The 72,089-nt window shown below is 35.9% G+C and overlaps 2 protein-coding genes across 9 annotated transcripts; both read left to right on the top strand.

Annotated features, from left to right (window-relative positions):
• The first annotated feature begins 42,039 nt into the window (after positions 1-42,039).
• ALN (allantoinase) lies at positions 42,040-55,725 on the top strand. 8 transcript variants are annotated; one of them, XM_082888539.1, is made up of 16 exons: positions 42,040-42,426; positions 44,228-44,321; positions 44,623-44,740; positions 45,853-45,926; positions 46,190-46,266; positions 46,804-46,840; positions 46,914-46,999; positions 47,312-47,371; positions 47,618-47,748; positions 48,091-48,217; positions 52,691-52,846; positions 52,935-53,045; positions 53,351-53,461; positions 53,802-53,900; positions 54,433-54,577; positions 54,696-54,967. In XM_082888539.1, exons 1-15 carry the CDS (start codon positions 42,340-42,342, stop codon positions 54,559-54,561), a joined length of 1,497 nt encoding a protein of 498 aa, XP_082744665.1. In that variant the 5' UTR covers positions 42,040-42,339; the 3' UTR covers positions 54,562-54,577; positions 54,696-54,967. The 8 variants fall into 8 exon arrangements, 5 of the variants coding, with proteins under 5 accessions (XP_082744665.1, XP_082744666.1, XP_082744667.1 ...); XR_014340964.1 differs by having other exon boundaries at positions 42,058-42,426; positions 53,408-53,461; positions 54,364-54,577; XR_014340963.1 differs by having other exon boundaries at positions 42,058-42,426; positions 54,364-54,577.
• Positions 55,381-61,412, top strand: LOC114287010 (stem-specific protein TSJT1-like). Its single transcript, XM_082888960.1, has 5 exons — positions 55,381-55,408; positions 57,035-57,224; positions 57,948-57,996; positions 60,208-60,402; positions 61,075-61,412. The coding sequence occupies exons 1-5, from the start codon at positions 55,381-55,383 to the stop codon at positions 61,246-61,248; spliced, it is 636 nt and encodes a 211-aa protein (XP_082745086.1). The 3' UTR covers positions 61,249-61,412.
• Positions 61,413-72,089: the final 10,677 nt, after the last annotated feature.

Below are 72,089 nucleotides of genomic sequence, written 5' to 3'. Positions count from 1 at the left end.
ATAATCTAATACTTAATTAAAATATCACATTGAACAATTAGTCATCATATTTTGTGACATTTTGCCAAGTGCTAGATGAAAAAACTATTAGAAATGATTCACTTTTAAAGGGTGAATCACAAGCATAAATAAAACTCCAAACTTTAATAAATCCCACAATCACACACTAGACTTGAAATTTGAACTATGCTTGCTTGTTAAATTAGGTTATATACTAATTGATAAGATTCACTACAAAAATTTCAGGTTTTTGCGACGGTAAAATGTCGTCGCTAATACTCCTAATATCGTCTAAAAAAACTTTTAGCGACGACAAATGACTTTTGGCAACGGCAAAGGGGGGTCACAACAGAGGGCGTCGCAAAAAAGTTGTATCATCTAGCACTTTGTGGCGGCTATTGTTGCCTTTTGCGACGGCATTTTACTATCACCTATAATATGTAAAAAATTGAGACATTTTGCGACGGCACTATTTTACCGTCGCCAAAAGTTTTATTTGAGACGGCAAAAAATGCTGTCGCGAATTGTTTTTTGTTGCAACGGCATGACCACTGTCGCCAATGGTTCTAATATTTTTTGCGACGGTGTGGTGCCGTCGCCAAAAAAAAAAAAATGCTATAAAATTATTAAAAATATTAAAATTACCTGTATTAAATAAAAAATAATTGAAAAAGCAACCAATAATTGCATAATAATATAAAAATTCATGTATAGAAATAACAATTTCTTCATAATAAAAATATTCTTGCATTCATAACTACACATCAACAAAATTACCCCACTACAAAATGTTCCATAATACATATATAATGTTTAAATACATAATATTGTTCATAATTCAAAATAACAAAAACCAAAATTAAAAGTTTTCTTCATCATTCTCCGTGGGTAACAAAAACAAAAGTTAGTCGCATTCTTCATAGGCATGCATTCCACGAGAAGCAAACTTCTACTCGGGAAATATCTGAAAACAAAAAATAAAAATAATTAATGACAATATAATTATGTGTTAATATGTTAATTACAAAAAAACATAAAAATTTTACTACTATACAATTACAAAGATAATTAAGTAAATAATTTTGCCTAGACCGAAATCCAGTACTAACTCCCAAACCGGGAACCCGATTCGAGTCTCGTCTTCTCTCACAAGTCTCTCGTGCCTAGGCAGTCGTGTGTGCCAAGTTTCGTGCTAATCCGATGCCGTTTGGTGATTTTGGGGTGTCAACACCTCGAATTCTAAGTTTCATAAGGAACTAGTTTGCCTAAACCGAAATCCGACTCTAACTCCTAAACTGGGAACCTGATTCGAGTCCTGTCTTCTCCCACAAGTCTCTCGTGCCAAGGTGGTCGTGTGTGCCAAGTTTTATGCTAATCCAAAGCCATTTGGTGATTTTGGGGCGTTAACACTTCGAATTTTAAGTTTCTTAAGGAACTAGTTTACCTAGAGTGAAATCCGGCTCTAACTCCCAAATCGGGAACCCGATTCGAGTCCCGCCTTCTCCCACAAGTCTTTCGTGCCTAGGCGGTCGTGTATGCCAAGTTTCATGCTAATCCGACGCCGTTTGGTGATTTTGGTCCGTCAACACCTCGAATTCTAAATTTCTTAAGGAACTAATTTGCCTAGACCGAAATCTGGCTCTAACTCCCAAATCGGAAACTCGATTCAAGTCCCGTCTTCTCTCACAAGTCTCTCTTGCCTAGGCGGCTGTGTGTGGCAAGTTTTATGCTAATCCGACCCCGTTTGGTGATTTTGGGGCGTTAACACCTCAAATTCTAAGTTTCTTAAGAAACTAGCTTGTCTAGAGTGAAATTCAGCTCTGACTCCTATCTGATTCGGAATAACACAACCATCGAAACCAAAATCATCAAAGAGACAATTTGAGCCTTTACCAATTATCATGGGTCTCAAAGAATTCTCATGGTAGTACCTGCATCATTTTAAGATTTTATTTACTGCTATCACTTATTCAGAAGTGGTTGTCATGAAGGGTGAACACCAGTGCCACTGCCTCCGACAAAAAGAGGAGATCTATCCATGACAGAAAGCAATAAATGGAGCAAAGAAAGTGGCTCCCCAAGTGCAGCCCTAGTCCCATAGTAATCAAGTACGGTGACTAAAAAATGGTACTACCTCTTTAGTCTCCATTTGATGGGGTTCTAGGAGGAGTATACTGGGTAGAGACCTAACATTTGTCATAATTTGTACAAAATTGCTGCACTTAATTCGAACCCACAACCTCAAAGTTAATAGGTGAAATTTTAACCACTAAACAAAAAATCTTCTCAAACTATTAGAAAGCCTATCCAAAAGGTCTACCCAAACACATCTATTTGTGGGTCTTTTTTTTACTTTCTTTGCAATATTTCTTACATAGTTGAATGTTCAATATGATGTCTCTGCTCTCTTGTTATTTGATTTAGCTTAGTATTTTTGCTGACCAAAGCTTGAAGCATTCCTAATCACCACCTTAAAATTTAGTGAAACACAAAAAAGAAAAAAAACTAAGCACCATTCATTTTCATTCATATAATCCTTGAAGCCTAGAAATTTCCATAGACAATAGAAAAGTGTAAAAAAATAAATAAAACAGAATTTTGAAAATATCAAACAACAAAAGGTCAAAAATTAGAACAAGACAAACCTGAGAGCAGAGAGAAGTTGGGTTTCATTGACGACTTCAACAAAATGGTTACAAGGGCCTCAAATGCCCCAAGTGAAGAGATCGCTTAATCGTTTCTGGCTCTGAATGAATTTCAATTCGTTGGAGAGATGAAAGGATGTAGAGTTAATTTTAGCAGCCAACAAAAGGTACAAATTATAAAACCAAAGTTGCATATTTCAGACATGGAGAGCAATAGAAAGTAAATTTATAGTTGAAAACCAAGTAGCAAACTGGAATAAGAATAAACTTTTGGCAAATCAACCAATGTGCTAACAAAATGCCAAAAATATACAAGTAGTATATCCTTTTTTTAAAACAGAATCTTAATATTTTGACACAATGACATCAACCAAAAAAATAGAGATGGTATGCTAGGTATTAGCTATGTTGTTGGGTGTGATTATGTGTCTATGTCGGATTCATTTAATTCTCACACCCAAGGACACTGGGATATGGATATATTTCATGTTTCTTAAATACTTCTTTCATTTATTTAGAATTAAAGAGCCCTTTTTATACATAAAATGGGAATATTAGGCACAGTTTCACAATAAACTCTACCACCTAAACTTAATTTTTAGGTGTATGTCCAACTAGAAATTTGGCAAGTAAAATCACTGTAACAAAACATCAACACCAAGTAAATCAACCAAAATAATTAGTGATGTCACCATTGGTTCTATAATTAAATAAACTATTCATATCCAAATGAGTGGAACATAATCGAAAGATTGAGACCATTCAACCACGTTGTTACCCAAAAGACAACCTAAGAGGGGGGTGAATTAGGTTTTTACAATTAAAATTAATAATACCCTAATAAAAATTATGACTAGCACAATAGATAAATATAATTAATGAAATAAAAATAATTAAAACAAGTGTTTTAACAACTATGCCAATTAATGATTTTAGCACAGTAAAAATGTGAAATATAGTTATGACAATTTAAACTAAAATAAAGAGATAAGAGAGAGAGAGAGGCAAACAAATTTATAGTGGTTCGGCTTCAACTCGGCCTACGTCCACTCCTCAAGCTTCACTTGAGATTATCCATTATCTTCTAGCTTCACAAGGGTGCTAGCAAGCTCTTTACAAATGGAGAAATCCTCTACGGATCTTACACAGACTTCACAAGCCCAAACCCTTGCAAATCTTAAGTGATTCACAATCACTTTCAAGATTTGAAGAACACAGTGTTTGCAACACTTTTACAAGATGAAATGGTATTTTTGCTTTCAAAGAAAACTTACAATAAATATCTCTCAAAGATAGATATATAAAATGAAGCTTTGATTTTTCTGTAAATCTCACACAGGAAAGATGGGCTTAAAGCTATAAGACTCAGTGTATAATTTCTGAGAATAGATGTGAGTGATTATAGATCAAAGAATATTTTTAGGTTTTTTTGTAACTTGTTTACATTAGAGGCTTTGGTATATATAATGAAAATTATAGCCGTTTATAGCCGTTGTAGTCATTTGAATTTATTGCTATTTATAGCCGTTGTACTTCCATCATTACCAATTTGAATATCTTCCACTCCATCATTATAAATTTGAATATCTTCCACTCCATCATTACAAATTTGAATATCTTCCACTTGAACCATTTGAACCTTTATAGCCGTTTATAGCCGTTGTACTTCCATCATTACTAATTTGAAAATCGTCCACTTGAACCTTTTGAACCTTTGGCCTTTTGAACGTTTATAGCCGTTTATTGCCATTGTACTTCCATCATTACTAATTTGAATATCTTTCACTTGAACCTTTTGGCCTGCTGCTATGCTAGGTTGTTTGAACCTTTGTTTTGGGCTATTTGAACTCCTGATTTAATCAAATATTAAATACATTCTAACAACATTTATGACAAAGGTTTAGGTGAGAAATAATGGGACAAATTAAATTTTTATTCTATTTTTCTCTTTCAAATAAGTCATCAAAATAAATATTGATTAAAATATAATTAAATAAATCATCAAAATAAATTTTGGATTCTATTTTTCTCTTTCAAATAAATTAAAACATAATTAAATAAATCATCAAAATAAATAAGTCTAACAATCTCTCTCTTTTTGATGATGGCACACAATGATATTTTGATTTGATTTGATTTGGGAGTAAGAAAGGTTCCTCCTTAAGTCATGCTCCCTAAATTCATTTCTAAATACATAGGTTAGCACATGTGTAATAAATAAACTTTAATCAACAACATGATATAAGATTAAGATATCAAACTATAAATACATAACATCATATTAGTTTGAAAATAATACCATAATACATAGCATCATAACATCATAAGTTTTCTCCCCCTGTGACATTATCAAAAGGAAATCATGGGTCAGAATCTGGAGGAGGAGGAGGAAAATGATAGGGATAAATGGCAGTAAAAAATAGATAATCAAAACATATATATACATACATATATATATATATATATATATATGATTCGATCGACAAAAGATAGGGATAACGCGGCCTCGATTTTGCGTCAGCTGACCGACAAAAGCGAGACGGGTCAATCAGCTGCCTCGGCTCTCTCTCCCTCTTGTCTTCTTCTCCTCCGTCTTTTTCTTAACCACTCTCTTTGCCTTCTTCTTCCTCATTCACTTCCATCTCTTCTTCACCACTCTCGTCTGTTTCTTCTTCCGCATCGAGAGACAAAAAAAACTGAACGGAGGAGGTCAAACCTCAGTCTGTTCTCTTCTATTTCTCTGCAACTCATTTCGTTTACACCTCTCACCTCTAAACCATGGCTTCCTCATCCCGTCCCCTCACTCTATTTCTGGACCTAAACGATCCCATAAGCTCTGCTGGACCAAGTGCCCCTACTCCTACTCTTCTTGTCATTCATCTTCCTAACCTTCCTATGATGTCGATTGAGCAAATCATGGCAGCTCAATCTGACATAAAAGCCAATCATTTCACACTGACGTCCTGTATGGAGACGGTAACGGCAGTCACAAAATTGGCTCACCGATTACAGAACAGGAAGAGTGAGCTCCATCAGGTCAACGCCCAACTCTCTTTGCTCCAGCGCATGTATAAGGATGTGTGAGCAGAAATAGGGGTACTGAAAGCCGAAAATAAAGAGCTTAAACGGAAGACCACCTCCATGGCCCGATTTGGAGCAATGTCGTTCTTGGCCTTTGATAGTCAGTGGGGAGTCGTCGCTCTCGACGAAAGCACGTACGGGGGCAGGGGCGTCAAGGGTCACCCAAGGTGATAAAAAGAAGAAAAAAACGATGGAAGAGGCAAGTAAGTAAGATCGGCGTATGGCTGGAAAAAAATGAAGGGTTTTTTTTTTAATATTTATTTTGATCGGCGTGTGACCGTAAAAAAAATAAGGATGTTTTTTTTTTTTTGGTTTTTTTATGTAAATATTTGTATTTTGATTTGTTGTTGTGTTTATATTTAAGTACTGAAAAATGAAATTAAAAAGCAGAGAAAAAAAATAAGAAAATTAAGCTCAAGCAAAAAATAATAATGAGGGACCCAATTGTTAATGAGTATATGAGAAGCATTTGAGCATGATCTAATTCTCAAATTCTTAGCAAGAGCATACCAATCTCAAGACTATAATAGACATAACAGTTCATAGATCAAACAAGGTTGCCAAGTAAGAGCATAAACATGGAGCTAAAGTTCAAGTCACTCTACTTTGAGAAAAACGATATTCCTCTTACATTATCAACAACTAATTAGCTCAAAGGTCATGTTGTAATAATTAAGATACCAAAAGCATATAGATACCAAAATAATCAGAGATACTAAAACAATCAAGTCTCTTTTCTCCCCCGATGACATTTTCAACAAAATCAAGCACAAGGAGTGAGTATGGTTGTAATAACCCTCACCACTGCTTACCGATAAACATTGATTACCGTTAAACTGAACTGATTATGACTGATAACTGAACTGATTATGACTGATAACTGAACTGATTAAAGTACTGAACTGACCGACTGAAAATTGGAACTGAATTGACTGAGTATGTATGTTAATTTGTATTCTATCTGTTTGATTGTTTATGTGATCTGTTCACGTGTTATGTTTAAACTGCTAATTGAAGGCCTTATCGGCGGCCGAACCGGGAATTGATTGATGTTTTATGATCCTCATAATTAATGTGATTTTATGGTATATTTGTCTGAAAACTGATTAGGTATGATTAAATTAGATTAAAATGAGTTAATTGCATAGGTTGGACTAATTACCTTAATGCCACTTAAGTGGCCCACTACTTGGATCATCTTTGATTCTCATTACACTTATACATACACATTTCATCAGCTCATTTTGAGCACATCACCGACTAGAGAGAGGGAGATTGGGGAGTGAGAGTGTCTTCATCTCCTTTTGCTTGATCTTGCTTGAATTGAGAGGATTGAAGTATTGATTTCATAATTGAGCTCCTAGTCTTGCATTGGAGACCTAAGGTAGAGTAATTACCCTCTTGTTATCTTGTTCTTGCATGATTCATGTCCAAATTGAGAATTGAGCCATGGATTAGTTCTAGCATGTTGAAATAGAGCATAATTCATGCATGCATGTTAGTATTGTTGGATTTTGAGTTGAGTTCATGGCAAATTGTCACGTGCATGTCCATGTTTTGAGTGTAGGCCATGTTTTCATCTTGTTTGTGAATCAATTGGCTCACTAGAGCATGTTTTGAAGCTTGAAAGTTATTTGAAGATCATGCATGTCATGCTTGAGGATTGTTCTTGAAAATTGGTTTGATATTGGATTTGAATTAAACACCCTTGGGCTTTGATTTCTCAAATTGAGTTTTGAATCATGTTATTCCATGTGTTTACAAGTGTTTTTCCAGAAATTAGCCCAAGAGGATCGGTTTTGAGTTGTTAACAATTTGGTTTTTGGCTTGGAGGTGCAATCTGGAATTTCCAGATTTTGCACTTTCGCTCGAGCGGGGGAAGTGCCGCTCGAGCTTGGAATCCGAGCATCCAGTATCTCTGCACTGTTTTACAATTCGCTCGAGCGGAGGATTGGGCGCTCGAGCGGAATCATGTGTCTCAAGCTCGAGCGGGCGTCGAGCGTCCGTCGAGCGGAGATTCCACCCATCCAGCACTTTTAACTGTTTTTGCAAAACGCTCGAGCGGGTACATTTGTCTGCATGTCCGCTCGAGCGGAGTGACCTACGCTCGAGCGTGACCCCTGCTTTTTGAAAATTCTGAAAATGCTTTTAAAAGTACATCTTTGCATTCTCATTCCATTCTAGGCATTCTTAGGCCTAGTTTAAGACATCTTTGAGGGCATAGATGTAGAACACACCGAGGCAAATTAGGGATTAAGTTATTATCTTTCCCAGCTGTGTAGCTTAGTGTGTTCAATCTGTTAACTGTGTAGGGTTGGCGACTGGGGAGGCATGCTCTAGCATACTGTAGCCCAAACTCTGTGAGTAACGACTGTGTAAAGATATGTTCGAAACGATTATCTTCTGAACAACTGAACTGTACTGTTTTCTGAACTGATCACTGTTAACTGAATGAATGTATGTCCTATATTCTGAACTGTATTGTGGCATCCTTAGCACCTGCTGTTTACCGTTACTGTTACAGAGATCTCTGTCGGTTCCCTTGTTGGAACCACTACTGTTACTGACTGATGGCCATCATTTACTGCTCGGTCTTTTAAGACCTACTGTTTACTGTACTGTTATGCTAATGGATGTACCACATATGACTGTACTGACTGAACAACTGAAATACTGTTTAAATGAACTGTTTTCATACTGTAAGGACATTCATTCTTAACCTCTTTACGCATTATGTTATTCACTGGGCTTTAGCTCACTGCTCATATATATATGTAGGTGTTCAGGCACTAGACCGCGGCTAGGAGCGTCAAGGTTACTCCAGTTTTGTCAAGCCAGCCTATGTGCCTCACTGCGAGGTTCCAAGCCTATCATGCTAAGGCTTAGGGGTGTTTTAGGATTCCCCCTTCTGTACTGTCTTACTGTTTTATAATAACCGAATTGATTGTATAGACTGAATGTTTACTGTACTGTCATGTAAGGGATGGAGTCCATAGTCTGAATGATTATATATATTGTGCATACTGCTCTGTACTGATTATGTGTATATGTATGAAAAGTCTTTTTGCATACAGACTGTCACAGCTCATTGGGCATTGTTTAGTTACTGTATTGGCTTCCACCAGGCCCTGTACTCTTTTTTACTGTACTACTATTAAGCAGGCCTTCGGTAATCTCGAATTACTGGCCGGTTACGGTGCTAAACCCATAGGACCGGGTTTGGGTCATGACAGAGTGGTATCAGAGCGATACTTACCACGAGTTATACCGCACACACGTGTCCAAATGAGCTATAGGGTGTCCTAGGAAAGTAATTAGGGCATCTCATGAGCATGATAAGTGTGTGGTTATGTTATGACTGAATATATGCTAACGTGTTAAACTGTTAAACAAATGACTGCTTATGTTTAAAACTGTTATAACTGCTTATAGTGAAATGGATAACGCAAACACTGCAAATGAAACTGAATCCTCATCCTCTGAGGCCAGAATGGCCAGACTGGAACAAATGATGGAACTGATAACTGCAAGACTGGATCAACAACTGAACCAACAGCCCCTACCTCCTCCTCCTCCGGCTGTACTGGAACAAAATGTGAACGTGAATGTACAAAATATGAATGCTAATGATGGGGACATAATTGCATTGACCCATAAGTTCAGCAAAATGAAACCGCCGTCCTTTCAGGGAGGCCTAGAACCGTTGAAAGCTGAAGCATGGGTTCTGGAGACTGAAAAATTGTTTGAAGTTTTCCCATGCTCTGAAGCACACAAGGTACTGTTAGCCACCTTTACATTGCAAGAAGAAGCTAAAAGGTGGTGGATGCTCATCCGTGATGAAAATACCGTTCTGACTTGGGCTCAATTCAAGGGAGCCTTCTTTGAAAAGTACTTCCCTCAGTGTGTTAGGGACAGAAAAGTAACTGAGTTTGAACAGCTGAGATAAGGGGCAATGTCTATGGCTGAATATGAGACGAAATTCACCGAGCTTGCTAGATATGCACCGCATATGGTGGATACTGAGTATAAGAAGGCCATAAAATTTGAAGGCGACCTTAATGTTGCAATTCTTGACCGAATAAATGTTCTGAAACTACCGAATTATGTAAATGTTCTTGACAGAGCCTTGATGGCTGAATCAAACATTGAAGCACTGAAAACTGAAACGCCATTGCCTGAATGGCGGGGTAAAAGGCAGAATTTTAAGTTTACGAAAGGCAAGCATAGTCCATTGAACAAGAAACAGAATACGAGGTCAACGACTACGTCTAGTCAAGGAAACCGTACAATACCGCCCTGTTCTGAATGTGGTAAAAATCATAAGGGAGTCTGTTACAAGATATCAGGAGCCTGTTATAGGTGTGGCAAAGTGGGCCACATGGTTAAAGACTGTCCCTCTGCTCCACAAGCTAGTAGTAAAGCTACACCAAGCGTAGCGGCATCAACTGTTACACCGAAACCGAACCCCAAAGCTACCGGGAAAGAGCCTATGAGGCAGGGCCGAGTGTTCGCCTTAGTACCGGGAGACGTCCAGAATACCGAGACCGTTGTGTCAGGTATTCTCTCTATTTGTACTCAGAATGCTTATGTACTGATTGATTCGGGGTCTACGCATTCTTATGTGTCGCATGCTTTTTTCGCGTAAATTGAATAGACCCTTAGAACCTATGAATTATCTGTTAGCTGTATCATCACCCGTTGGGGGATCTATGACCTGTGCATACATGTACCCTGCTTGTGAAATCATTGTTGGAGATGCACATCTGTTTATCGATTTACTGCCATTGAACATTGACCATTTTGATGTTATATTGGGGATGGACTGGTTAACGAAATATCATGCCACCATAGACTGTGTAACGAAACAAGTAGTTTTCCATCCACCTGGTCTACCTGAATTTGTGTTTAATGGGGTTGGAGTAGTACCTCCCCCGTATCTGATTTCATCTGTGAAAGCTGTAAAATTGATTAGAAAGGGCTGTAAGGGATATCTGTGTTCTGTAGTGACTGTGTCTACTGATGATAATGCTAATGTGAATTGTATTCCTATAGTCAGAGAATTCCCAGATGTTTTTCCAGATAATCTTCCAGGAGATTTGACTGACAGGGAGATTGAATTTACCGTTGATGTGGTTCCCGGAACACAGCCAGTATCTAAAGCTCCTTACCGAATGGCTCCAACTGAACTGAAAGAACTGAAGGTGCAATTGCAAGAACTATTAGACAAAAAGTTCATCAGACCTAGTACCTCACCGTGGGGCGCACCTATTTTGTTTGTAAAGAAGAAAGACGGCTCACTGAGACTGTGTATTGACTATCGTGAACTGAATAAGGTAACTGTAAAGAATAAATACCCATTACTGCGTATTGATGACCTGTTTGATCAGTTACAGGGTGCTAAAGTATTTTCGAAGATTGATCTCAGATCTGGATACCATCAGTTGAAAGTTAAATCAGATGACATTGATAAAACTGCTTTTAGAACGAGGTATGGACATTACGAATTTTTAGTTATGCCTTTCGGAGTCACGAACGCACCAGCTGCATTTATGGACCTCATGAACAGAATCTTTAAACCATACCTTGACAATTTTATTGTTGTATTTGTTGATGACATATTGATCTACTCCAAGAGTATAGAAGAACATGAACATCATCTGAGACTTGCCCTACAAACCTTAAGAGAACAGAAACTGTATGCTAAACTGTCTAAATGTGAATTTTGGCTTGACCATGATGTTTTTGGGGCATGTTGTTAGCAAAAATGGAATTTCTGTTGATCCGCAGAAAATCGAAGCTGTAGTGAACTGGCCTAGACCAACCAACGTGACTGAAGTCCGAAGCTTTTTGGGTTTGGCTGGATATTACACAAGATTTGTCAAAGATTTCTGCAAAATTGCTTTACCGTTGACTCAACTGACTCAGAAGGGGATATCATTTGACTGGACTGACCAAAGGGAATCTGCCTTCCAGGAGTTGAAAACTCGACTTGTGACTGCACCGGTTCTTACTTTACCTTCAGGTACGGATGGGTATACTGTATTTAGTGATGCTTCTCATAAGGGTTTGGGATGTGTTTTAATGCAGAATGGGAGAGTAATTGCCTATGCTTCCCGACAACTGAGACCGCATGAAAAGAACTACCCGACCCATGATCTGGAACTTGCCGCAGTAGTATTTGCACTGAAAATCTGGCGTCACTATCTGTACGGGGTGACATGTGAAGTATACACCAACCACAAGAGTTTAAAATATTTCTTCACACAGAAAGAACTGAACATGAGACAGCAGAGATGGCTAGAACTGATTAAAGATTATGATCTACAGATATTGTACCATCCGGGAAAAGCCAATACCATTGCCGATACACTGAGCCAGAAATCGATTGGAAACTTAGCCTGTTTGCTTACCGGACAGAAAGAGTTGCTTTGTGACCTTGATAAATCTGAAATTGAAATTGTTTTGCGAGAATAAGGTGGAACCTTAGCTGCTATTTCTGCTCAACCAGCACTGATTGAAGAGATTAAAGAGAAACAGCAACTGGATGACTTCTTGAAGAAGATCATCGAAGAAAGAGAATCTAAACCGAGACCGAGATTCAAATTTGAGAATAATGTACTGAAATTTCAAGAAAGACTGTGTGTACCAAATGATACTGAACTGAAAAGAAGAGTTCTGCAAGAGGGCCACAACTCAAGATTTTCTATCCACCCGGGGAATACGAAAATGTACCAAGACCTGAAACTGAATTTCTGGTGGCCGGGGATGAAGAAAGAAATTGCTGATTTTGTATCGAAATGTCTTCATTGCCAACAAGTTAAAGCCGAACATCAACGACCCGCAGGCTTATTGCAACCCTTACCGATACCAGAGTGGAAAGAGGAGCATATCACCATGGATTTTATAGTGGGATTGCCTCGCTCCAGTAAAGGTATGGACTCGATTTGGGTTATTGTTGATAGACTGACTAAATCTGCTCACTTCTTACCTGTTAAGACAATTTATAATGCGGACAAATTGGCTATACTCTATATTGATGAAATTGTTAGACTGCATGGAGTGCCCGTGTCCATTGTTTCTGACAGGGATTCGAAGTTTACATCGAGATTTTGGCAAAGCCTACAGACTGCATTGGGTACTGAACTGAGACTGAGTAACCCTTATCATCCTCAGACAGATGGCCAGTCAGAAAGGACCATCCAGACTCTGGAGGATTTACTGAGAATGTGTGTCCTTGATTTTTAGGGAAACTGGGAAAGTCATTTGCCCTTAGCTAAATTTGCTTACAATAACAGCTACCATTCGAGTATTGGCATGGCGCCTTTCGAGGCATTGTATGGCAGAAAATGTAGATCTCCGATTTGCTGGGCAGAAGTTGGAGATGGGCCTTTGCTTGGGCCCGAGATTGTATATGAAACGACTGAGAAGGTGAAGCTGATACAACAGAGATTGAAAACTGCACAGAGCAGACAAAAGAGTTATGCTGATGTCAGAAGACGAGACAGAGAGTATGAAGTGGGTGATCACGTATTTGTGAAAGTGACACCGATGAAAGGCCAGACTCGTTTTGGAGTCAAAGGCAAGTTAGCACGAGATACGTCGGACCATATGAGATTATTGAGAAAATCAATCCGGTGGCGTATCAAGTTGCGCTTCCTCCTAAAATGGAGCATATGCATAACGTCTTCCACATTTCTATGTTGAGAGACTACCTCCGGGATCCTTTCCATGTAATAGAGCCTACTCGTGTAGTGCTGAGTGATGACTACACTTACGAGGAACGGCCTATACAGATTGTAAACAGACGGATCAAGAAACTGAGAAACAAAGAAATCCCGCTGGTAAAAGTTGACTGGCAAAACCATGGTGGTGTGTATGCCACTTGGGAAAGGGAAGAGGACATGGCTAAAAGATATCCTGAACTGTTTCCACTGAATCCTGTTTTCTTCCAGAATGAAGGTAACTCGAGTTTAGAGGACTAAACTCTTTATAAGGAGGGGAGACTGTAATAACCCTCACCACTGCTTACCGATAAACATTGATTACCGTTAAACTGAACTGATTATGACTGATAACTGAACTGATTAAAGTACTGAACTGACCGACTGAAAATTGGAACTGAATTGACTGAGGCCTCGTTTGGCAAGAGGCTATTTTAGCCAATTAGTCAAAAAGTTACTAAATTAGACAAAAAACCAACAATCCATACCAAAAAGTCAAAGATTCTCTTTTCTCTCTACTTTTTGCACATCTTTTCGTAATTAGCCAAAAAGTCATCCCAAACATACAAGTTTTTTTTACCTACCTTTTTAGCCAAATAGCCAAAAAGTTACTAAATTAGCCTGTTCCCAAACGAGGCCTGAGTATGTATGTTAATTTGTATTCTATCTGTTTGATTGTTTATGTGATCTGTTCACGTGTTATGTTTAAACTGCTAATTGAAGGCCTTATCGGCGGCCGAACCGGGAATTGATTGATGTTTTATGATCCTCATAATTAATGTGATTTTATGATATATTTATCTGAAAACTGATTAGGTATGATTAAATTAGATTAAAATGAGTTAATTGCATAGGTTGGACTAATTACCTTAATGCCACTTAAGTGGCCCACTACTTGGATCATCTTTGATTCTCATTACACTCATACATACACATTTCATCAGCTCATTTTGAGCACATCACCGACTAGAGAGAGGGAGATTGGGGAGTGAGAGTGTCTTCATCTCCTTTTGCTTGATCTTGCTTGGATTGAGAGGATTGAAGTATTGATTTCATAATTAAGCTCCTAGTCTTGCATTGGAGACCTAAGGTAGAGTAATTACCCTCTTGTTATCTTGTTCTTGCATGATTCATGTCCAAATTGAGAATTGAGCCATGGATTAGTTCTAGCATGTTGAAATAGAGCATAATTCATGCATACATGTTAGTATTGTTAGATTTTGAGTTGAGTTCATGGCAAATTGTCACATGCATGTCCATGTTTTGAGTGTAGGCCATGTTTTCATCTTGTTTGTGAATCAATTGGCTCACTAGAGCATGTTTTGAAGCTTGAAAGTTATTTGAAGATCATGCATGTCATGTTTGAGGATTGTTCTTGAAAATTGGTTTGATATTGGATTTGAATTAAACACCCTTGGGCTTTGATTTCTCAAATTGAGTTTTGAATCATGTTATTCCATGTGTTTACAAGGGTTTTTCCAGAAATTAGCCCAAGAGGATCAGTTTTGAGTTGTTAACAATTTGGTTTTTGGCTTGGAGGTGCAATCTGGAATTTCCAGATTTCGCACTTCCGCTCGAGCGGGGGAAGTGCCGCTCGAGCTTGGAATCCGAGCATCCAGTATCTCTGCACTGCTTTACAATCCGCTCGAGCGGAGGATTGGGCGCTCGAGCGGAATCATGTGTCTCAAGCTCGAGCGGGCGTCGAGCGTCCGTCGAGCGGAGATTCCACCCATCCAGCACTTTTAACTGTTTTTGCAAAACGCTCGAGCGGGTAATTCTACGCTCGAGCGGGTACATTTGTCTGCATGTTCGCTCAAGCGGAGTGACCTATGCTCGAGCGTGACCCCTGTTTTTTGAAAATTCTGAAAATGCTTTTAAAAGTACATCTTTGCATCCTCATTCCATTCTAGGCATTCTTAGGCCTAGTTTAAGACATCTTTGAGGGCATAGATGTAGAACACACCGAGGCAAATTAGGGATTAAGTTATTATCTTTCCCAACTGTGTAGCTTAGTGTGTTCAATCTGTTAACTGTGTAAGGTTGGCGACTGGGGAGGCACGCTCTAGCATACTGTAGCCCAAACTCTGTGAGTAACGACTGTGTAAAGATATGTTCGAAATGATTATCTTCTGAACAACTGAACTGTACTGTTTTCTGAACTGATCACTGTTAACTGAATGAATGTATGTCCTATATTCTGAACTGTATTGTGGCATCCTTAGCACCTACTGTTTACTGTTACTGTTACAAAGATCTCTGTCGGTTCCCTTGTTGGAACCACTACTGTTACTGACTGATGGCCATCATTTACTGCTCGGTCTTTTAAGACCTACTGTTTACTGTACTGTTATGCTAATGGATGTACCACATATGACTGTACTGACTGAACAACTGAAATACTGTTTAAATGAACTGTTTTCATACTGTAAGGACATTCATTCTTAACCTCTTTACGCATTATGTTATTCACTGGGCTTTAGCTCACTGCTCATATATATATATGTAGGTGTTCAGGCACCAGACCGCGGCTAGGAGCGTCAAGGTTACTCCAGTTTTGTCAAGCCAGCCTATGTGCCTCACTGCGAGGTTCCAAGCCTATCATGCTAAGGCTTAGGGGTGTTTTAGGATTCCCCCTTCTGTACTGTCTTACTGTTTTGTAATAACCGAATGGATTGTATAGACTGAATGTTTACTGTACTGTCATGTAAGGGATGGAGTCCTTAGTCTGAATGATTATATATATTGTGCATACTGCTCTGTACTGATTATGTGTATATGTATGAAAAGTCTTTTTGCATACAGACTGTCACAGCTCATTGGGCATTGTTTAATTACTGTATTGGCTTCTGCCAGGCCCTGTACTCTGTTTTACTGTACTACTGTTAAGCAGGCCTTCGGTAATCTCGGATTACTGGCCGGTTACGGTGCTAAACCCATAGGGCTGGGTTTGGGTCGTGACAATGGTACATCATATAGGATGAAAGAATGCAAGTCTCATTATAGTACAAATAATCATTCCTATCAAGGTAGCTCTATGATACCAAAAAAATGATAGCACATAATGATCATTCAATTGAAGCTCATACCATTTGACAATAATGGACAAAAAAAATTAGTAACATGTGAAGGTGCAAGCCCATAAGTTTGATATCAAATACAGAATAGAAACTGAGGGAATTTTAAAAATAATCAAGTTAAATTCTTTCCCTTATTTCATTTGGCAAAATCAATAGGAGATATGATAAATGAAAGCTCATAACTGAAATGTTTTCGTCAATAATATCAAATAGGATGCCAAAATGATACAAACATGCAATCTACCAAGGATACTAATATGCAATCTATAAGATTTAACAATCATAGCTCAAGCATTATGTAGAATACCAAATATTGCTCATAAAAGGTTAAACTCAATATAATCTCATGGAGCTAATGTAATTCCAAAAAAAAATGAAGCATGTTCAAGGTGTAGCAATCCATATGCCAAGAAAAATCATGACTTTCAATATGTACCACACATTTAAGCATAGGCATGATTTTAGGTAAGAGCATCATCAAAGAGTATACATTACAAATCATATGAAACATAATCAATCTTTTTCAAATCAAAGTAATAACAGTATTAACTCAAGGGATATAAGATAGAATTTTTTCCTCAAGAGCTTAAGAGAGTATATGAGGCATACCTTAGGTTCAAGAGATGGAAGCTTTTCAATCTTCAATTTTCTTTCATGAGGAGTTCATCTCAAAAGGGTTTAACAAGTATGTTAGCAAAATGATTTCTCCCCCTAAGTTAGTGCTACCCTTTTCTATTTTGTGTAAATATAGCATTCATAGAACAATTACTATTACTCAATAAAAATTCAACACAAATCATTCCTTAAAACAAACTAAAAAGGTGAAAAATAATTCAATTATCAAACAAGAGTGTGGAATGCTATTTTTTAGAATTTTCAAGTTGTAATGCGTAGTATAATATGCATAAGAAAATAGTTTTATGCCCTTTGTTTTATTAATAAATAATGCAACAATCTCATTTAATCACATAACATTATCAAGAGGCATTTTCATTAATTCAATCCACATGCTCAAGTGTGATAAAACATTTTACTCAATATGGAACACAACATGAATGTTATAAACAATTAATTCAACAATTTATCAATCAAAAGCATTTCATGAGATGTATGCCAATATAATTCATATTCAAAAGATATTCAATAGGATAGATACAGTGTCTCTACAAACGTATGATACTTCTTTTCATTTAGACATTGTTGATGGATCATAATCAAGAAATTTCATAACTCATTCAAATATTCCAATGTAAAGCATATAAGCATGAAATTTTCATATTGAGCATAATCTTGAGATCACAAATGTAGAATTCAAAATATAGATAGTATACATCTCAAAAATATGCTATGACATCAGAAATGATTCTACAAAGATATGACGCAAAAAGGAATTAACATATTAGTATGAAGTCATATATAAGATGGGAAAAGTATGCTCACAAATTTTTTTTATCACTTCTTATCTCTTTTTCATAGCAATGGATGACATGATATAAAATGTACATGAATCATTCATATTCTAATAGGCATTCATCAAAATAAAATAATTCTCATTTTTGAGTTCAATGAATGTTTGAAAAAAAACTAGCAGAACATGACTTAGCAAACTTAGTACAATTATGTTACATGGAAGCAATGATTAGACACAACCTATTGTACACAAATCACACCTTAAAGAATATAGAACTTTAAGCTTAAAGGTGTGTTAGGAGTTATACATTCATTTACCTCTTTGGAATCTTCACCCATACATTACCTCTATTGTTCATCTTGGTGATTTTCATTTCATCATTCTTCTTCTTGTACGAGCTGATTTTGCTCTTCAGATTGAACACTCTTGTTGTGCATTTCCTCTCGAAGTCCTTGGTGTTCTTTAAGATTCCACCTACAAAATATCTTGATTTCTTTTTTGGTACCCATACTTTCTTGGGTCCATGGGGATTAGTCTCAAGAACATTTAATCTCATAAAAGGTTTAGGAGGATCAAAACCAATGCCTACTTTGTCAAAAACACATATTTCATTTCCAAGAAACTTGTTGAGGTTTTCTTTTCTTTTTACAAAATTTTCAAGAGTTTTGTTTAAATCCTCAACATTGTTTTTCAAAATATTTTTCTCATTGGCAATAGACGTAAAGTCATTTTTCAAAGTAGCATTTTCCATTTTTAAAACATCCACATCATTTGAAAGAGAAGTAACTAATTTTTTTAAATTAGAATTCTCAACACAAACATTTCTAAATATGTCATGTAATTCATTAAAAGCACTTTCAAGTTCTACATAATTAGAAATTACCTCATCTTGAGTGAATTCTTCTTTTCCAAGAGCCATGAGACACAGGTTGGTTACTCCATCATTTTCTCCCCAAATGGCTTCTTTTTTGCTGCCATCCATCATTGAAATTTCATGAGCCATGAGTGAGCCTAGGAGTTCTTCAATGCCTAATTTTGTTAGGTCTTTTGCTTGTTGGATAGCTATAACCTTAGTTTCCCATTCATTTGGCAAAGACCTAAGTATTTTTCTCACAAGCTCACCATTAGTATAAGATTTACTAAGAGATTTTAGAGCATTAATAATATTGGTAAATTTATAAAACATCTCAGAAATAGATTCAAATGATTCCATAGTAAAGAGTTCATAATCATGAATAAGCATGTCAATTCGAGACTCTTTTATTTGGCTAGTTCCTTCATTGGCGATTTCAATTTTATCCCAAATCTCTTTAGCAGTAATACACCCAGAAATTCTATTGTACTCATTTGTATCAATTCCACACACAAGAATAAACTTGGCTTTAGCATTAGCTTGAAGGAGTTTATAATCACGCTTATCAAATTCATCCTCAAGTTTAGGCACACTAATATGGTCTATTACCTGGGTAGGGATTTTAGGACCTTTAGTGATAATGAGCCACAAAGCATAATTGGTAGCTTGAAGATACAAAGTCATTTTTTTCTTTCCAATGAATGTAATTACTACCATCAAAGAGAGGTGGCCTATTGCTAGTTTGCCCTACAACAGAGTAAGTAGAATACATGGCTGCTATGGATCAAAAACTCAAAATTGTTAAATCTAAACAAGATCCCCAGGCTCTGATACCAATTGTTACCCAAAAGACAACCTAAGAGGAGGGTGAATTTGGTTTTTACAATTAAAATTAATAATACCCTAATAAAAATTATGACTAGCACAATAGATAAATATAATTAATGAAATAAAAATAATTAAAACAAGTGTCTTAACAACTATGCCAGTTAATGATTTTAGCACAGTAAAAATGTGAAATATAGCTATGGCAATTTAAAATAAAATAAAGAGATAAGGGAGAGAGATGCAAACAAATTTATAGTGGTTCAACTTCAACTTGGCCTACGTCCACTCCTCAAGCTTCACTTGAGATTTTCCACTATCTTCTAGCTTCACAGGGGTGTTAGCAACCTCTTTACAAATGGGGCAATCCTCCACGGATTTTACACAGACTTCACAAGCCCAAACCCTTGCAAATCTTAGGTGATTCACAATCACTCTCAAGATTTGAAGAACACAGTGTTTGCAACACTTTTACAAGATGAAATGATATTTTTGCTTTCAAAGAAAACTTACAATAAATATCTCTCAAAGATAGATATATAAAATGAACCTTTGATTTTTATGTAAATCTCACACAGGAAAGATGGGCTTAAAACTATAAGGCTCAGTGTATAATTTCTGAGAATAGATGTGAGTGATTATAGATCAAAGAATATTTTCAAGTTTTTTTTGTAACTTGTTTACATTAGAGGCTTTGGTATATATAATGAAAATTATAACCGTTTATAACAGTTGTATTCATTTGAATTTATAGCCGTTTATAGCCGTTGTACTTCCATCATTACCAATTTGAATATCTTCCACTCCATCATTACAAATTTGAATATCTTCCACTGGAACCTTTTGAACCTTTTGGTCTTTTGAACCTTTATAGCCGTTGTACTTCCATCATTACTAATTTGAATATTTTTCACTTGAACCTTTTGAACCTTTTGGCCCGCTGCTGTGCTAGACTATTTGAACCTTTGTTTTGGGCTGTTTGAACTCCTGATTTAATCAAATATTAAATACATTCGAACAACATTTAGGATAAAGGTTTAGGTGAGAAATAATGTGACAAAATAAATTTTGATTCTATTTTTCTCTTTCAAATAAATCATCAAAATAAATTTTGATTAAAATATAATTAAATAAATCATCAAAATAAATTTTGGGTTCTATTTTTCTCTTTCAAATAAATTAAAACATAATTAAATAAATAATCAAAATAAATAAGTTTAACACACGTTGAATAGCTTATGAAGTAAAATGTCAAACACGATAGATATCAATATCATGCATTAAAATCTACATAAGCATGCACAACCATGCATGTTCCTAGAATCCTAGCCCAAATATCAATTTAAGAACCATTAACCAAACATTAGCAAATCAAGAAGGCTAGAGGAGCATTTAATTAATTAGCTTCAGCATACACCGTCGACATAGAATAGGGGCTAAAACTAATACAGAGAAAAATTCAAAAAAAAATAAAAAATAAAGCCGAAATTGATTAGAGAATAGGGGCTACAATTAGAAAGAAGAAATCAAAGAGAGTACCTTCAAGATTCTTACCAGTCATATTACTGTGAGAGAGAGATAGAGAGAGCGAAGAGACCGATTAGTGTTTGTGAAGGGGCTAGGGCAAATATAAGGAAAAGGGAAATATATATATATATATATATGTTGGAAAATTGGTTTATTAGGCTTATTTTGGGCCAACTTTGAACCAAAAATTGAGTGGGTCCCAAACGTCTTTTGGGGCATGTCCGAAGAGGTGACGTGTTCCTTGTCGCGTGGCAAGCCACACGGTGAAGATGATTCATCAAAACCATTTATAAGTGAATGAGAAGTTGACGTCATTTTCGAGTTCGAGGAATGGACATTTAAAGATTTAAATGTGGGTTTCCTTTTAATGGGTTGTCCCACATTGAAACTTTAAGAGAGCTTTTTTGTGTATTTAAACTCTAGCCTACAACACTTGGGTTGGGCCCCAAGGGGCACCCCAAGTTTGTAAAAGGGAGGAGTTAGGGACCAAGTGAACCTTAGCCCAAACCGCCACACACGCGCGCCACCATCCGTCCGGCCAGGTGCGAGTGTGGGTTGTGGGTCAGGTCGGTTCTAATATTAATTTTTTAGATAAAATTTATTTGAATTTTTTTCAAATTTCTTGCGGGAAAAATTAATTTGAATTTTGCATTTTTATAATTTGAATTTGAATTCAAATTTTTGTCCAAAATTTGTGCCTCCTACAGTTCAAATTCCATACAGAATCTGCTGAACAGATTCATTACAGAAACTGCCCAGACAATTACAGTTTGATACAGTAACTGTATCTGTTAGTTACAAAATCAAATCTGTCGAATTTTTTGAAATTGCATCTGTCCGAAACAGTGCAACAGTTCTATTTGAAATTTACACCTGTTCGGACAAGAAATCTTTGCCTATAAATACCTACTGTTCCAGCAGTCTTGTAATCCGAAAATCAGTCTGCAAAATTCATTTTGCTATCGTATTTGCTCATTTACATTATATATTCTTCATTCTAGTTTTAGAATAAAATAGAGAGAGTATAGAACACAAGGTTTTGTTCACCGGACAAATTTGTTTGAAGTGCTACTACAAGTTTGTGAAGATCATTGTATCCTGGGAGATAGACGCCACTCAACCGTAAGCACCATAGCGAGGCAAATCTGTCTTAAGGACAGAGTGTCACACACTCGACTTGGTCTTTTATTTTTCCATTTGGTTTGACAAAATAAATTTCTGCAAGTTTTATTTTATTTTGTTAGATTTAGTTTCAATTTATTTTATTTACACAGAAGATTGTTATTGTTGGAACAACTTCTGTGTAAATAAAATAAATTGAAACTAATTCAAACAAAATAAAATAATAAACTTACAGAATTTATTTTGTCGAACCAAATGAAAAATGAAAGACCAAGTCGAGTGTGTGACACTCTTTCCTTAAGACAGATTCGCCCCGCTACGGTGCTTACGGTTGAGTGGCGTCTATCTCTCAAGATACTATGATCTTCACAAATTTATAGTAGCACTCCAAACAAATTTGTACGGTGAACCGAACCTGTGTTCTATACTCTCTTTATTTTTCCTAAATCTAGCATGAAGAATAATGCACTAAAAGAACAAAGTTGGACAGCAAAAGATGGAATATTCTGACTGATTTTGGATCCCAAAAACTGCTGGAACATGGCTGTATTTATAGGCAAAAATAACAGTCCTAAACAGGTGCAATTTAGGACATGAACAGGTGCAAAACTGTGTCAACAGATACTATTTTGAAATGCAAACAGATCTGGACAGATATACCAACTGTAGCAGTTATATAACTGTTGCTGAAACTGCCTGGATAGTTTTATAATTGAATTTGTTTGGTGGTTTAAGCAGCCTGGATAGTTTTATAACTGAATCTGTCTGGTGGTTCAAGCAGTTTTTAGACTGTTTAATCTGTTTGAAATTCAATCTGTCCAGGTGCAACAGATTAAGACCTGTTTGGACTGTCTAACAAATTTGAAACTGATTAAATCAGTTCAGCAATTACAGTAGGAAATTCGGATTGAAGGAGGCATAACATTTGGACAAGAATTTGAATTCAAATTTTGGAAAAGATTCAAATAAATTAATATTAGAACCGACCCACCACCCACACCCGCGCCCGCCACGGCTCAGACAAACAGCGGCGGTGGCGCGCGTGCGTGTGTGGTGGTTTGGGCTAAGGTTCACTTTGTCCATAACTCCTCCCTTCTACAAACTTGGGGTGCCCCTTAAGGTCCAACCCAAGTGTTGCAGTCTAGAGTTTATATCCATATACAAACTCTCTTAAAGTTTCAATGTGGGACTAGCTTTACAAAGAAACCCACATTTAAAACTTTAAATTGTCCATTCTACGAACTCGAAAACGAAGTCAACTTCCCATTCACTCATAAATGGTTTTGACAAACCGTCCTCACCGTGTGACTTGCCACGCGGCAAGGAACACTTCACCTCTTCGGATCCACCCCAAAAGACGTTTGGGGCCCACTCAATTTTTGGCTCAAAGTTGGCCCAAAATAAGCCATATAAAAACAAATTTTCCAACAATCATATATATATATATATAAATGTTAGGGTTTACTGAGAGAGAAAAACAGAAGGATATACACACCAATTATTATGGAGAGGCCAGTGATGACGAGAAGCCATGCTCATCGGCGAATCGCACGAAGATGAGTTGCATGAAGGTGGGGTGGGGAGAACTCAAGAAAATGATGGATTGCACGAAGAAAGGCATTAGAGTTGAACGTAAAAAGAGAGAGAGGGAAAACGAAATCAGAGAGATAGGGTTTTGTGGGAAATTTGAACATTGGGAAATTTGGGAGGGAGTTAAAAAATTGAGATCCTAGTTGATTTTCTTTTGAAAAAAGTATTTTTGAATTTTTAAAAATTGTTTGGTTTCAATTTTTTGGATTCAATGTTTTGAAAATTGAGTTTTTTATTTTTCGTATTTTTTAAATTTTTATTAAATTTTTAAAATTTTAAGCAATTTTTATTTTTTATATTTTTAGATACACCTTACTTAGATGTATCTAAAAAGTAAAGGTTGCGTTTGGTAGAGTTTTCTAACTATGTTTTGAGAATATGAGTTGTATTTTGAGTTTATGAGTTTTGAAAAGAGTTTTGAATTAAGTGAGAAATTTTTGATGTGACATATAATATTTGATACAAAAACTTACAACTCATAACTAAACACACAATTTAAAAATTTATGAAAAGCTTATAAAAAAATTTTAAAAATTGCAAAAATATTGTTTTATTAAAAAAAAAAATAGTGCCAATTGCAAAAAAAATAAAAAAAAAAATCGCACTATTTAGGATGTCTGGCAGGTCAACTAGTGGGACGACCGGTTAAGCCAAATTAAAAAAAAAAAAAGAAATCTCGCCTGACACAAAATGTTTTCTGCAGAGTTTTCTGTTTAGTGTGGAAATATAATTTGAAAATCCTATCCAAACATAGTATTAAAATATGTGGGTAGAATTATAATTTGAAAATACAACCAAGCAAAGCCAAAATATTTGCCTAAAAAAATTTAAAAAATCAATAAATGCACAAGAATAGAAAAAATGTACTAAATTTTCATATATATATATAGAATTTAGTGAATTTTATATTAAAAAAATTTCACAAATATTATATTTTTAAAGTGTATTTATGTGTGGTGTATTTAAAAATTTAAAAAAAATGCTTAGAATATTAAAAAAAATAGTGAAAACATAAAAAACAAACACACACACATAAAATAAAAAATTTCAATTTTCTGAAAAATAAATACTGAAAATCTAAACCAAATAAGCTGATCATATCCTTTGTATGGTAGTTTTGATTTTTTAAATTTTTTCACGAAACTAATTTTTAGTCTTTAAAAAATAAATTTGAATCAAGTTCAGAAAATCAAACCAAACCTAGCCACCACCTCAACTTTGAAAAGAGTTTCGATTCTCTTAATTTGGTTACATCAACTTTGGGTTTTGTGGGCTCATTTTGAAACTGATTTCGGCGATCCGAACCATTCACTCGTGTTACAATTTATTGACCAGAAGAGGGGAGGGAGAGAGTAAGAAAGAGACAAAGTGGTCATTAAAAGTGCATGTTCTTGCAATGGATCGATAAATCAAGAGGGAGCTCGGTAAATAGAGAAGAGGGAAAAGAGAGAGTGAGCAAGGCGAACACAGTAGGAGAGAAACAGACAAACATACAGGCAAACAGAGAGAGACAGAGAGATGAGTGATGAATGAGAGAGAGAGAAAGAGATAGAGATAAAGAGAGAGAGAGACAGAAAAAGAGAGAGAAACAAGAGATGCGCGAGAGATAGACAAAGAGAGAGAGAAAGAGAGCGAAAAGTGATGAACGAGAGAGAGACATAGAAAAAGAGAGAAACAGAGAGAGAAGAAAGATGAGAGAGAAAGAGAGAGAGAGAGAGAAAAGAGAGATGAGCGAGACATACAAAGAGAGAAGAGAGATGGGAGAGATAGAGAGAAGAGAGATGGGCGAGAGAGATAGAGAGAAGAGAGATGAACGAGAGAGACAGAGAGAAAAGAGAGATAGAGAGAAGAGAGATGAGCGAGACAGAGACAGAGACAGAGACAGAAACAGAGAGACAAGAAGATGAAAAAATGGGTGAAAAGAGAAATGTTATATCAAAAGAGTAAGACGACATCGCTTTTTTTAATTTTTTTTGTGACAGAAAAATACCGTTGCATTTATTCAAACCATTTTGTGACTGTATGTAAATGAAGCCGTCTCAAAGCCACAATCGCTTTACTTGGTTTGAGTTTTCTAAAAATACTTTTCAGAAAATTCTACTTTCTTATTTTCTGTATTTTTTTGTTTTTACTGATTTTTTTAATATTTTAAGCAATTTTTTTAATTTTTAGACACACTTAACATAAATACACTTAAACATTATAATTTTTGTGAATTTTTTTAACAAAATTTACTAAATACCAAAAATACAAAAAAGAATACAAAAATTCAGTACATTTTCATATTTTTGTGTATTTATTAATTTTTAAAAATAGTTTTTCACAGATATTTTTCTTTTTAGACACATCTAAGTAAGATGCATATAAAAAAGTAAAAAAACTCAATTTTAAAAAAATTTAATTCAAGTGAATATTATTTTTTTTTTTACTTTTTTTTTTTTGGCAATGGTATATATTACAGTCGCAAAGAACTCACTTTTTTTTTTTTTTTTGCGACTGTAGCTGGTGCTGTCTCAAAAACTCTATTTTTTCGCGACAGCAATCTCTGCCGTTGCAAATACTCTTATTTTTTGAGACAGCAATTTCTGCCGTCGCAAATACTCTCCTTTTTATGGACAACATTTTCTGCCGTCGCAAAAAGTCACATTTTTTCGCGACAGCAAATAATGCCGTCGCAAAAAGTCACATTTTTTGCGACGACAAGTTGTGCCGTTGCAAAAAGTCGCTTTTTAAGACGGCAAGTGTGCCGTCGCAAATGCTTCCGTTTTTTAAGCCCACTTTTCTTGTAGTGATTATAGCATGGTGATATCAAATTGAAGATATATAACTTGCATTATTTATACACCAATATATTAATATTAGATGGTTGAAATTAAATATGTGAAATTTAGTAAAAAATTTAATTATAAGAAATGTGGCTATTGTTTTTAATTAAATTAAGGACAATATTAATTTTTCACCATTAATCTCATGAGATTGAATTTTTAATGACATATAAGGAGATTAAATTACTACTAATGAGGTAGGTCCCATATATATGCCATATTTGTTGATTAATTGTCTATCGAATTGTTAGTTCAGCGGACTACTAATTACATCCAGGAGCAGGACTGTCAATCCCCTAGGGGTTGAGATTCACAATCAAATCTCGTAGATTGGGGTAAAATTATTAATTTAATCCCAATTTTATAAAAATAACAAAAACAACCTCCTATATATTTAGAATTTTTACTTAAATTTATAGATTTGAAAAAAAAAAAAAAGGTAGAGGACTTACGTGTAAGTTTTAATAGGTAGACTTATTATCCAATAGATCCTTTGAGCATTAATGACATTTTTCATTAAACATTATTAAAAAATGTTACTAATTATTAATTTTCAGCGAATTATGAAAATCTTTTCACAAAAAATATCACTAATTATAAGTTTTAGCGATAATTTAAAAAAATCGTCATAAAAAAAAGTTTCTAAATTTCAACTTTTAACGATAGTTTGAAAATTTTGTCACAAAAAAATGTTACTAATTGTAAATTTTAGAGATAATTTACTAAAATCGTGACAAAATAAAGTTACTAATTGTCAATTTTTAGCGACATATGTAAAAAATCGTTATAAAAAATTATTTTTAACGACAATTTTATTATGACTTATTTACAATAGGACTTGATGAAAATTAAATCTAACTATTAGGATTTATTGATAATTTACAATGACTACACAAATAAATATATTTTATTTTATATTTCCAATCTAACAATCACTCTCAATCCTATTATATTCATAATTTCACCAATCTAGTCCATTAAACAAATACCGTGGGTGTTTGGGAAGTGGGTTTTTTTGAGATTTTTTGGTGGTTTGACTAATTTAGTAGGGTATTTTAGTTTGTGTATTTGGGAAGATGTGATGGATTTTATAGGGTGACTCTATTTACACACCTCAATTACTCTTAATTCACACCATTATTCATAATTTTTTAATTACAATTTTATCCTTCAATTAAATATCCAAATTGCCCTCATCTCTAATCCATCTCCTTCATTCACAAACCCTAACCTAACCTATTGACAACCACTGCAGGCTCCTACCACCGCAACCACTGCAGGCTCTTGAACTTCATTGTTGTTATTGCACCTAATCTCAAAGCTTCCTAGGAATGATGATGGGTCAACAGTAGTAGAAGTTGCACCGATTTGCGCAGCTTTCTGCAATAAAGCTGTCGCAGACATAGTTGCCGAAGAAGATGTTTGATGTGAATGGTGTTGGGTGCTATACAAGGAAGGAACACTAACAAGTGATAAAGAGCTTGTTATTTCTTCTGTATTGATGGAAGAAAGCTTGTTTTCAAACACCCAATTCAACTGATAATCGGATGGTGGAGGAATCGAACATGGAACAAATGGATCACCATAAACTGGGAAAACATCTCAGCTACACAATCAAGAAAAGTAACAAAAGGAATTATACATGCCTAAGACATTGATTAGCAGATAAAGAGATACAATACAAATTGGAGAAGAAGAGGGTAATTTGTGTAAGGGTAAGGGTTTGGATTTGGGTTAGGGTTAGGGTTAGGGTTAGGGTTAGGGTTAGGGTTAATTGGAGAAGAAGAGGGTAATTTGGTATCATTCAAAAATTAGTGGTGTGTATTGAGATAAAATTAAAAGTTTTAATTTGTGTATGGTGTGAATTGAGTAAGTGGTGTGTATTGAAAGGATTTGTGGTGTGTAAATAGAGGCACCCATTTTATAGGGATTATTGTATTGGAAAATATGTTTGAAATGATAGTAGAATGTAACTTGACCAAATTGCCCATATTGATATTTATAAGAAATTAGTGTTAATGTCCACGTGGCCACCTTTGCAATCTCTCCGACGCAGGGTGCAAACAATTGTTTGCAAAATTAATTAAAATGAATTAATTAATTAAGTTGCTGTTAGTTTCACATATTAAAATTAATTAAAATTTTTATTTAATTGAAAATTCTATCTATTTCTCCAAAAAAATAAAAACATTTGTTTGGAAACATTTATTTTAATTTTCACATATAAAAATTAATTAAAATTTTGTTTGGTTTGGTGAATTTGCGAAAAAAATAAATAAAAATCACTTTTTATCTTCTATACATCAATCAATCACTTTTTCTCGCTCCTCTCTCATTCTCAATCATTTTTTCTTTCATACACATCTATTCAACTGCAACAAAATTATTTTCACAACTCCTGTACTCCAAAATTAGTTCGAAAATACACAACCAAACAAACCAAATAAATTTCTAAACTCTTTTCCCATAATTTATTTTCAAAATTTATCTCTCAAAACCAAACCAAACAAGTCCTAAGTTTTTATTCGAATATTTTTTTGTTCCAAAATATTTGTATATTTTTAAAAATTAATGGAAAAAATACTACGAATTTTCTATTTTGATTTATCTTTGAAATTCATTACTACTACAAAATATACAATGACGATAATTGATATGAAAAAAGAAAAGAAAAGAATGAAAGGGGAAATGGTGAAGTTCAGATAATTTAGTTAAGTAAGAAAAGAAAATTTTACAGAAATAGACAAATGTGGTTACCAAATTTGGCGTTTACTCATACAAAAAAAAAATTACAAAAGCAATCTACATTTAAATAGTAAATGACAACATGTAGTACTTAAAAAAAATTTAAATTTGCAACACACTTGTATTGTCCTTACACGAATTACAAATTTAAATAATTTTCTTAGTCACATTGCAATGTGGAAATAGAAATTACAAATTACACAAACTAAAATTAGATAACAAGCATTTCACAATAGTCCTTGATTCCGTATGTGAAACAAATGGTCACGGATGCGCACGCGAACTCTGGCCATATCTACATCCATATCCCCAACCATAAGGCCATCATCCATATTTTGTCCTCCTTCCGCGGCGGGCATGTCATTTGAAACTGAGGAACAACTGACATGTTCGTTGTGTGCATTAGCAGCTATCTCGTGCCTACGGATGAAATTATGTAAGGCCATTGACGCACCAACCAATGGCACCTGCACCGTCGCAAAATCATAGTCGGGCATGTCGTTCAGGAACTTCGAGCACGATTTCCACACTCCAAATGTTCTTTCCACCACGCTCCTCAATGATGCGTGCGCCTCGTTAAACAATTCTCTTGGGTTATCGGGTCGTCCACGATCCCGGAACTATGCTTGGTGATACTGAGACCCTTTGTATGTTGCCAAATACCCCTTCTTGTTTGAATATTCCGCATCCACAAGGTAATATTTACCTACATTTGCTTAATCAATTTAAGATTTTCAACAAAATTAATAATGAGTACTTAATTTCAAATGTGTTACCTTCTTGGGGGTACGAGAATGGTGCATGTTCGTTCTCAATTATTTCATTGAAGATGCGACTGTCATGCATGCTTCCTTCTCAACCACAAGATATGAAAATGAAGCAAATGTTGAAGTCGCATACTGCTAGTATGTTTTGGGTTGGATATCCTTTACGATCGTAATATGTGCCGGCATCACGGGCATGCAACACGGCTTCTACATGAGTATCGTCTAACGCTCCAATACAATGCTGCACCAATAACGTACAACACATGAGGTTTACATACATCACATTAAATGAAAAGTAACTGATAACAGCAACTAATATGCTAACCTTGAAAGGCACGTATTTCCCTTTGGATCGCAAATATGGATGCCTATTATTTTGATCTCTAGTGGGCTTATAATGCACTTCTGTGAACAACTTCATTGCTTCTAACACTGCATGGAAATGTCGCGACACAGTTTCTCCCGAGTGTTGGAATCATTCCTGAATTTTTCGATTAGTGCAGCCGTCCAACGTATGGATGAACATCGCAACACTTTCTTCAATGTGTAATCCGTGGGGTCTTGTAGGTACCCGTAAACCAAAGTCGCTTCGCAATGTGTCACACAACGCTTGAAACACATACAGTGGCATATGCAAATTTTGTTCACCCCTGTCTACGTGCCTATCAAATAATTCTTAAATCCAGGCACGACCGATTATAATAGAAGTTCGGCATGGGATCTTCTCCATGTACTTCAGGTAATATTCCATTGCATGTTGCGTAGCATCACCGATTACGCTATTTTGTAGGTCTTCTTCTTCTTCAGCGAGTTCGATGATTACATTATCGTAATTTCCATAGTTGCTACTTTCACATTTCCACATTATTTGTTGATAACTCCTATAATGCACACAACACACACACATCAATTATCCACTTGTAAACTAAGCACATTTGAATCATTAAAGTTGAACACATCAACTATCCATTACATTGGCCCCGTTTGGTGTAGCTGTTAAAATAGATTATAGATTATAGCTTAACAGATTATAGATTATGACTTTAATCAGAAGTTGTTAATCTGTTTGGTGTAGCTGTTGGATTATAGATTTAAGTTGCTGAGTAGTGTTTGTTAAATAAACTGTGGAGTAGTTTTTTCAAATAACTTTTATTTTTTATTATTCACTACTTATCTACATTTCTCATAAAAAGTAGTAATAATATTCTATAGTCCATTTGAGTCTTTTTCTATTTTTTAAAAAATAAAAAATAAAAAAATCTAAGAGTATAATCGTAAATTAACATGTCCACAGCAGAAACTGATAATCAGAAGCAAGGGGTGAGCAGCTTCTCAGAATCAGCTTTTTTGACTTAAAATAAGTTGTTAGAATCAGAAGCTATTTGAAAGAAGTTTAACCAAACAGTCCAAAATACCTTTTCAAAAGCCAGAAGCTATAAGTTAGCTTAGAAAAGCCCAAACAAACACCATCATTACATTCAACCATTAAAGTGAATAATGGCAAAAAAGTAAAGGTTACACCATGATCCCATATTGCGTAACACAAAAGTAGGTACCGTTCACAAAAGTAAAGTAACAGTAACTACAGCGCAGTGCAACCACAAAAAAAAAAAAGAAAAAGAAAAAAAAAGATACCCACAGAACTAGTCCACAAAAACCACACTATAACAAACCATTTCCGATCCCATTTTTGCGTACAAGACCAAACCCAAGTACTCACAGCCCTTTCGAAGCCTACAATGTCGCAAGCTAACCGACTACATTCTCATCATCTGGCATGTACATCAATATTTCCTGATAATCCGCGTTCTCCAACGCAATGCAGACGAAATGGAACAGGGGGTACTGATGAAGTCCGGGATAGCCATAAGCCGCTGCATACATGGCTCAATTCCATACTTCTGTGATGCACCAGTTCCGTGCCTGATCGTTAGGTGCTTCTGTGCTTGAACCGCCTTAGACAGATGGTTAAAACTATCCGCAAGCATCGATGCTCCACTAGAGATCTTCTTCGACTTTCTACTAGTGCTACCTTCCTTTTTCCTTTTTGTCTCGGGGTCTGCTTCTTCAAGATGGACGGTGGGGGAGTTTGGAGGTGAGTTAACGACCGGTCTGTATGGCTCAGTAAATGGTACTAACCCAGGAGAGTCCACTGAGTAGGATTCACCATCGCCAACATCCACAACCTTCTCTCCCGGTGTCCAATGGTGTTTGCCAGTCGCAGTTGCACTGGTGAATACTTCGCGCATCAACTCTTCATGTTTCAATGGTTTCGTCTTGAATTTGTAAGCGATCTTGTTTGTCTGCAAATCAAAAATCAAATTAGAATTTAATTTTTTCGTCTCAGTGACATGGAACAATCAACGAACAAGTTACTTTCCATTACATGTGTGTACAAAATTAAAGGGGCCAGTTTCATATAAGTTAAATGTAGTTACTTTTTTATGTTGTACAGTGTTCAAAATTGTAGTTATTTTGGATTGAAAGGTTTTGAAATGAACATAACTTACATATGTGAAAAGTTTACAACCAATAATGAATAGTAACAAGTACAAGATGCCATTAAACTTTCAGGACATATTACATAAAATAAAATATATGTTGGTATATACCGATTTAAGATTTTCCCACCACTCTTCCGACGCCGTGAACAACCCGGTTTCCCTGTCAAACCCAATGCTTGTCACACCCTTACTACTATCCATCAACTTGTTCCAAGCCTGCCATTCCTTTTTCAAACTTCTGTACTTGTTTTTCAGCTGTGTAATTTCATGACGTCTACCTGTGCGCTTAGTGAATTTCAGTGCAATTTCATTATACCCTGTTTTGGTTATGGTTGTACCTACCCGCCAGCTCGCTAATATTGCGTCCCTAACACACTGTAGGAAGATTTTTGTTGCTGCACTGTCCCAGTTTGCCTTATGTGCATGATCCAACTCATCAACAATTCCTTCAGTACCTGATGGGCCAACCCCTTTATTCTTAGACGGGGTGCGAGGGGACGACCGTGTTGCAGCCCTTCGACTTATGTGAGAGGACGTATTATATACATTAGAACCCAGTTGATGAATACATTTCAGACAATAAACTATGAACCATATGGAAAAGACAACTTCCACAAATTTTATCAAAACTAGTACGATAATTACTAACAACATATAGCGTTTACATACAAACGATCACAATGCAATTACTTGTTCAAAATAGTACTTCTTCAAAATAGTACTTATGTACAAGGGTAATGATTTACAAGGTTTACATTCGCAATAATAAGATGATGATCATGATGCACAACACACAAATCACCGTTTTCATTACACGCAACGTATTAATAATATGCACGACATCAGCCCGCAACTGCATGACATCGGTTGACCCAGAGTCATGGTTGAGGCTCCGTCTCCTTGATTTGTCACACCAACCAATCCAATTAACACATTGCTGATGAGTAAGAAACGTAAAACATTTATTAATTATGGAATTACAGTTTACAAACATATGGAGTGACAAATAATCATTTGTCACAACTCACCAGGGCTGGGGGCAAACATAATATGTACGTCCAGGATTTTTGTGAGATCTGGATACCTTTACAAAACAATGGCCATAGCCACAAGCACACATGCGCTGTGGCCATGTCGACGTGGCAGTAGAAAAAGAGGAAGCCATATTACTACATACAGACCAAACACATGACTAAAACAGCACCACAGATTGGGGTTATAATTGCAATACGCACATATTTGATGAAATGTAACAGTTAATTTATAACAGCATACCAGATTGAAGGAATAACAATCTACATTTATAACAACAGTTGATTGTTAACAGCATAACAGATTGAGTGAATAGGTAATTAAGCTAACTCCAACAGATTTGGGCAATTCAAATTCACTGTACAGATCATATTTGTCCATTACTTTACACTTTTTTTGTGTCCATCAGTTTTAAACATTTGTGTACACTGGAAAAAGGGTAAATGAAAGCATAATTTTTTTAAAATTAATTAATTACTAATTCATCAAATCTATTTAAACTGAAAATCAAATTAGATAATCGGAAAAAAAAATTTGATGAGGAGTGAGAGATGCACCCATAAATTAAATGTTTGTTTAAGTTTTTATTTAGATGGAAGAAATACATACAAAAAACTTATAGTCAAATCTCCAGAAATGTAATAGGTAATTTATAACGGCATACCCACAGATTAAAGGAATAGGTGTTTAAGTTACAAATTTTACTTCTTTTGATTATCAAATAAAGGAAAAATAAATAAATAAATTGTGTACGACCGTGGGTTCTAGGTAAGATTTTGCATCAACTGAATAAAAATTCAAAGCTCAACAAATCAATATTAAGGCTCACTTTGACCTTAACAAGAAGATGCGGTTGTTCTTTTAAAAAAATTTCTAAATGGTGATGAATGATTACGATCTTAACTAGAATGTAGATATGCAAAACAGATGCAAAACACTCATGGCATTGGTCCAATGTAACAGAAGGATAAGGATACCAATGAGGCTCATTTAATACTACTGAAGGTCTCAAAGTAAAGCTACTAGTTACAAAATTAAAATAGAATTTCAGAAAGTAGCATATCACAAAATTCCAATATATCACAAAATGGGCATGAGAAACAGTAAATTTGCAAGATATGGTGATGACTCGTGACATCAAAATAATGTACAAGGCATATAGAATTAAAAGCCCAAACCTATTTAAACTGAAAATCAAATTAGATTTAAAAAAAAAATGTTGATGAAAACTGAGATATGCTCTAAACAAGTAAATGTTCGTTTTAGTTTTTATTTACATGAAAGCAAGAAAAAAAAATTACACTGAAGAAAGGTAATTAATTCATCGTTTAAGTTTTTTTGTCCATTAGTTTCAGATAATTTTTGTACACTGAAAAACAAGTTAAATGAAAGAAGATTTATTTATTTTTTTTCAAATTAATAATTCATCAAATTTAATTTAAATTTTGATGAAAGCCAATTTTTAATATATGAGAATAATTTTGAAAAAGATTTTTACAAAAAATTACATTACGAATTGAAATAATTGTTATTTTCTCCAATTTTATTTTTTTTATTTAAATTGAAAATCAATCTAGGAAAAAAAATAAAAATGATGAAGACTGAGAGGTGCTCTTTCACAATTAAATGGTCATTTTAGTTTTTATTTAGATGGAAAAAAGGAAAAAAAAAAATTGTTCGTGAAATCTCCAGAAAACCCAAACTGAAGGAAGACCCAAAAGAAGAAAAATGGTTTGCTGAGCAAAGCAGAAACAAGTTATTTGTATCTATTTTTTGTTGGACACGACATGGTGAAGAGAACTAGGAAGATTGGTGACTGAACCACCGAAGTTGAACCAAGATCGAATATTTGAAGGGGAGTACATCATCATCGGTGCAAATCGGTGAAGAAAAAGCACAAAAATGGTGTTTGGCAACCGTACCTTTGTATCTCCTCGACGATCGGCTACTTGGTCTTTCCATTACAGTTTTGCCGGAGTGAGCCACTGGAGAGAGGTAGTCCACTCTACTGTAAAAGCCTCCAGGTAGAGCCAAAGATGAGAGATATGAGCATGTCTCCAAACAGATAGGAGCAACGAAGGGTAAATACGTCTTTTTACCAATCTAATGCCATACAGCTGGACTGAGCTCCTGAACTCAGCTACAGTGCAAGGTTTTGAATTTTTTTCCGTTAGAACGTAAAATAGACAGCAAACCACGTTCCCAAACACCGCCAACATATTAGTATTGTTTCGTGTAATTTGTTATAATTAAAAACTGATAATTCAAAATAGAAACCAAATGTACTTCTCACCCAATTTTATAAATTATAAAATCAAACAATTTAATTCAAACTCAAAAAAAAAAAAAAAAAAAATTATAAACAACTCAAATAAATTGTACCAAAACATCCCTTAAAGTCTTATCTTCAAAGAGGGAGGCATCATCGTATTGCATGAGGCTTATTTTGAGAAGAGCACACTTTAGTCAAAAATTAAAAAAATGATTACTCTTACAAAAAAATTAATTTTTCTCCTTATTTTTTGTATATTTTTTTTAGAACTATGCTTCTCTCTAATCTTTAATTGTACTGAAGAGACGTTGTTCGGATCGTTGGGCCTATGTTTGGGCACAATTTCGATGATTTAACCATTTATATTTTGAGATTTTTATAGGGCAGTCCTATTTTTAAGGGTTATTACCTTACAGGTCCTTAATGGAGACTCTTTTACCTATAGGTTCTGAACATTTTTGTTTATTCTGTTTTTGCCCTCATGTTTTTATACTAAGATCTGGAGATGAAAAATGAAAAAAAAAAAAAAAAATCCACTAGTTTTGATGAACCCATCTTGTGCTTCTACTTGGATCAATAACAGAACCAAGAGCACCACTTGACTCCAATGCTTTATCTCTCTCTCTTTCTCTCTCTAAATCTGTTTAAATGTAGAGAATCAATAAAATGTTTTAACAAATTAGACGTGTCACTCTCTTTCAGTGGAGGAAGAAAGAAAGCTTATATATATAAAGGGAACCTGCCGACCACCGTCGCCTCCAATATTGGCATCTTCTTTCATTTTTACCATTGCTTCCACCTCCATCGACGTCTTCACCTCCATCACCACTGACGTCTTTGCCTTCACCTCCACCTCCACCTCCACCTCCACCGTCGTTGCCAACCACTGCCGCCTCCACCTCCACCACCATAGTCGCCATCGCCTCCACCTCTAGATCTAGGATCAAGGCTCTAGGCTCTATGCCGCCGGGTCTTCTCTTTCTCTCTCTCTCTCTCTCTCTCTCTCTCTCTCTTTCCCTTTGTGTGTGTGTATATTGGGGAAGATCCTAGTGATGAATCTGTTTAAACTAGTGATAAATTTGTTTAAATTAGTGATAAATCAGTGATAAATTTGTTTAAACCAATGATAAATTTATCACTGTTGAATTTTTATAAATTTGTTTTTGTGAATTAGTAAGTGAGTGTGTATGTATGTATATGGGTATGAAATTTATCACTGATAATATTTTGTCAGTGATAATTTATCACTGCTAAATTATTGTGAATTTGTTTTTGTGAATTAGTAAGTGTGTAGATGTGTTTTTGTGAATTAGTGAGTGAGTGTGTATGTATGTATGTGAGTATGAGAGAACAAAAGAAACAATATATAAGGAACAAAAGGAAGACAACATAGGGCCCGTTTGGTGTAGCTGTTAAAACAACTTATAGATTATAGCTTAACAGATTATAGATTATGACTTTAATCAGAAGTTGTTAATCTGTTTGGTGTAACTGTTGGATTATAGATTTAAGTTGCTGAGTAGTGTTTGTTAAATAAGCTGTGAAATAGCTTTTTCAATTAATTTTTATTTTTTGTTTGTCTATATTTCTCATAAAAAAAAAATTCTATAGTCCATTTGAGTCTTTTTCTATTTTTAAAAAAATAAAAAATAAAAAAATTTAAGAGTATAATCATAAATTAACATGTCCACAACAGAAGTTGATAATCAGAAGCAAGGGGTGAGCAGCTTCTTAGAATCAGCTTTTTTGAGTTAAAATAAGCTGTTAGAATCAGAAGCTGTTTGAAATAAGTTTAACCAAACAGTCTAAAATAACTTTTTCAAAGCTAAAAGTCATAAGTTGGTCTTGAAAAGCTGAAACAAACACCCCCATACAAGGGAGAGCTCGTGAGCAGTTTCTCTGTTTTACGTATGTGGTGTGATATTGAAGGGTAAAATTGAAAACGGAAATAGGACAAGACTTAACTGGTGTTAACTTACTTCCATGGGACCGGCCGGTAAGTCCCCCTTATATTCTAGAATTCGTCAAGTACATCATTTTTATAAAAAAAAATTAAGTCGATTAAATAATGAAAATTATGTTGTCAGATCAATTTTGTATGAAAAACGAATGGTGAAAAAATAAATAGTTTATACAAAATTGATTTAAATACGTGATTACTTTTAATTGATTGACTTGATTTTTTTTACAAAGATGATTTATTTGACAAATTTTAAAATATAAATAATTTAAATTATCAAGACGAGACTTAAAAATAAGTCTAATGAGCCAAATAATACACCTCCAATTTGATTAAGAGCTCGTTTGAAAAGAAAAAGCTCCAGGCTTTTTGATTAAAATAATCACAAAAAAATAAAATAAGTTTTTTAATTTAATAAGACAAAATATTACATTTAATTCATAATTATCATATTTTTTTCTCACAAAAGTCAAAAAAATTAAAAAATCTGTTCTAAACAATATTTTTTAGCCTTAAATTAAAATAATCAAATAATTAAAAAATTAAAAAATCAACTTACATCTCAAACAAACAAAATAAGGAAGAACCTCAGTATTTTTTTAAATAAAAAATTAATTATTAACCTGAGCAGTGTTTTTCACTATCCGTCGCATGAGAGTGGCATGGGTACACCCTCCACTGTCAAATCAGACCATTGAGTCGTGCCCCGTGCATTTACTTTTCTACCTAAGATAATGCATTTTACACTTTTTAGGGATGTTTGACAAAAGTTTTTTTTTGTTTTTCTAATTTACTTTTTGAGCTAAAATTTATAAAATAATAAAATAAATTAAAATAATTAATAAAATAAAATATCACATCTAATTATAAAAAAATCTAATTATCTTCTTAAATACGGAAATTTTAGCGTACTAAAACAATAACTTTCCAAATACTCACTAAATATAATATGAAAAATATTTAGGACTCCTTTTGAAAATGACCCGCACACTATCAAAGTAATCCGTGCTCTCCTTATATGTTTGAGGTCTATTCATGTATATGTAAAGTTCATATTATAAATAGATCAGATTTGTGAGGGTCTTGTGAGAGTAGGGTCTCGACTATTAACCCTGTGAGACCCCAAAAAAAAAAAAAAAAAAAAAAAAAACAAAACAAAACACAACACAACACAGTGATACTAGCATCATTGGTTAATGCACCTAAGCAAAATGACGGTCGAATTGAGGGGTCATTTGGAAATATCATATAAAAAAAATCAGAAGCTAGTTTTTAATCTAGTATATGTTATATCACTTCTCACATAAAAAAAAAAAAAAATTAACTTTTAACCATCTTTTTAAAACACATTGAGTCACTCATTCCGTAAATTGAGTCACTCATTCTGTGTAGTGTTTTGAAAAGTTGATAAAAAGTTGACTTTTTGACTTTTTTATTGACTTTTTTGGCAAAAAAACTAGGTTATTTAGCTAAAAAATTAAATTTTTTTAGTTAAAAAATTAAAAATCTAAAAAATTGACTTTTTACCATTGTTCCCAAATGACCCGTTGATTTGAAAAAACATTCTGTAATCGAATTGAGTCACTCAATCTGTGTTGATTTGAAAAAACAAATACACCAAAATAGAGAGAGTATTTAATTTATATTTCTTTTACATTTTTTTAAAAATATTTATTTAAATTCATAATTAAACATAATTTTAAGTCATAAGAAAAAAAATAATAATTTAATGTTACATAAATTTATTGGAGTTGCACTTTTGACCACATTAGCCTCGTTTGGGAACATATCATTTTAGTTATTTTTTTAACTTTTTATGAAAAGATATGCAGAAAAACAAAAAAATAATATGACAACTTATATAAATTTTTTGACTTTTTGATTAAAATTAAAGATTTACAAACGAGGTCTAATTCTATTTAGTGTAACTTATTTGAGCTGCTAATTATTATTCTTATTTTATTTTAGGAGTTTGTGCTGTATTATTTGATACAACTTATTAAGTAAAAATAACTAAAATAAATTAATTATGTAAAAACTTGAAGGAAAAAAAAAATGTATTTTCAACTTTTGTTTTCTAATTTTCAACTTAAAATAAATAGTATCAAACATGACAATAAATTTCACCTATAAATCACTACCTATTTATTTATTTTTTTCCCGTATACGTTTACTTGCATGCAACATTACTACAATTTTGAAGAAATCTACAAATATAATAGATTGATCATAGAACTCAACGCAAAATATTTTTAAAAAAAGTAAATTCCATTAATAAGTCGAGTAAAATCTTGTCTATTTATTTATATATTTTGTAACAGTATGATAAATCTATCCTTATCAACTTAGAATATATTTAGAAAAAAAATCAATTATTCAAATTCATTTTGTTCATAGATCTTACACCGTATTAATTTAATCTATTACTGTTGGCTTATTTTTCTTACGAAAGAAAATAATGCGAGCGTGCCAGTAAGGATTGAAAAATCTTTACAGATTAAATTCAAACCAATTATCAAACGATTGCGTTGACGGTTCTTCTGCCTCAATGAAGAGGACTTCAAAATTGCCAAGTGTAGAGAAAATAAAAATTAAAAGAAAAAAGAAGGAGACGGAGAAAGACGATTGAGTGAACAATCAAAGTAATAATTACTTACCTCTACTTCTATGCTTCGAAAATGAAGTGCATAAAATGATTTGAAAATGAAGTGCTGAAAATAAATGCTTCGAAATATAAATCTATGTTAAACTACTCCTAAGATAAGGAAAATGACAAGAAATATTGAAATCAATTGTTTTTGATTATGAATTCTGAATCTTTTACAATATAGCCATGAATGACTATTTATAAGCAAATATTTGTAAAAAAAAACTTCCAGCAATAACTACCCAATAACCACCTAAAACTACCCACTCTTCCATATTCATTCCCACAATGCCACATATCCCTCCATGACTTCATGACTTCATAACTTCCTTTAACCTTCAATTCATGCTCAATGTTCTTCACTTTATTCTCCATCATCTTTTCACATTTTCATAACTTCTCATAATCTCAAAATGAGTAGGAGGATGCCACATGTCCTGCAATTATATAAATAATAAATAATAATAAAAATTACAGATTTATAGTGCCAACAACCACACAAACAAATTTGGATAATTTATGAATTTAAAAGGAAAACCTACTTAATGATTTATGGAGTGCCATGTGTTTCATACTCCTTCATTAATCATCATACATCATATTCTCTTATATTCTTCATTCACCCGACATAAAATTATAAGTCTTACCTTCTCTATCAATTATCATATACCATATCCCTTATATTATTCAATCATCCAATATAAAATAATAAGTCCTACCTTCCGGACTAATTAAAATATTATGTCTCGATTCTTAACATTTTCCTATTTTTTGTGACCACTTTACATGTTTGTAGCAAAATTAGTGCAATTTTATTAGAGGGTGACGCATAGAGCTGCCCTGCGGGGGACGAAGGAGGTACCGCAACCATTTTAACTAAATTCACGAACCGGTGTGAGTGTGAGGATAATCTCTGGGCCACTTTTGTGACCATTTTTGTGACCACTTTACATGTTTGTAGCAAAATTAGTGCAATTTTATTAGAGGGTGACGCATAGAGCTGCCCTGCGGGGGACGAAGGAGGTACCGCAACCATTTTAACTAAATTCACGAACCGGTGTGAGTGTGAGGATAATCTCTGGGCCACTTTTGTGACCATTTTTGTGACCACTTTACATGTTTGTAGCAAAATTAGTGCAATTTTATTAGAGGGTGACGCATAGAGCTGCCCTGCGGGGGACGAAGGAGGTACCGCAACCATTTTAACTAAATTCACGAACCGGTGTGAGTGTGAGGATAATCTCTGGGCCACTTTTGTGACCATTTTTGTGACCACTTTACATGTTTGTAGCAAAATTAGTGCAATTTTATTAGAGGGTGACGCATAGAGCTGCCCTGCGGGGGACGAAGGAGGTACCGCAACCATTTTAACTAAATTCACGAACCGGTGTGAGTGTGAGGATAATCTCTGGGCCACTTTTGTGACCATTTTTGTGACCACTTTACATGTTTGTAGCAAAATTAGTGCAATTTTATTAGAGGGTGACGCATAGAGCTGCCCTGCGGGGGACGAAGGAGGTACCGCAACCATTTTAACTAAATTCACGAACCGGTGTGAGTGTGAGGATAATCTCTGGGCCGCCCATTGCTTGTTTGTTTCTACATAAGATGGAGTTGACCCTTCATTCCTTTGCATTTATAGCACTAGTGAAGTTTTAGAGAGAGGGAGAGAGAGCACGGAGAGAGAGAGAGAGAGAGAGAGAGTGAGTGATAGTGATAGCAGAGAGGGAGAGAGATGGAGGGTCTGAAATGGAGTTTGTTAGCTCTGCTACCACTCCTTGCATCTGTTATACTCTTCTACATGAAAACCCCTCCTCAAAAGGTTTGATTTTTATTCCCTCTTTTTACCCTATGAATACATAAACTTGATTTTTTAGATACCCATTTTCGTATGTCCCATTTCAGAGATAAATTCACTCATATACATACATATGTGTACATGATTTTGTATGTATCTGTCTGTCTGTGGCATAAGATATATTATGCTTGTATATTCATCTGGTAATCTGATAAAGGAAACGTGTTTTATTTGATAATGTTTGTTTTATTAAATTTAGGGTCTAAGTGTTTGGTTCATTGGAATTAGTCGGAATGAAATGATTATTCCATCGAAATATTAATTCTCAGGTTTGATTACACTAAAAATATAATGATAAATACATTAATTTCACTAGGTTAATCATTCCATAAGAAAGCCTAAGGAATCATCGTGCCATTCCATTCCATCTCATTCCAATGAACCAAATAGAGCTTTTGGTTCTGTTCTGTTCTGTTCGGTAGGGGTTTGCGGCAAAATTTAACACTGAACCGAACCCTTTTGGTTTTGTAGGTTGAGGAACCGAAACCGACCACATGTTACAGTTTTCGGTTTAACATAAATGTGTGTGATTCAGAGAATTTAAGGGTTTTATAGAAACATATGGAATCCCATCTCAAGAATAAATGAAAAGAGAGTGAGGATGCTCTATGAATGCCTCTCTCCCTAAATTTTATTCCAAAACATATAGGATTGGTTACTTACCTTCTAATGTGCAAAAAATTAAAATATAAAAACTATTTAAATATAATATTTCGGTTAGTATTGATGCAAAAAATTTCAGAACCAAAATAAATGTTATCTTACAAGAAATCAACAGAAAAATCACTAGGAGGAGAATAGGAAAATGGAAAACTGCATCACTTAACGCTTTACGAGGCCAACCCCTTTCTGTCTCTGATAATGGGTTTCACATGACATTTGTAGATAAATTAAAATAAGCAAGGCTCAACTAATTGATTCTGCATCCACACTTGTACAGTTGTAATCATGATTAAAAAAATGATATTGGACCATAACCATCTTGGCATTCTTTTTGGTGATCACCATTACCTTGGAATCCATGTAGGACCCCAAAAATTTCTTGAAATCAAATAGTATTTGTATATTTTCTCTTTATTTTATTGCGTGATGGGTTTAACTTATCGGATAGAGTGTGTCAAAAAATGGAGAGAGCCAACGAGTTTTAACAATATATTTATATGAAACTGAGTAATTTAAATAAGGTTGTTGGAATCTAGTCATCAATTTATTATTATTTTTTATTTTCTTGCGTGATGGGTTTAACTTGTCGGATAGAGTGTGTCAAAAAATGGAGAGAGCCGATGAGTTTTAACAATATATTTTTATGAAACAGAGTAATTTAAATAAGGTTGTTGGAATCTTGTCATCAATTTTTTTATTATTTTTTCTTTAATCAACTAAAGGGATTTCAGTAGATGATGGATCTTTATTCTTTTAATGGTTGTTGGCATAGTTTCATTTCATCATGGTGACTATTGACTGATTGAGCTTACCAAGTCACATTTCAATAGGAAGGTGCAAATAGATAAGAAAAAGAAACAAAAAATCGGATAAAAAAATACTAACCAAAATTTTAGGATGATTATTGGGTGATTTCAATTCTAATTATATTATAATTCATTGATGCATGCAGGCGTGTGTAGGTTTATTCATATATATGTTCTCATTGTGGTTAATTATATGGAGATTTAGCTGTGTTTTATCACTTTTATGGTGTTACAATTTGAATAATTTGATCAAATGTAAACATTATTCTAATAAAATTCAAATATTTTTGTGACAGCCATCTCACAGCGAGTGCAGCCTTCTTGATCACAACGATTTTTGGATATCCAGCAAGCGTATTGTGACACCAAAAGGGGTGATTTCTGGTGCAGGTCCGTCTAATAAGTGATTTTTGTATTAAGAAATGTCATTTTTCATAAATTTTCACAATACCACGAAACGTCATAGTAGATAGATATATGAATCATTACCGATACTTGAAAAGTCTATAATTAATATTTACTGCAAAAGTATGCATTTGCCAAACTTTAGATTCCATTTCATCATTATAGTATACCCATTATATTTAGTACAATACTATACAATTTCTTCAAGCAACAATCTTCTGTAGTGCTGTTGATTAATTTTATGTTATTTACTTCTTACTTTTTAATCAAAGCTGTAAATGATCAGTTGAGGTCAAAGGAGGAAACATTGCGTCTGTAATGGAAGAGGATTGGCAAGAGAATGTCGGGACTGGACAAGTGATTGATTATGGGGAGGCTGTTGTCATGCCTGGTCTGATCGATGTGTAAGATGAGGCAACCATCTTCTTATGAATTTACTTTATTTCTTTGACTTATATAAAATGAAAGAATAATTTGTCTTTGTGTTGTTTACTTTTCCTTCTTTCTTCTTTTGCCATACACTAGATGTCGAAAATGCGCCAGGGACGAAAAATACTCTCGACATAAATAATGCGAGAGCCATAAAAAGCTGATATTTTAAATTTAAAAGTGAGGGCATGGAAAATATAGCATGATATATGCACATAGGACAGGAATATTTGAATGTCAAGTCAATGTATTAATAGATAGTAGGAATTTTGATTACGATTAAGATTTCATTACTTCCAAAGGTATTAAGATGGCAAAACATGATAGGAAAATAATTTTGAGATGTAAGAAGTCTTTGATATTCCCTAATGAAAAAAATGACAACTTCGTGGTTACAGACTTCATAATTCTTTATTATTGAATTATCTGTTGAAAAACTGTCAAAATTTCTGTTCGTTAGCAAGCGAATTATCTATTGGTTGCATATTAAATGATTGCTAAAGCAGGATATTATTCCCTATGATCTGCAAAGGAGTTTAGAGAAAAGATTTTAACGGTGGGAACAATCCTCTTTAGTAAAAACTCTAGCATTTGATTTATATTTTAATATATTTGTTTCTTTTGAACCGAAAAATTAATGAGATGACGATTTTTTTTTTTTTTTTCTCCGGGAAGTTCTTCAGAATGGGCACATTTCTGTCAGTACTCGTAGTTTATTATTATTTTTTAAATTTGTTTGGTAAACAATCGAAACCCATCTTTTATTTTCAACACTCAATTCTCTGCAGTAAAATTTTCTCTTGCATTATACTGGATGGAGGTCTCGTTCACAATTTTTCCTGGAATGTTGCAATTTTCCTAGATTACATCATTGTTCTCTGGTGAACGAGATTGTACACAGCACGTGCAACTAGTGGGGCATGGTTTCGCTATTTGAATTCCCACCTGGATCATTAAAAAATGATATTGGATTTTCCATTCATCTGATTCATGTATTTGCTGAAAAACTTATATTGCTATTGATCAAGTGGTTTTGGGGCTTTTAAATTCTCTTTGATATGAGATTCACAAGTTACCTTTATGGCAGGCATGCGCATCTTGATGATCCTGGAAGAACAGAATGGGAAGGATTTCCTTCAGGGACTAGAGCAGCTGCTGCTGGTTTGTAGATCTTGGTTCTTTATATCTAGTCTTGCTTCAATCATATTTAAGCGAAGAGTTCATAGATTTCTCAGAACCTAATGCTTTAAAACTTTTTGAGTACATGTCTCATTTACATAAATACCTAACCCTATTGGGTTATCTTATATATAGAAATAAGAATTCATTATTTGTTATATCCAATTATATCTGGTTGTTGGCTTTGTAAATCAAACTTTTATCTGCACACGTAACTACGAACTTAATTAACTTCGTTTATACAGGTGGGTTAACAACTTTGGTTGACATGCCTCTTAACAGTTTTCCATCTACAGTTTCCGAAGAAACTTTTGAACTCAAGGTATGGATGGTTAACACCATTAATTTTTCATTTTTTTACCATGGAGGCTCTGCTTAAAGATAAAGCCTGTTTATATCTTTCTGTTTAACTCTTCAATTTTCTTCTTTAAAATCATTATAGTATGCTTGCAATAATCATCATAATCCTATCTCAACTCACTTAAAGAGAATTTTTGACAAGGAAATTTGGAACAATTAAAAAATCAGACTTCGTTTGATCTTCCATAAAATACTGAACACTCAAAAAGCGAACTTCTCAGGAACTTAGCTTCACTTTTTAATTAGGTAGTTAGAAACTTAGAAGTCTGTTCAGGGTTTTTATTTTTAAATTGATAAGTATGAACAGAAGTTTATGTTCTGAGTTCATATTCTTTTGTATTATTGTAGCACCAAAAGTCAGTCTTGGTTGAATCTTTCAGAGACAACTAAACACTCTAAAAGCAAGCTCCCAAAGTGTTTTTGAGTTCATATTCTTATTGTACAAAAACTTGACCAACTATTGCCTTTTCTTGTTATCTTTTTTCCATCTACATAACAGATCAAGGCTGCAGCAAAGAGGATCTATGTTGACGTTGGTATGCTCTTAGAACTATACATGAGAAATCTCATATTTTAATCACTTGTTTTACTCAATTCCAATATTGGCAGGTTTCTGGGGAGGTCTGGTTCCAGAAAATGCATTCAATGGAAGTGCTCTTGAGGGTCTCCTAAAGGCCGGTGTTCTTGGTTTAAAGGTTAGGGAATTATCCGTATTCTTCGCCCCCCCCCTTTCATTTGATGTACTACTTGCTGTTACTCTCAAACAATGTTGCTCAACACCTGGTATATCAGAAAACATTTTAATTTTAATTTTATTTTATTGGCTTGATTTCCAATTCTCTTTCATAATGTGTGTATGTGTTTTCCCCCCCTTTCTCTCCCATGCATCACAATTGCGTACTTACCTTTTTTCCATTATTATACTCCATCCTAGCTTTTTGATTATTGTTGCCTGAAGTTGTTGGAGAATTATGTATTAAATCTGACATTTTAGCTCTTTGCTGTAGTCCTTTATGTGTCCTTCGGGGATCAATGACTTTCCCATGACAAATGCTGGCCATATTAAGGTGCGTTTGGTGTTATTTAGACTGCATATTACATTGATTTATCTGTTTAGTGTTATTTGCTGCCACATCTTTGATGTTTACTGGTACATTTCCAAATTTATCCACGACTTCACAGATGTTTTTATATATATTATTTTATGAACAGTGCAATATATATATTTTTTTCCTTTCATGCACACTCATGCCTCTCATCATGCACCATTTTAATAATTTTCTAATAAAGTTGATCTGCTTATTCACCTGTAGGAAGGATTGTCCATACTGGCAAAGTATAGAAGACCTTTACTTGTACATGCAGAGATTCAACAAGAACTTGAAGATATTGCAGATGATCCTCGATCCTATTCAACATATCTCAAGACTAGGCCTGCTTCATGGTAAAATATTACTTAAGCTTTCCTTTCTTCAAAATTAAGTTGATTTCTCTATGTTCTACTGAGCACCCAAATTATGTTTGTTGTTTATATGAAATTAACGTAAATCAGGCAAATCAATCATAGTACATAAATGCATTATTTTAGAGGCTGCTATTTTTCAGTCATATTTGCACTTATCTACTTCTACCCTCAAAGTATGAAAGGAATGCCTCGTGTGAATTTTACGATGAATGTATTTAACGATGAATGTATTTACGTACTATGATTTGCTTGATTTATGTTAATTTCATGTTAAATGGATGATTATGTTCTTCTTCCGCTCATTTTGTCTCTGATGATTAGGGAAGAGGCAGCTATTAGAGAGCTCTTAACAGTAACAAACAGCACAAGGGCTGGTGGCCCTGCTGAAGGAGCTCATCTTCACATTATTCATCTGTCTGATGCGAGATCTTCCTTAGATCTAATTAAGGTATGTTAGAGTTTCTCTTCGTTCTTGTAGATATAAAATTCTAATCCAAGCATAAAAATTGTATTTTTAAATAAATAAATGATAGCTTTAATAAAGTGAACATGTGCAATTTGTAATGAAAATGAAATTAGGACCCCAGACAATGCATCCAAACTATAATCGAATGACCCCTGTATCAAATGTAGAGAAGGCCAGTGATGTAGGACGAGTAGGGATTATTTTCCTATAAGTAGTGAGCCCGGATTAAGTATACTAGCAACAGCAACAATAGATTTATAGGGCTAGATTTTGTGGGATTTTGTGGCTGCAAAAGCATTTGAAAAAAATAGGAGTTTTAGGATTTGTAAAAGGTAGGGTTTTGGGAATGAAAACACAAGTGCTTAGGAGCTGTTGGTGACTGTTCTAAGCACTATGAACAGTAACCTTGCTGGAGAGAGAGAGAGAGAGAGAGAGAGAGAGAGAGAAGTGTTTCACCCTCACAAGGGATAGGTCAATCATACAAACACAATCTCAAATTTTCATAATAATAACTCTGTTCCTCAATCATTGAGTTACACATATATTTATAGGCTAAAGACTCTCCTAATTCTATAAGGAAAATAATTCAAATTTAAAAACTAAAAATATTTAACAACTACTAATATTCTAGACCAACTATGACTTCCAATTCTACTTAAATCACAATAGGAAACTTTAATGACTTTTAATTTTACTTCAATATCAAACTAGTAATTTAGAATTTTGACCACTAAAGTTATTTTAGACATAATAAAATCCATATATAAGACCCATTTAATAACTTGATCTAAAATAAAATCTATGGGTGACCCCTACGACCCATGTCCAATTATTGGAATTACCATTATACCCTTAATTACTAAAACATATGTAAGTGTGGTAGGTAGAGTTGAGTGTGGTAGGTAGATGTAAGTGTGTTAGGTGAGAGTTGAGTGTGGTTGGTAAATATGTTTTTCTCTTCTATATATAGGAGAGTCATTGTATACAAACAGATATCAATCAATAATACATACAATTTATCTCTATCAATATATTTTTTACATGGTATCAGAGCAATAAGATTTAGGCCTATACTCCTTTCTTTCCGGCGGGCAGCCGGCCGACAACCTTGCCTTCGCTGCCCGCGGGAGTTTTTCAACACATATCACAAAAACATACCTTGACTCCGCTGCCACAAATTCCATAACCGAACCTCCTCTTCCATCACGGTTACATGGCAACACCGTATATGAGATCTGCCCTGTGTGCTCAACCAACCAGCTTGCGCGACCTACGCACCTCGTGTCTGTCGCCTCCAGCCTGGCCATTATTTCCAGCCACAACTCCGCGACTGAGCCACCCCCACCTGCAACCTCACTCGCCTCGGCTGCTTCTCTCTTTCTCTGTCAATGTTCAACCATACTCAGGTAGTCCCGCCAATTTCGCAGCCTACACGGCTGTTCTCAACCCCCATGATCGGATCATGGGCCTGGATTTGCCTTCTGGTGGTCATTTGACTCATGGGTATTACACCTCTGGTGGGAAGAAGATCTCTACCACCTCGATTTACTTCGAGAGTTTGCCTTACAAGGTGGATTCAAGTACTGGGTATATTGATTATGATAGGTTGGCAGAGAAAACAATGGATTTTAGACCCAAATTGATCATTTGTGGTGGGAGGTTTAGCTCTCTCAACCTGCTCTCTCTCCCTCTCGGAAAACACTACTGCACTCAACGCATTTCTCTCTCTCTCACTTTCCCACCCAGGGCACATGCTTTTGTCCTTAATATCTTATTATTCTTATTCTTCCACTGACAACACACACATGACCCTTTTCTCTGCAAGCTTCCCTTTCCCGTAATGCTTTACAGTGCACGCTTTGTATGCACACCAAACCAAAACAAAAAAAAAATATATTTTTATTATAATATATTTCCCCCCATATATTTCCACCATCCTCTAGAATAATAATTCTTCACACACTCCCAATTTGACCAATTCTTTTTCTTATTATATATATATATATATATATATTTTTTTTTTTCTTTTTTCATCCCACCGTTTCAGAACCCATTAACAGTCTGTTCCCCACTCCCACCTTTATTATTTTTCTTCATCATTATCTATTCATCATCCTCATGCTCATCATTTCATCACCATCCCCTTATTTATTTATTTATTTTTTTTCGATTCCCTTTTCAACAAAAAAAAAAAAAAAAAAAAAAAAAAACAAAAAACAAAAAACAAAAACAAATTCCAAATTTGCACAACAACCCATATTTTATTTCTCTCAGGGATCCACCCCAATCACAATTTTACACAAAAAAAAAAAAAAAACACAACCACATCCACAGTGGGATTTTTCCCTTCTCTACTCTGCCGCCGGTCTTTTCTTCTTGCCTCCGTCCTGAGCGGCCCTTGCCGGTGTTGCCTCCGTATTTCCCACTCCACTGGGCATGATCACTACTCCCTGCTCCTCCACTGCAGCATATGGCGGACCTCCAAAACGGAACATTACGGTGGCCTTCCGCTTCAACTCCTTATTTTCCGCCTTTAGCACACTTATCTCTGCTCGCGCATCCTTATACATGCGTTGGAGCAGAGCCAGCTGGGAGTTTAACTGCTGCACCTCATTTGCCCTACTCTGCAGCCGGTGTGACAAGTTTGTGACCGCAGTCATGGTTTCCACACATGACTTCAATGTATACTGATTGGCCTCAATATCCGTTTGCACTGCCATTTTTTGCTCCACCGACCGCATCGGAAAGTTCAATGGAGCAAAACCAGAGGTGTTTGGTTGAGGTTCACGGGCCACCGCACCTGTTATCTCTCCTGTTGACTCGTTGAGGTCGGGAAAGAGAGTGAGCAGACCACGGGAAGATGAGGCCATGCTCTGGGTAGCTGAACGGGAAGAAGAGGCCATGTTTTTTGGGTTGCTGAGTGTTTCCGAGAAGGGTTGGATACAGAGTATTTACAGATTGTTTCAGAATGACAAGTTCAGAGGTTTCAGTCTGGTTTGGTTTCCTCCGCCTCCGCATTGGTTTATATTGACACTGACGACGCGGCCGACATGCCGCTCTGTCGCTCACGTGCCTCGCCGCGTCTCCGGCTCACCTTTTGATGGCTCGACGCTTTCTGTCGGGCACGACTTTTGATGAAGTGGGCGCGCCTTTTGAAGGCGCAACTTTTGATGGCACGCCTTTTTATGGATTGGGCATGCATTTTGATGGCACGTCTTTTTATAGATTGGGCACGCCTTTTGGTGGCACGCCTTTTGAAAGATTGGGCACACCTTTTGAGGGTGCGACTTTTTAGGGGTCCGACAAGACTCTGTAAACTGTCCCGACATTGATTCCGGTTAGCTCTTTCATGGGTCCGACAAGACTCTGTAAACTGTCCCGACATTGATTCCGGTTAGCTCCTTTATGGGTCCGACAAGACTCTGTAAACTGTCCCGACATTAATTCCGATTAGCTCCTTCATGGGTCCGACAAGACTCTGTAAACTGTCCCGACATTGATTCCGGTTAGCTCCTTTATGGGTCCGACAAGACTCTGTAAACTGTCCCGACATTGATTCCGATTAGTTTCTACAAGGGTCCAGCAAGACTCCGTAAACTGTCACAACAACTGTCACAACATTGTCTGCTACAACGGTCCGACATGACCCCATAAACTGTCGTCTACATCGGTCTGCCATAACCATACAGTCTTCTACAACGGTCTGACACGACCATACAGTGTCTCCTATCCTGTTTTATTTTATTTATCAGTTTACTTTCCTGTTTTGTTACTCTCTCAAAACTCAAGTTGGTTAGTATCTATCCTCCTTGAGTTTGAGGGGGGCTGTAAGTGTGATAGGTAGAGTTGAGTGTGTTAGGTGAGAGTTGAGTGTGGTAGGTAGATGTAAGTGTGTTAGGTGAGAGTTGAGTGTGGTTGGTAAATATGTTTTTCTCTTCTATATATAGGAGAGTCATTGTATACAAACAGATATCAATCAATAATACATACAATTTATCTCTATCAATATATTTTTTACAACATACTATAATGGCATGAAGACTTAAAATTATTTCAAATCTTTAATTCTTGATACCCTAAATGTGCTTCATGTGAAATTCTAGATTTGCTCTTTTTCTTTTTTCCATGATCTTCATCAGCCACGGTACAATCCAAAATATTATTAAGACCACTTTTAGGCTCTGGTTATTCATCTCTTTCTCTCATTTGGATCATTTTCCTAAATTTTATTGCACACATTTATGAAGAGTTTGACCAAGAAACAATGTTTCGGAAATAATCTTCTACCAGGCAGACAAATTTTAGTTACTTTTTAAATGAAGCATAGAAGGAAAATGATCTACAAAATTCTAAAAGGCCATGGTCTCATTGTTACGTCTTCATGTTTTGGAAAGTTTTACCAGTACTTTTTATGAATTGAAATTCTATGCTCATTTCACTTCCTTGTTTGTCTAGGAAGCAAAAAACAGCGGTGATAGCATAACTGTTGAAACTTGCCCCCATTATTTAGCCTTTTCGGCCGAAGAGATTCATGATGGGGATACCCGTTTTAAGTGTGCTCCACCCATTCGTGATGCTGCCAATAGAGAAAAACTATGGGGAGCATTGATGGTATATGCAATTTAATGATAAAAATTTCTGTTGCCTTCTTTTTTTTGGTGTCATCATACAGTTTTACTTGATTCAATGTACATTTCAGGATGGACATATTGACATGCTAAGCTCTGATCATTCACCAACAGTTCCAGAACTCAAACTCTTCAATGATGGTAACTTTTTGAAGGCATGGGGTGGTGTATCTTCTTTGCAGGTTAGTGAGTTCACTAGTCCCATATGACTCTTTTCCAGAGTACAGTATATATTAAAATGAATTTGATTCCACTTAACAAGGTTACTCGATGTAGGTGGTTTTGGTTTTGAAGTCAACTCGATGTTAAAATACATTTTTATATTGAAACAATTGTTAGTTTAGATGTGACTGCAATTTTTTGAAAAATTATAGTTCGCACGCTTCAAGTTATTAATGTTCTTACTTTTCTGAGGATTGATTTTTTTATCCCTGAATGTGATTTGTCTTTTGATTGTTTCGAGGACTGTCTTCTTTGCTGAGCACAGTTTGTTCTTCCTGTGACATGGTCCTATGGGCGTAAATATGGAATGACTTTGGAACAGTTAGCTTCATGGTGGAGTGAGAAGCCTGCCAAACTTGCCGGCCTAGATTTGAAGGTAACACTCATAGTTGTTCTGTCTCCTTCTGGCCCACACATGGCATTTTCATTGAACTTCCTTGAAATAATTTGAAACACTGATGTAGAGAAAATGAAATAAGGCATTACTTTCTTTTTGGCCACTGCCTCGTTACAATTTAGATGATGAGCTGAAAAAATCCAATCAGTATATATAATCTGGTCTACGATTAACTTGAGTTGCAGTATCAAATGAAATTGTTACCTTACAAAAAAAAAGTACATCTTCATTTTGATGTTGTGGTCTGTGACAACTTAGCTGTGTTTTATGGCTTAAAATAATAGTGGGTTAATTGCCATTGTATAATGAACCTGTGCAGGGGGCGATTGCAATTGGAAACCATGCAGATATAGTGGTGTGGGAACCAGAAGTGGAGTTTGACCTCAATGATAGTCATCCTACATATGTCAAGCATCCTGTATGTGTTCTTTATGCCACCGTTGTTCAATTTCTAAGTTACCCATCTCAGTTTAATTTTCTGTGCTGATATTTTTTTTTTTGCTTGGGTTTTGTGCTGATTTAACCATTCCATTTTTTATTTTTATTTATTTTTATTTTTTATTTTTTAATTTTTTTTTAAACAATGAAAACGAAAACAAATATATGCAGCAGATTTTCCATTTCACCACTTCTTTGTTTTCTGAAAAAAGAAAAAGGGAAGCAATTAAACGGAAATAATCTCTTAGAGACCAAAAGAGTTAATATGTGATGATTGGGAGACCTTATTCAGTTACTTAATGGGCTAACTCGTCTTCTTTCCAACCTTAGGTGTGATTTTGGCTTTAGAAATATCAAACATTGACGTGCATAAATGGCTCGAAACTTCAACACGAACAAATATGGCTTTTTTTTTTTTTTTTTTTATAATATTTTTATTATAGGCAATAGAGGGTGATTCTCTCCCTTTTCTCGCTTTCCTTTTGGAAATGTTCCTACTTGTCTTTGCATAGAGTATCTCAGCCTACATGGGATCAAGACTATCTGGAAAAGTTTTGGCGACTTTCGTGAGAGGCAACCTTGTCTACAAAGAAGGGAAGCACGCTCTTGCTGCCTGTGGCGTCCCCATCCTTGCAAGATAATGAGATGAACTTGCAGGTAGTTCTCAATTGTCTTATGAATTTGGCTATCATATTTATTCTCTTTATTAGTGTCGTGACTTTTCACATGCCTGTTTTGTGATCATTTTGCAAACTTTTTTTTTTTGATGAATTAGGTTTCAGTTAAGATGGTTCACCAATTGTGGGGGATCTGGGGGGCAATGTAAGAGAATACCAATCACTTTGATCTGTTGATCTGACTGGGCGTTTCAAGTCATTGGATGATTCTGGCTATGGACCTACTGTTGATTGGTTGTATATTTGGATGCATATGAGGGAAATGTACATATTGCGACCTACAAAAACTGAGCCAAAAAAATAAAAAAAATGAAACCTAGAAAATTTCACTGCAGGATTTTCAATTTCATTCTAAAAAAGATCACAACTTCTAATATTAATTTGTCTTCTCAATCCTGAGTTCATTGTCACTCACGTCTATCCCCCATAATCAATGAAGTTGGGTTGAATGATGTTTACTTACATGCTTTATGTAATGAGAAAAGGAAAGCAAAACAATCATGACCATTGAAGTATGGACATTTAAACTTTTAAAACTCTACTCTGACTCCACTTTTTATTGTTTTTCTTATAATGAAGAAATATTTAAAGAAACCATAGAAAACATACAAAATCAGCCTGCCCTGCCCTATTTAGGGAATCTTTAGCCATAATATGTGCTTTTGTCTCTTAATAGGTGCCGTGATCAACTATGATACCAAAATGATTGACTCTGATACCAAATGACATAGGTTGCTCTTGGATGAAGAGTATACGCTCCATTAAGATGGATTGGGTATTCCGATGGCCTTGAAAGATATGGATGTGGAATGTAGCTTAACCGCAAAACGTAAATCATCATCATCCTTGCCCCGAACTTGCAATTTGGGAATTTCATCAATAGCGGGAAACTGCTTATATAACTTCGACTGCAATTTTGACTTATCAAACGCTGTGACATAAATATTATGCTCTCGCAGTTTGATTGATCCTGGAACATTGCAATCCTGTTGTTTGTTTATCATCTGTAGCTGGCGGTACTGATTGATGTATTCTCAAGGTTGGCCTCCATAAAGCCTACAAGATTATCATAAATTGACAGATAATATAAGGGTGCTCTTAATATCACCCGCATAATATTTTGGACCCCTTCTTTAATTACTAAAACCAAATTTAAAATTTTTTAAAATTTGTTTGGACATTCCACTTAATACCAAAATTGACCTTAACCCTCTCAAACCCTAACCATATCCCCCACCCGAGTCACTATCCACCATCAATAGCTTTGGCACCATCGCTAGCTTCGGACATCGCACCTTGCCCCCCCCCCCTCCCTCCCATCCTTCCCTAGCTCTACCCCTCCCCAATCCTCTCCCACCACCTTCCAACCTCTCCCTTTCCCTTGTCACACCACCAACTATTGTGACGAGAGAGAGAGAGAGAGAGAGAGAGAGAGAGAGAGAGAGAGAGAGAGAGAGAGAGAGAGAGAGAGAGAGAGAGAGAGAGAGAGAGAGAGAGAGAGAGAGAGAGAGAGAAGAGGGGCTAGAGGGTGGCATCGATAGGTGGGGACGGGCTGGGCATGGTGCCAATGGGTTGGGGGGCAAGGGGGCTGGGAAGGGATTAGGGAGGTTAGAGGTGAGGTTAAAATTAAAATTTCAGGTTAGAATGATAATAAATAAAAAAAAGAGCAGGTTGATTCCAATCTAGGGATCTTACTGTCTGAATTCGTAGAGGTCATTGTAGGTCCCAGTACAATTATCCAATCCATTTAATTTTAGGTCAGGTCCAGTCTGTGTATGTTATTCAAAAAAACCATAATAATCATAGTCATATAATTTTATTATTTTTGTTTTAAAAAGAATCAGATGACAAGTTGAATTTTGAAATTAATTTTTTTTTTCTAGAGATAAATATAATAAAATTATATAAGTATAATTTTTGAATCAATTTATTTATTTTTCATGCATGACCTACATACCCAAGTTAAAAAAAAGATATGTATATGTGGGGGGTTCAATTCAAGGAAGAATTGCTGCTAAAAAAAAATAAAAAATAAAAATTCAAGGAAGAGTTTAGTCCTATCATGACAAGGTTCCACCACTTTCCTGAAATCAATCCCAATTGACAATTTCTTGGAAAGCTCAAAATGACTGGCAATCTGTTCCAGATCCAGTAAAAAATTTTCTTGGCTGTATTTACACAACCCCATGACAAAATAACATACATTACACTTAGCACCACCTCATGCACGCATAATCACCATCTTTGGTGCCACGTAACCCTTTGGCATCTTCCATTTGCTTTCTGTTCTGTTCTAACTATACACAAAGGATAAGCGTGGGCTGTTTGTCTTCAACCCTAGTTTATATTTGCTGGAGAGAAATATATATGTCGAGAAACCAGTTTTATTGTTGGCAGTACTAAAACTGTTGAAGTGTTTATTGCAAAATGTTGGCAGGTTTTGAGAAATCCACTGGAAAACCGCCAGAGGAGCTGAGTCTTCCTTGGAAGGGTATGCCGGATTTGAAAACCGGGGAAGAGACTGTAGAGATTTTCCGTTCATGGCGGCCTCATTCAATGCTGTTCAACCTCCCAAATGGGAATTCCATGGCTTTGTCACATGAGGATGAGTGTCCTTTGCATCCAAGGTATTGGATTGGATCTCCAACTATGATTTGAACTGTCATGCATGGTTAATTTTCTATCTAATCGATCTGTATCACTAATCGGTCTGTATTCGGATAATATAAGATGATATAAAATGGTAAAAAAAGAAAGGGTGATATTCACTTTTTTCTATGCAAGTTATGTCGAGAACTGGAACATGTTACTTATTATTTCAGCACAAGATCATCTGTCCTTAAAAAAAAGGTGCTTTCCGACCATTGTCCTATACATTTACAGAATCATAAGTATACGATTTTTAATTAATTTTTAAATAAAATCAAAAAACAGATTCGTGTGACAGAAGGACAAACATTTTTTTGGGGATAGAGAATCCCAATACTCTGTAGGCCCATTCTCTATGAGTAATTTAATGTGTTGATGTATAAATGTCCCTTTTGAATTTCGAAATTGAATTGATCTACACTAATGTAAATCCTGGTTGTCCATAATGTGATCGGAAAAGAAAATGAGTGATAACCAGAATTGATGCATATGATCAGAATGATGTCTCTTCACACACACACACAAACACAAAAATAAATAAATTCACTATTTTTACTATTGCAATTTGGAAAGTAATGTTCTTGCTTTTGTTATTAGTAAATGAAAAAAATACATAAAAATGCACATGAAACACTGCATTCTATGCACTTTCTGTGTGTTTGTAGCATTGCATAAATTAAGTTTTCTATTTTTTGTATTAGGTCTATTGTTGTCGTGGACGATGTGTATTGTATTTTCCTTGGAATGTTAGTGTCACGACCCCAAACCGCCCCTAGTAGTTTGGTGCCGTGATGGCCAGTAATCCGTAATTACCGGAGGCCAATTTCAAGGATTCACACACAATCAGAGTATATATATAGGGGGCTCACAAATGCGGAAGTAAGAATTCAAAATACAAGTGGTCCATAAGAGTCGTGCATAAGTTTGAATGGAATGGCATACATCTTTACATAGCTTTAATACAACAATGAAGTACAAAATACATCTTGACCAAAAGGCTTCTCAAGCCGACATATACAAATTACACATGAAATATAAGCTAAGAAGCATGATCTTCAAGACGTTACAAAATGCTAATCCAAAATACGTCGGCAATGCACTCAAAACACATCGGCAGCACATCTAGGCCTCAATGCCTTCTTGCTCATCACCTACATATATATATAGAGAGGGTGAGCTTGGATACTCAGTGAATGATATTAGAAATAAAGGTTTTTGCATGATTGATATCCGAGATTCTTTCAAGACAATACATAGTATAACTTCACAAATCAAGGGGTAAGTTAAGTTCGTTTGTCAGTCTTTCGAGTTCCTCGGATGTTAATAACATCTACATAATACATGGGGTGATGACATTCCAAGACAAGAGTGCAGTTGCATTATAGTCCCCTGGCACTAAGGACTTTCAAGACAAGAGTGCAGTTGCATTATAGTCCCCTGGCACTAAGGACTTTCAAGACAAGAGTGTAGTTGCATTATAGTCCCCTGGCACTAAGGACTTTCAAGAAATGTCATCAAAACAAGATAGTGTTTGATATTCAAATAGGGGTAATCATTCATGCTAAATCAATTACTTTTATCAAAACAAGGCAAAGCTTTATCAAAACGTTATAACATAACTTTATTAAAAATACCACTCACATAGCTCTTCGAACGTCGGGGTCGAGACAAGCCCAAGTCCTACAAACACATGGCAAGGCCTATTGAATGCACTTTCAAACAAGCTTCATATGTATACAAATGATTTCGGAAAACATGCTGGGCACTAACCAGGTCTAGGCCGAGGTTCCACACCTCCTTGCCGAGGTGTGTTCCCGAGGGCCATATTCAAGGAAAAGAAGTCGGGGAAAATCTGGGTTCCCCTCAGTTGGTGAATCGTGAAGAACATGAACACGAAGAACATGAAAAATATGAATGCTCAATCACAACTTGTTATCACAAAATCTGAGATTTTCATGCTACGAGTTCAAAGACACGGACTTGGGTACCCATACTTGAGGTTCTTGCGAAAACAAACACAAAAACATGATTCTCGATGCAAACTTTCGGATCGAAACAAGACTTTTTCTTCAAGAACACATGAGCACTATTTTCTCTTTCTAAAACCGAACTTTAAGTCGATGCATGGCTTACAAATCATTTACAATCATGCAATGCAATAACATAGACATATAGAACAACAAGAGCGGATCAAGAATCTAACCTTAGAACACGGATCTAACGGTTTGATCTCAAGGAATCAAGCTCGAAGATTTACTTTCTCACTCTAAAACTTCTTCTTCCTCCTAGAGCTTCTCTCTCTACTTTCCAAAACAATATACAACAAAATGATAGGTTCTCACACTCGGTTCTGGGTTTAACCCTCTGCTGGGACACGTGGCGGTGACTGGTTGGGTTTTCCCTCAAAAGGTGGCTGACAGACCAGACAAAAGCATGGGCGAAAGGGTGTTCAACAAGTAAAGCGGTATGGGCTCTCTGGCAAGGCAATGTCATCGGCCAAGAACAAGGCATCGGTAAGCAGGGTGACAAGGACATCGGCTAGGAAGGACAACACTTGACCTAGCTGTGCCACACCTCGGCCTAGATGTGCCACACCTCGGTCTAGGTCGTACCAATCTAGGAGCAAGATCACTTGGGTTCAAAGGTGACATCTCGGCCTAGATGATACACATCTCTGCCTTGGTGATGAACACTTCGGCCTAGATAATGACATCTCGGCCAATATGCCAGGACGAAGGTAGAGGTCAGCCAAAGTGGTTCCAAGATGGTTCTAGGCTTAGGATGACCTCGGCTTGGAATAACCTAGGCTTAACATGACTTAGGCACGAGACTTCAAGAAGGAACAAAGCATGCACAAAACAATTAGGCAAAACAAGACAAGATTCCTGATTGTGACTTAACAAGACAAGATTATGCAAATGCACATGAATATGACTAGGACATGAATGTGGGTTATTACAGTTAGAGAACACTTGTGACTTGCGTAGTCACTACGGTCTCTCAAGACAAGTGACAGAAGCCATGGTAGTGGTCGAAGCTTACAAAGTCTTAAGAGATCGTACACCCTATCCTCCCGATCAAGTTGTTAGAGACCTCCAAGGAAAATTTGCCTTTGTTCTGTTTGATGCTCGAGCCAACACACTTTTTATAGCCAGGGTGAGTTTGAACACAACTCAAAGTTGCACCCAATGGTAGCATTCTTGATATGATTTACAGTAAGTTTGCTTAAAGTTGCTTACTTCATGAAATGTCTTCAAGAAATGTTTCATTGCAATTGGTTGAAGTTTTTGATATTTTTAAAAGGGCCGAGTCTTTCTTGTAACTCCTAAAGTTGCATTGTCTAAGATGACCGATGTACCGTTGGCCACATACTGGGGCATATGAGGAGGTTTGCTCCTATCGAGATAGGAGGAAAGCCTCATTCTTAATCAATCGCTTGCCACATACTGGGGCACATGAGGAGGTTTCCTCCTATCTAGATAGGTGGAAAGCCTCATTCTTAATTTTTACAATAACAACGTTATCAACAACACAAAAACAAATCACAGAATGGAATACAAATACTCATATGTCAATAGGTCTCTTATTGTGTGTGGCCCATAGGCATGTGAGTGTTGATGCTCCCATATTTAGTGATTTATTTATGTGTTAATAATATTTTTGTTTTTTAAATTCCAATATTTATTCCGAAGCTCTCATTCTATGCTAAATGCTTTATAAATTGTGGAAACTGCATTTTTCCCAATGTTGAGTGATTCATCAACAATGCTAGACTTGGGGGGAAAAAATTACTAGGCTTAATCTTGACCATTTTGCTAATTATTGAAGGATCGTGATGGTTGCATTCCACTTCAATGGAGAATGGCCAGAGATGGGTCCTTGGTCTGTTCTGATGATCCAAATGTCATTGCAGAGGCTTGTGGAAATTGCTGTACTTTTTTTCCTCCAGGTTTCCCTCTCTTTTTCACCCAATACATTCTGCATTTTGCTCTTAGTACGTAATTTTTGCATAACTTACAAAATTGCCCCTCGTTAGAGATGAAAAAATGACAAGTGTAAAGCTTCGAAGGAGGGACAATTTAGGTACCTAACAAAGTACAAAAGGCTTTATTGCTCGTAACTGTCTAATAAAACAAATTAAAGGTTAAAAGGAGAGTGCGGATAGCACTAATGTACATAATAAGTGTGAAAAATGTTATGAGTTGTGTTCATTTGCAGGGAATTTTTTTAACGAAAAGAGTCACAGAACAAAGACGATGAAAGTTAATAAGTGACTACGAATGGGTCCTACCCTAAGTTGAATTCACCTAATATTTGTTGCTTTATGATTTTTTTTGTGCAAGGATTCTGTGTAAGTAAATTTCTCAAATGTTAGTTATTATAAGATAAAAAGGAAGTGAAAATTAGAATATTGTGTACCAGTTTAATTGTATATCGGGCTGTGTTTTGTGAGCTTCTTGTTGTGCCTAGGAGGTAGAAAACAATCACACACAAGCACACAAGCAAGAACACACAAAAATTTACGTGGTTTAGCAAATTGCCTACGTCCACGAGCAGCGGATTTCACTATATGGAAAGAAATACAAAATTACAACAATGGAGGAGGAGGAGACACTATTCTCACTCAATTCACACCCACTCACTCAATTGCTTACACTTTGCTTACATTTTCTGATTTCACCACACCACACTCCTCCCATTCATTATCCATTTATGGATGCAATGGGAGAGCCAAAGTCTTCAACAAGCCACTGACAACATTTATGGTAGCCACCAACAAGATCAACTACCTACCATGAGTAGCTCTGTTGAATCTCTAGCCCAAATCTTTAGCTTCTTCATTTGTCTTCAATCAGCAACTATTGTTGACAAAGTGAATCAGAGCCAAATCTTCAACAAATCCCCACCTTGGCGAGGATTCTCCATCCAACATAGTGATCAATCAACACTGCCATGCACCCGAAGGTGCTCAGTTCCGAGAGATGTTGACCAAGTCCAAACAGTGTTGGAACTTGATCCCAAAAACCACTTTTGTGAGCATATCGACTGGATTATTTGCAGTACTAATCTTTTGAAGCAGAATATTCCCTTCATTCACAATTTCTCAGAAGAAATGGAAATGAACATCAATGTGCTTGGTGCGGGAATGATGAACTTCTTTGCCAAACAAATGGCACTTTAACTGTTTCAACATGCTTCTGAACAATACCCAAGTTCTCAATCAAGCCATGTAGCCAAATAGCTTCCTTAAAGGCTTCTGTCACTGCTATGTACTCTGCCTCTGTAGTAGACAAAGCCACCGTTGATTAAAGCGTTGACCTCCAACTCACCGGCCCTTTAGCAAGTGTAAATAAATACCCTGTTGTTGGCCGGCATTTGTCCAAGTCACCAGCATAATCTAAGTTCATATATCCAACCAAATTCTATCTGAGTCGACTATCTTTCTCTAACTTTAATCCCAGATTAACTGTGCCATGTATATACCTTAGGATCTATTTTACTGTATGCCAGTGACCTTTCCTCGAATCAAGAATATACCTGGTTACTATACTCACAGCATGTGAGATGTCAGGCCTTGTACAAATCATAACATACATTAATGCACCGATTGCATTTGCATATGGAACTTGTGCCATATGCTTCTGTTTTTCTTCTGTGCGTGGAGACATTGAAGCACTAAGCTTGAAATGAGGGGCCAATGGTGTACTCACAACTTTTGTTTTTCCATTTATGCCACATCTATCTAACACATTTTTCAAATACTGGGTTTGCGTCAAACAAACCATGCGCTTCTTCCTATCTCTTTTGATCTCTAATGCCAAGAATTTTCTTTGCTTCACCATGATCCTTCATTTCAAACTCTTCTGCCAACTGTGCCTTGAGTTTGTCAATCTCTAACTTGCTTTCGGATGCAATTAGCATATCATCTACATATAAGAGCAAATAGATGAAGGAACCATCAGAAAGCTTACAGAAATATACACAATGATCAAATTGACTTCTTGTGTATTCTTTCTCTATCGTGAACCAATCAAATCGCTTGTACCACTGTCTCGGGGATTGCTTCAACCCGTACAACGATTTGTTTAGCTTACAAGCCCAATTCTCTTTTTCAGCAACTTTGAAACCATCTGGTTGGGACATGTATATCTCCTCTTCAAGATCTCTATGTAAGAAGGCAGTTTTGACGTCGAGTTGGGTGAGCTCGAGATCAAACTATGTAACCAAAGCTAGCAAGATACGAATAGATGTGTGCTTCACAATAGGTGAGAATACCTCATTATAGTCTATTCTTTCCTTCTGGGCATAGCCTTTAACTACCAATCTAGCTTTGAATTTGATGTTGTCTTTGCCTGGGATGCCTTCCTTCTTGGTGTAAACCCACTTATATCTAATTGCTTTCTTGCCGTTTGGAAGTTGCACTAACTCCCAAGTCTAGTTCTTATAGAGTGATCCGATCTCTTCATCCATAGCCCCCTTCTATTTGACACTTTCTGCATTCTGCACGGCTTTTTTGAAAGTGCAAGGAATATTGTCTTCAATGATTGGAAGTACATAGGTCACCATATCGGTCATCCAACCGGGTTGCTTAGTAACCCTTTTTTCTTTTCTGATTGCAATTGGTTCTGACTGTTGTGAGGCCTCTTGAACTAGATCTTCATTCTCATCTAAACTCTCTTAAGGATCTTCTTTAGAGCTATCAACTGAAAGTTCTTTAGGATTGTTGACTGTTTGAATAGTCTTTGCTGGAGTCCCAAACTCCACCTGCATTGACTTTTTCAATGTTTCCTCATTCTCTTGAGGATTTGGCTACTTCAGCATTGTAGACTCATCAAAGGTAATGTCTCTTCTAGTGACAACTTTCTTTGATTCAGGGCACCAGAGTCTGTATTCCTTGATATCGTCACTAAAGCCCAAGAAAACGGCTTTCTTGGCTCTAGGATCCAACTTAGATTCTGTAACATGAAAATAAGCTGGACATCCGAAGATACGTAGCTGATCATAATCAGTAGCTGGAGCTCCTGACCATAACTCTATGGAAGTCTTACCATCTAGTGCTACAGCAGTAGTCTGTTGACAAAATGATGAGCATAGTTCAATTCCTCACCCTAAAATGCCTTGCTTAATCCTGAATTTGGCAGCATACACCGGACTTTCTCCACCAAAGTGCGGTTTATGCATTCTATAACTCCATTTTGTTGTGGCATTCCACTAACTGTGAAATGTTTCACTATTTCTTCATTCTGGCAAACCTTAAAGAAGAGATCTGATGTGTATTCACCGCCATTATCAGATCTGAGCTTTTTGATCTTCCTACCTGTCTGGATCTCAATCATGTTCTTCCACATAAGAAAGATGTCTAATACTCCATCTTTATGCTTCATTGTGTAAACCCATAATCTTCTTGAGAAATCATCAATGAACGACACAAACTAGTGTTTACCTCTTAAAGAAACATTTTTGGAAGGTCCCCAAACATTTGTGTGAACGTAGTCTAGAATCCCTTTGGTACGATGAATGGCAGTACCATGCTTGATTCTTGTTTGCGTGCCCAGTACATAATGCTCGTAGAACTTAAGCTTCCCTGTTTTGGCGCCTTTCAATAGGCCTTGCTTACCAACCCTTGTAAAGTCCTCTCACCGACATGCCCTAGGCACATGTGCCAAAGTCTGGAAGTGTTTGATACATCATATTCTGAGCTAGTGGAGACAACCACTCTTCTTTTGATTGTAGAGCCGTTTAGAAAATATAAATTTCCCTTTCAAATACCCTTCACTGTAACAAATGCTCCTAGTACCACTTTGAGAACTCCATATTCAACAGTTACTCTGTAACTTTTGGAGTCTAAAACTCCTACTGAGATGAGATTCTTTGTCAAATTCAGTACATACTGAACATCTTTATGAATTCTGACTGTTCCATCATGCATCTTCAGCTGGATTGTTCCAATCCCTTTTGTTTGGCAAGCTTGGTTGTTGCCCATCAGCACAACTTTTCCATCGAACTCTCGTAAGCTCGAGAATCACTGCTTGTTAGGACACATGTGGTAGGAACATCTGGAATCTAGAATCCATTCATCAGAATGGCCAAATGACGAAATTGTGAAGGCTGATCCTTCACCATTATCTCCATCTCGTGCAACGTTCACTCTTTCCTCTTTCTTGTCTTTATTGGGACAATCTTTTGCCCAATGCCCCTTCTGGTGACAAGCAGCACACTCGTCTTTTGCAAGACGTCTTTTATCTGATGATCTCTCTCTGGATTTTGAGTGAGACTTTCCTCGCCCTGTATATCTTCTGTTATTTATCCTGTCTCTGATTGTTAATGCCTCTGATGTTGAGTCCCTGTTTGTAGACTTATCTTTCCTTCTGAACTCATTATTTACCAAGGTGTTTGAAATATCAATATACTTGATCTTTTCTTTACCACACAGTGAAGTGGTGGTGAGATGGTCATATGTGTCAGTCAAGGAATTTAACAATAACAGTGCTTTATCTTCATCATTGATTTGAACATCCAGGTTTTTCAAATTGGCAAGAATTTTATTGAAATTGTTCAGGTGTTCATTCATCAAAATACCTTTCTTGTAGTCGAAACAAAACAACCTCCTCTTCAAGTGGAGCCAGTTCTCAATGCTCTTTGTCATGAACTTGTCTTCCAATGCCTTCCAAAGCTCCTTTGCAGTATCATATCATGTGAAGGCGTGTTTCTTCTCTTTCGCAAGGCAAAGTCGGATGGAACTGCAGACTAGTAGATTCACTTTCTCCTATTCTATCTCGTCCAAGTCATCTGGCTTGTCTCATAGAGTGAAGTGCAGGTTCATCTGGACAAGCATATCTTTAACTTCACATCTCCACATGCCGAAGTTGTTTTTACCATTAAACTTCTTTACCTCAAACTTAGTGTGGGACACGGGGGTCTAATGCCTAGAGCTGCTTGCAGACTCAACTGATCTCCTCTCTGTAGATTTTGCCATTAAGACTACTCAAAAAAATCTCCACTACAAACAATAGCGGATGCTTGAAATTTCCAGAACACGGCAAATTCTAAGCTCCCAAAAAGCTTTACTGAAAATTCGAGTCCGAATCTCAAAAATAGAATTTGCGTTTGTGTCTAGAACGGTTGATTTATCTAGGAAAGCATTTTCTCCACCTCTCTAGGGACTTAAATGAAATTTCTCCAAATCCAGGAGCCAAATTATAATTTCCCAAAACTCCAGGGACCTAACTACAATTTATTGAAGTTTTAGGGGCTAAATTATAATTTTAACAAGATCAAGGATTGAAATATAATTTCCCAAACTTTTAGGGGCCTCCCTATAATTCCAAAATTTTCGACTGATTGGGGTGATAATGTGGCAGATGTGTTGACATGGCGATGACGTGGCGGGTGAGCTGTTGATGACGTGCCTCGACACGTGGCAATGACTTGACAGCCACGTGGTTCAAACGTGGCAGTGACTGGGGTGACACCTAGTCTTGATGTGACAGTGTTGCAAAAATAATTTGCAATATATTGCACCAAGGATTTGAACCTTGGCCAAAGGAGAGCAATGCTCAACCTTAACCACTTAGGCAGACCTCCATTTTGACCGTTCTTTCTGGGTTTGCACTCCTCTCGTCAAGACGTACGTTGTGGTATTCTGAAAACCCGTTCGACAACTTCAAATTTTTCAGTTTACAGAAAAACGCTTTGTTTTTCGCACAACATTGCTCTGATACCAATTTGTTGTGCCTAGGAAGCAAAAAACAATCACACACAAGCACACAAGCAAGAACACAAAGATTTACATGGTTCTGCAAATTGCCTACGTACACGGGTAGCGGATTTCACTATATGGAGAGAAATACAAAATTACAACAGTGGAGGAGGAGGAGACACTACTCTTACTCAATTCACACTCGCTCACTTAGTTGCTTACACTTTACTTACACTTTTTGATTTCACCCCACCACACTCCTCCCATTCACTATCCATTTATAGATGCAATGGGAGAGCCAAAGTCTTAAACAAGCCACAGACAACATTTATGGCAGCCGATAACATTTATGGTAGCCACCAACAAGATCAGCTACCTTACCATGAGTAGCTCGGCTGAATCTCCAGCCCAAATCTTTAGCTTCTTCATTTATTTTCAATCAGCAACTATTGTTGACAAAGTGAATCAGAGCCAAATCTTCAACACTTTTGTCAAATTAAAATCCAATAATGTAAATATAGAAGATGAAAATAGGTTTATAAGCTGTACTTAAAAGTTACATCATACATTTATCACATGCTCTTAAAATAATAATGATAAAAAACCTATAATCACCCATTCAAATAGCACCAAATGGGCTGATGCGTTTTATTCTCTTCTCTTTGCGTCTACAAGAAAGCAGGGGAGGATAAATAAAAAAATTGCTGAAAGTGTTTTTGGAATGGGTTTTTGCAAGATGTATCTACATGAGTGGTGATCATCCACTTAACAAAATCAGAGCAATTACTTGGGAAGACGATGAAGGAAACATTTCTTCTGTTTTGTTTCAAGTGGATTTGTTCACTAGACTTCGTAGCATTCCACGAACTGATAGTTCTGCAAATTGGGCAGGTGTCACCACCGTCGACGGAGAATAGAAAACAAAAAACTTTAGACTCTATTTGAATTTAAGATTTGGAGAGAGACTTGTGAAAAAAGAAAACATAAGAGAAAAATGACAAAAAGATACAAATAATTTGTACTGTTTTGATTGTCTTCTGCTTTTATTTTCAAAATTTTGGATATGAACATGATGAAATGTTTGTCACAATTGTGTATTTAAATTGTTTGTTTATATTTTCCTGCAAATCTTTTTTTGTTTGTTTGTTTTGGAAGTACTACTACAAAAAAAGTGGACTGATAACAAAATTGTTTCAAAACGGTTTTTGACAACACTTTTGCTCAGTCAATTGCTTTCTCTCCCCAGAAAAACACAACCAATTGGTCCAATGCTAATTATGTTTTTTACTAGTTTTTTTTTTTTTTACTACGAGACACAATGTAGTGAATTGTGCCTTTGTTAGTAGTGGTAGAGTGATGACGACACGACGAGATTAATTGAAATACGTACAGAATTAGGAAGTTTTTTATGCAGTGCATATGAGACACAATGCAGTGAAATATGTAAAAAGTGGGCTGTTATTTTGTACAGTGCATGTTGTTGGGGATCGAGGATCACGCCCAAGACCTTCTAGAAATCATACCAATCAGAAAAACATACACATCCAAGGAGACACCATATTTAACGTGGTTTGGCGTCAATACCTACGTCTATGGGAGAGTAACTAGTTATCACTATAACAATGGAGAGATTACAATAGAGGAGGAGCTCACACTATCCTCACTCACCCACTCACCCATCTTCCTTTCTTACACCGAGAGAGACGGTCTCTTTGCTTCACATCTCTCACTCTCTCTTGGTTTTCTCTCACTCTCAACTCTCCTCTCAGCCTTTCTATTTATACACCAAGATGGAGGAAGCTGGAGAGCTTGGCTGGCACAACACATGGCTAGCTCCTTTCACATGAAAAAAGATCACCCCTCACATGGGGTGATATCTAACAAATCACCCCCTTAACCAATGTGAGGTGATCTAGTGCACACATTGTTGCTAATCTTGTCACGCCCAAATTTCAGCATAGTCTGCATCTCCTCACTTAGACATTTGCATCTTCTTGAAGCTAGAGATAACACACCAGAGATACAAGAGGAGGAGGGAATCCTACATCCTTAACTTAACTTACACCACTCTCTGATATGGAGAAAGCCTCTGCTCCTATCTCTCACAGATCTCTTCCACGCTTCCTGTCTCGGATGTCTTCACTTACTATGCTTGAATTTGCATAACCAAGGTATCTGACACCCCCTGATTGGATGCCCTGCACCCCCTACCAAGGATGCCATTGACTGACATGCATCACCTTGCACGACCAGTCATTGGAGTAACAGAAAACTCGTTGTTTGTTCCATTAACGTCCTCGATTTTCTTTGCTCGGAGCCTTTCATTTGAACTATCAACATTTGCCCTTTGCACTTCTGAACAACCTCCTAGCATTCCCATATGCTTGTCGTTTGTGCCTTTGCAATCCTTGATTTGTTGTTCAGTAGATTGATGGTTGACAGTAGCTTCATCTGTCAAAGCATCGTCAGCTATGCAAGTCCTTGCATAGTGCTCGTATCCATGGCTTCTGGTCTCCCTGCATTGAGCTCACCCGAGAGATCTGCATCAACTCTATCCTCCACTGCCATGGAACTAAAGAAACCACCATAGAGAAAAGAGACTTGCCACACCTTGGCGTGCACTCTTGCGTCTTATTTGTCTCAATTTCTTTGTCTAGAAGTTCCTTTGAACTCTCAACAACCCGTTGCTACACACTCTTCATGTCACGCCCCACATTTTATTACTCGAATAACATTACCAAATCCCTTATATTAATTCCATTTAATTGAGGATAAACAATAATAAACAATATCATTCTCTCACGACAACAATGATGATATAAATATGACAAGGTATTATGCCCTTAGGTTTACATTGAATAGCAATAAATACAACAAAAGGGATTTACCCTTGTACAACACATGGCACTCGGTCTACAAATAAAGGGCCCCGTGGCCAACAATTAAAAGACTTCAAGTAATAAACGATCCCTCTAGTCTTGCACCTAAAAAAGTTAATCAACACATGGGATGAGCACTAAGCCTAGTAGGGATCCCAAAGATCCTAATCAATCACAACACATAGATAAAAATGATCATAAATGCATCAAGTCATACCATATACATAATGTGACATTTATTATGAAAAGTATACACATATAACTGTGTGTTTCTCAAAACGTTCCTCTTGACACTTTTCAACATGAAAACCAATTATTCTCTTTCACATTCCCATCATTTTTTTTAAAAGAAAATATTTGAAACCTCATTCTTTCTTTGATAAACCTTCTCACTTTAACAAAAAGGAACCTCATTTAAACAACCGTTCTGAAAATATAACTCCATATGCAATTTATGGTTCTTAACCCATCTCTCAATATTCCATAACCATTCACCTCCCTTTATATCCCAATACAGATATCTACAACCTTCCCTAACCATATACCCAAGGATAAAAGACCGGTAAGAAACTGTTAACACATATACACCTTCTGACTAAATAATCAAAGTAATACATACTCCCAATTTCATTTTCTTGATGTGAATAACCGAAAATACATAAATATAAAACAAAAGGAGATAACAGGAACAACACATGCTTCCAATTCCATCTCCATCGGCCTACAGCACGGATGGCAGATCCACAACACTAGAACCATATATCTATATATACAAAATGAGGTAACAGAAGTAATACATGCTACCAATTCCATCTCCACTGGCCTACAGCACGGATGGCAGATCCACAATACAAATAACACATTACACTTTACCGGCTTCACCTGGAAGGAGGTGCTCCTCAAGTCATACTTTACTGGGTGCGAACCGGAAGGGAATGAAGAACTTATATAACGCGCCATGCTTTGCCAGCTATGATACGGTGGGAGACGGACCCCCTTTTCACACTTTATCGAGCGCAAACCAGAAGGGATGAGGAAACCTCGGTAAAGGCGCCACGCTTTGCCGGCTATGATACTGTGGGTAACGGACCCCTAAACATCATCACAATCTAAAAGCATAACAAACAAATCAACGGAATACTACATGGGTGTAATACATACACCTAGTTGAATTATCTTCATAATAGTCACAAATCCATTAATTGCATTAAAGTTATTTCTTTTTTTTAAAAAAAAATATACACCGCGAACCACAGTTTCACACGGGTTTTCCTTTAATTTCAAATGTTCCCAAAAGACTTCATTGGGTACTAAGACATAACTAGTCAATATTCGTTTCTCAATTGTAACAACATTTACAAGCGTTCCAGTTACCCCTTTTTCTTAACAACATAATTCACAGCTTAACAATAGAATCGTCCATTCACAATGTTCCTTTATCAATGACAATACAATGTGTTACATCGCATAACCCATTCTACCATAATACTCATAGGCCATCTCTAGCAACAAGCAATGCCATCTTCCACCAATGGCTAAGGTCAAAACTCTAGACATCAATCATATATTCAGAAATAATAAATATGCCCATAAGAAATTCTATCATCCCGTTTATCGTAAACCCTTCAAGGTTTATAAAAATAACTTGTTCATTTTATTTTGAAAATCAAACTTTATTTCCCCAAATCCCAACAAGCACCACAATGGCCACATCCACCAACATAAACCCAAACACCTCAATCATTCATAAACTACCATATCACAACCCCATTTCTATTCAACATTAAACTTCTCTTTGACATTCCAAGTTAATAAACGATATACCAAACCTTTCCAATTTACATTCTAAACATGATTTGTAACCCACAATCAATTATATATAAACCCATACACTCACTATTTTAAACCCAAATCCACCCATATGCTTTTTAAGATAATCAACCACCAACTGTGGTTTTTAACATAATGAAAATACCACAAGTCTATCTATAAGGAAGTATTGAGGAGAAGCTCAAGAATCCCTACCTCTTGAAGCGAAAAGGAAAAAAGTCAAAAATCCGCCGGTGACGAAACCATAATCCACTCATATCAAAATGGAGCCCTTGCGACCCTCTATGTTTTGATATATAGGACTAGGGGCAGAAAAAGGGTGTAACTAGATGAAATCCAAGCTTTAAGGTCCAAGAAACCCTAACAATGGCGTAAAAGGAGAGAGAGAAAAGAGAGAAAAGTAAAATGTGACTTTTTCGGCGTGCTGCGACCTT

The sequence above is a fragment of the Camellia sinensis genome, chromosome 9 (genome assembly GCF_055761805.1).
Source record: "Camellia sinensis isolate YWXY chromosome 9, ASM5576180v1, whole genome shotgun sequence".
NCBI lineage: Eukaryota > Viridiplantae > Streptophyta > Magnoliopsida > Ericales > Theaceae > Camellia > Camellia sinensis.
Note: the sequence above shows the minus strand (reverse complement) of the source record. Positions and strands in the feature narration are given on the sequence as shown.

Bases quoted from the DNA above. Each gene is read 5' to 3' on its own strand.
- LOC114287010 (XM_082888960.1), top strand. From the start codon at position 55,381: ATGGCCTTGAAAGATATGGATGTGGAAT. The intron at 57,997-60,207 runs GTGTCACGACCC...GGGTTATTACAG, and splicing joins GTATTTTCCTTGGAATGTTA to TTAGAGAACACTTGTGACTT. The intron at 60,403-61,074 runs GTGAGTTTGAAC...TAATTATTGAAG, and splicing joins ACACACTTTTTATAGCCAGG to GATCGTGATGGTTGCATTCC.
- ALN (XM_082888539.1), top strand. From the start codon at position 42,340: ATGGAGGGTCTGAAATGGAGTTTGTTAGCTCTGCTACCACTCCTTGCA. The intron at 45,927-46,189 runs GTTTGTAGATCT...TCGTTTATACAG, and splicing joins GACTAGAGCAGCTGCTGCTG to GTGGGTTAACAACTTTGGTT. The intron at 47,749-48,090 runs GTAAAATATTAC...TCTGATGATTAG, and splicing joins AAGACTAGGCCTGCTTCATG to GGAAGAGGCAGCTATTAGAG.